Source organism: Cibotium barometz, chromosome 5 (genome assembly GCF_041138505.1).
Source record: "Cibotium barometz isolate CiBa-2024 chromosome 5, ASM4113850v1, whole genome shotgun sequence".
NCBI lineage: Eukaryota > Viridiplantae > Streptophyta > Polypodiopsida > Cyatheales > Cibotiaceae > Cibotium > Cibotium barometz.
Window position 1 is genome coordinate 63,607,225 of NC_141050.1, and position 72,089 is coordinate 63,679,313.

The following is a 72,089-nucleotide window of genomic DNA, read 5'->3' on the forward strand; positions in this document are numbered from 1 at the left end:
AAGAGGTTCTGACTATCGAGGCACCCAAATTTGATTGGCACCTTCATAATAGTAGCCTTGAGCTACAAGTAGCTGCTTTTCCACCCACATTTTGATACTATTAAGATATCTTGATTATGGTTGTGTCGTGGTGGAGTTTTCTTTTGGGGTGATGTGGAAGGTTTGGGGCCCTCCTTGACTTTGGTTGGTGCTGAGGCTCCAGGTTTGAGACTCATCGGCATTGTTGATAATGATGAGGTTAGAGTCTCTTATTGAGTGGCTGTCGAGATAACGAGGCCTTTGAGCATGTGGTTGTCTCCTTTGATGAGGTTTGTCGATGAATATGTATAGGATCCGGGGCCTTTCCTTTGAGTTCCCCATTAGAGTTAGATGGCTGGGGGCTCTGGGAACTTCAGGAATAGCTGCTGATTGCCAGGTTTTGGCAACAAACTTCGTAGGTGAGGATGGGGTTGAAGGAGTAGAGGCTTTATCGAAGTTGGTTGTTAACGCAGATGGTAGGTCCTTGTGTAGAGGGGCTTTTGTGGGAGAGGCTTGTATCCTTTTTTGTTCAGCATCATAGATATCCACCATTAAAGTTGGATCCTCTTCCTGGTAGTATTTTGTCGTTGACCATCATGATGACTCTATCACTAGCAAAGCATAGTGGTGCTTGGGCAGCAACAGTCCATTTATGCCCCAAGATCAAATTTGCTTCCAACACATACTCTCCCATTGTGCAAATGCGTCTTTGTCTTGCTAATCTCTCTCCCTAATGCATGCTAGTGAGTGTGTGTGAGGTGAGAGGAGGGACGAGGACCCATAGTGCAATGAGGCGGTATGACAATGCTCGCGAGAGACGTGGTGGAATTGCTTCTCATCAAGGAGTTGTAGAGCTTGGAGACCTCAAGGGATTAACAAGAGCTACCACCATTATCTTACATCAAGGAGTCACGATAGATACACCAAAGGGTCATCATCACAAGCCAATTACTTCAAATGATTAATGTCGCTTCAATGAATCAAATGAGGAACTGAGGATCACCATCTCAATCTGATGATTAAGTCTACGTTCCTCCGGATCCTTCTCTCTCTTCTCTCTCCCATTATTATCTCTTAGTGTCCCCACTAACAAAAATCACATGTAACCTTTCCGATGATTGCCAACAAAAACAAAGTGACCAAAAAAAAATGGCTCACACAAATATAAAAATGCAATCATTCAAACCCCCCAAAACGTTAGGAATTCCCAATACACCATTAACCTCTTCATTCATTAACTAGCTTTTTTTATTCCTTCCGGAGGAACAGAAACCATTGAACGTCATTCAACATCAAAGCCATTGAGAAAGCTTGTTCATTCTCCCCACACAAAAGTCTTCAACACGATCACGAGGACGCGGTCGTCATCATCAGAAAGGGGGGAATGTTAATCCAATTCTAGGATTAACAAGAGCTACCACCATTATCTTACATCAAGGAGTCACGATAGATACACCAAAGGGTCATACATTCAAGATATCAAGCAATAGTGTCCAAAGCTATAACTTAGACGGGGGCCCGTAATGGTGTGATGAAGTATATATGGCAATTCCCGCTTCAAGAGGGTGTGGTAGCAAGATAGGATGAAGTCCTAAGTGATGTACTTCATGGATATATTATGAGAGTAGTCATTGTAATAGCATTAGGCCTCTTATGAGCCTAAAGATCCCGGTCGCCTCCCCACAGTTTAAGTGAGTGTGAACACTTATGGCCATGTATATAAGTGAATTTCTCTCATAATACAATATACTCTCCCATTGTGCGATTCTTGCTCTTGCTAATCTTCTTGCTAATCTCTCTCCCTAATGCATGCTAGTAAGTGTGTGTGAGTGAAGTGAGGTGAGAGGAGGGACGAGGATCCGTAATGCAACGCGGCGGTGTGACAACGCTCCGTGTGGGAGACACGATGGAATTGCTTCTCAAAGAGTTGTAGAGCTTGGAGACCACAAGGGTTACGAGCTTGGCCATTGGAAAGATCCTCACGACAGTTTGGTTCATCAGGTAATCTCTTTTTGATTGTGTTTCAAGGAGGGTTAGGGTGAGTCTTAATAACAATTACCACTAACATATAATCCCCCTATCAGTCTTTCTCACATAAAGTGAGAAATTATCATAGGATATCTAAAATCTAATAGCGATACTCCCCTATCTTATTTAACCATGCTCTACGTGCCTACTTCAAGCTATGCAAGGCTTTGTGCAACCTGCAAATAAAATCTGGGTGCGCATGATCCTCATATCCTCGTGGTTACACTATGTAAACTTCCTCATATAAGTCACCATGTAAAAATGCATTATTTACATCCATTTAATGCAAAAACCATCCCCTAGCTGTAATGACTACTCTTAGGACTACTCGCAAGGTTGCCATCCTAGCAATTGAGCTAAAGTCTCCTCATAGTCAATGCCATATACCTATGCATATTGCTTAGTAACCAATCTTGCCAGTAGATTTTGTAACCAAGCTACCTCACATGTGCTGCCATAGTAATGCCCCTATACTCATCCTCTATACTTGATTAGGAAACTACTGGTTTCTTCTTGGCTACTCCAACTAATACTACGAAAAGAAAACACAAAGTCTCTAGTAGATCTCATGTCTAAGATATTGCCAGCCCAATCTACATCTATATATCCATGCACTGGTACCTGTACTCTGGCCTCATAGTGTAATGTAGACTTTACATTTCTGAGTATTCTCCTAGCCACATCTGAGTGTGGCTTTCTCAGGGCCAATATAAACTGACTCACCAACCCAACATCATAGCTCAAATTTGGCTTGGTGATAGCCATATAAATCAAACTCCCTACAATGTGCTTGTACAGAGTAGGATCCTCCAAAAGATCACATGTATCTATAACCAATTTTGTGTTATGCTCCAATGGTACTGGGAATTTCTTATAACCTCTCATCCCATACTTGGATAGCATGTCCAAAGCATACTTCCTTTACAAAATCCAAATCCCTTGAGGTGATCTATAGCTAGGAAAGTATTGTAGCTTACCCAAATCCTTCATTTCAAACTTCCTCTTAAGAAGCATCTATACCCATGAATATCACCATCATTATCCTCTGTGGTAGAGGCTCATGCAAATAATCCGGTGATTTTCTTAAATACTAAGTACTTAATGGACCAAGAGAGTCCCCTCCACCAAGGTGTCCCAAGCCTCCTTAAGCGTTTACACATCCTATATATGCATAATCATAGAATCTATCACACTGACAGACAACTAGTACAACACCTTTCTGGCTCTTTCATGTATGCTTTATATGCATGCACCTACTATGGAGTTGAATTTTCTTCAGGAATCTCTGACTCCCTTTTCATCACCTGCGATGAACTTCCAATCTCCTTTTCGCATAAGGAAATTGGTCATCTTGAACTTTCATACTTGGAAGTTATTCTTTCAGTTTCTCTGTCACGTAGGCTGTAACGCATGTGAGACCGACCGGCAGACCGGATGGCCATGTTTGGGGTTCAGTGGGAGAGGACACCCATGCAGAGTCATGGGCGGCCAAGTTAGTGTGGACGGTAGGCCACACACTATATAGCCTGGGGGATGAGGGGCAATCCTCATTCTTCCTCTATGGCTGGGTGGTGAGCCAGAGGCCGTCCCCTCCTGTGGTAACGCCCGTAGCGGTGTTACAGGTATCTAACACTGGTATCAAAGCGTGGTTCGATGGGGTCGTCAGGGTCCGCGCGTGACCGGGGGACCGGAGCCCACTCAATGGTTTTCAACCATTCATCTCCTCATCCTTATCTCCAATGGAGTGTGTGGAGGGAGGCGGCCGGATTTTGAAGGGAAGAATTCTCTCTCTCTCTCTCTCTCTCTCTCTCTCTCTCTCTCTCCCCGTCACACATAGCAAGCAAAACACAGGTAAGCAATTTTTGTTTTGTTTTTTTTTCTTTGCGTTGAAATTGTCTGCGAAAGAATTCGTTGAAGCTTGTGTGTGGGGGGGGCGGACACCAGCCCCACTGTCTGCGAAGCAAATTACGTTCTCTACTGTGTGTTGTGTAGAGAGTAGGGCGAAGACCAGCCCCATGAAAGAATGCTAAAACGCAATACTGTGTGTGGGGGTGGGGGCGAAGACCAGCCAGCCCCACAACAGTCTGTGGCAATGCAACTCGTGTAAAAGGAGGCGGCGAAGAGTCTAAGGCGGCTAGCCATAGCACTTCCATGTCAGTAAACTGAAGAAATCAGTTCACGGGTTAGAGAACGCAGTTTCTCCAGAGATTTTGGTGGACTTGATAGAGCCACCAAAGATACCACATGAACCTGAAAAGATTCTACAGTATCGTGAGTGACAGACAAACCCGACATAAAGTGTACCAGGAGGTACTTGCTAAATGGACAGATAGGGATGAGGAGGTAGCTACCTGGGAACGCCGTAGTGCAATTTTCAAAAGGTTTCCCCAGTTTGTTTTCGAGGACGAAAACTCTTCTTAAGGGGGGGTAATGTCACGTAGGCTGTAACGCCTATGAGAGCGGAGTCATGGGCGACCAGGCTAGTGTGGACGGCAGGCCACACACTATATAGCCTGGGGGATGAGGGGCAATCCTCATTCTTCCTCTATGGCTGGGTGGTGAGCCAGAGGCCATCCCCTCTTATGGTAATGCCCGTAGCGGCGTTACATGTATCTAACATTCTCACTCACAGTCTATGATAGGCTGTTAGACATCTTTACTTGTAGCACCTTACCAAATAGTGCTTGTTGCAAAAAACCTTATGCATGTGTAACCTTTAACAACAGTATTGTAAGCCTATTATAATGTCTTTATGTGAATCAATTACCTATAACACTTAGATTCTCTACACAGACTAACCTCCTGTAACCAAATTTCTGGTATAACTTTGTAGAAACTGAGCATACACAGTCAAAATCAATACTTCACAAAGTGTCTATAGAAAACTAGTAGAGACAATGACTTTCTTGTCTACCTATGGTAACTCTCACAGCTATGTCTACCAAAGGTGTGGATCCAAAATCAAAGAGGGAAAGAGATAGAAATACCCCTACCCATGTACTGCTTCCTTACCTTTTTCTTGCCTCATGCTTGCCTCCTAAATCTCCTACAAACTGGAGCTTTGATACCATAAAGAGAATGCGACGGAGAGGGAGAGCTTGAGTTCTTTACAAGCAAACACACACACACACACAAGAGAGGGAAAGACACAAGACAGAGATGGATAGTTGAATTTTCTTCTATCTTCTTCTCTTCTCTACAACCATTTTCATAAAGAGATAAGAGTATATACTATAAGGAAAAGTACTCTTCTATTATAACTTGCAATGGTTGGTCCAAAATGTGAACTAGACTATCTGAGCTCGCACTTCTATAACTACGCCATACTCTAGTAATCCAAATATGGTTGTCACACAACTTGTCATCCATTGGTGGCATATCAACCATAATCTCACCAACCATACCATTGGCATAAGTGCGAAAGCTATCACCTAGTCAGGATGCCTGCAGCACATATTGGGGCTTAGCTAAGCTTGATTAAAGAGACTCATAAGCTTGGCTAAGCTTAATAAACTAAGAAATGGCACTTCAAGCTTTATAGGGATGAAATTCTATCCGTTTTTTAAACCTATTAGACTGCAGCCGCCTGCGCCTTTTTCTTGGAGGTTTTGGAGCTCAAGATTATCAATAACAACCACTCTAAAAACTAGTAAGTGATTCCACAAGATGAAGCTTCACTTTGGTAAATTTTCTCATCTTTGCAATTTTCTTGCCGTGAAGCTATTGCATTTTTTCATCATTTCTCATGTTGATTAAAGCTTTTGATTAACACATTGGAAGCCATAATGTTGACTATTAACTCTATTAAGTGGAAGAAACTTTAACCATGCTTCAATGCTTCCATTTCGTAGCATTAGGTTTGTCAATGGTGAATCCCTTAAGCATATTCCATCAATTTGTTGCTTTAATGGCTCATTTCCTGCAAAAGGGGTTTTTTATGAAACCTTGCCTATTCCCAAGAAGTGGTAATTTTCTTCATAGTAAGCTTGCTTTTTCACCACAATGGCACTATTGGTTGCAATTGTGAGCCTCTTTGATCAAGAAACCATGGCAATGGAGCTTCTATGCTATTTTCTTGATTTCATGAGGGTTTTACAATAGCCAATGCATGGATTAGTTTGTTCTTGAATCCACACCAAGCTAGTGGTTCATTCGGCGATAATATCTTAGTATTGGCTTGATTGAATGCATTGTGGTGAAAAGGGGATTGCATTGAACTTATTGGATGCATTTTGATGGACATGGCAAATGCTTACGCTTTATTTGGATGCCTTTCATGGTGAAAAGGGGATTGCATTGAGCTTATTGGATGCATTTTGATGGACATGGCACATGCTTATGCTTTATTTGGATTCCTTCCATGGATTTCTTGAGCCCATGGAGAGGGGCTTTGTGCCAGAACCATTTGGGAAAGCATAAGATTATTGGAGAGCTACATTACATGGATCGTGTTAAGGATCAAAAGGAGAATCATATGATATATGCATGATTTTGTATAGCATGAATTCATGCATTCAATTGTAAGTGATCTACACTCATCCATTTTTAAGCTTTCATTTGATTCTTACATAAGTAGAAAGTCAAATATGTGGTGAGGATACCTTGGCAATAAGAAGAAGAGGTCAAGGAGAGTGTGTCTTGAACTCACCATGCCATGAGTGCCTTGGTAAAGTGGTACGATGAGGGATTAGTCACTTGGTGAGAAGACATGGTGCCCTAGGAATTCAAACTTGGATACAAGGGTTGGAAGATCTTGGCTAGGAGATTAGCAAGCTTCAACGCGCTTCTTTGACTACCAATTGTGGAAAATTATGTATTCTAATTGCGCAAAGTGTTGACACATTGGATAGTTGATGCATTGCAAAAGGGCAAAGTGTTATGCATTGGATGCAATTGGGGACACAATCAGATGATCTTGAATGCCTATTGATGCATTGTGAATGCCTTATGATGGCGATTATAAGAGGCGTTGATGGGAATTAATAATTTTGTTTGCTTAAATTGAGATTTTATTCTAAAAGCAAACAAAATGTTGCCAAAATTTCTAAAGTTCCTTACATACCTACAAACTAAACCCTAAATTCAGTCATAGGGGTTTTTAGGTCTTGCCTATGTATTTATACCCTCTTGTTGTGCTTTATAAGTACTTCACATCAAGCCTTACAGATCTTGATTCCGAAATCTTGATTGAGCACCTCCTAAGCTAGATGAAAGGAGGTTATTGTGAGTACATAGCAAAAGTAGTTCAAAAGTGAAGAAAGCATTAGGTGGACAGAAAGTCCAAGTTCAAGATCTTTGAAAAGGTTATGCAGTGCTACTATTTAACTCCAAGATGGGACCACACCTAGGAAAGCTTAAGATGAGATGGGAAGATCCATACAAAATTTTCAAGAAATTGGGAACATAAACAATTACGTTAGCAAGTTTGGATGATGAAAGACTACCGAAACGGCTATCATGTGGCCAATCGTGATGTCCTATGATGGTGTTGGTGGCCCAAGAGGGGCAGAAGCCTCCATACAAGGCTCTGAAGAGTTCAGTAAGAATTTGGAAGGGGGGGATGTTATGCCCATGTGTGAAGTGTTCTGCATGAATATCCTCGTGAGCCTTAGCTTGGCCATCGTGCCATTGTAATAGGGTCCTAGCAACATTGATGGCATTGAAGATAATGCCTGAAGAGCATGGCCATGGAGTGTGCGGTGAGATGTGTGTGTGTGTGTGTGAGAGAGAGAGAGAGAGAGAGAGAGAGAGACAGAGACAGAGAGAGAAAGAAAGAAAGATATATTAAGTGTCTACTAAAGACCCAATGGGCCTATGAGACCAAAGTGGTACAATAATGTCCATGGCATATCTCATCATGGAATGGAAAATAAAACAGAATGAAAACATAAATATAGCTATCTCACTGGGGTGATACAAAACTTGTCATGGAATACTAAGAACATAAAAACATGGGAGCAACATCAGCTCCTAGTAGATGGTATACCACTCTCCAAAATGTCAAGCATGGGGTTGATGAGTATGGCGAGAGGTCTCCCTCAGCTATGTCACGTGGAAAGGTAGCTCGATGGCGGTGGACCATGTCCACGATCTAGAGCTGATGAGGTGATTATGGCCGACCAGGGGGGGTTCGAGGGCGTTGGGCATTGTAGAGTGCAAAGGCTCGGTCCGAGGTAACTCCTCTCAGGCGAGGTAGGTCCAGAGCAGCTCGTGGAGGGTCCACAAGATCCACTATGACGTTGTCCTCCACCTCCTAGGTCCGGAAGAAACTGGTGATGGTTGGCTGCGGAGGGAGGGGGCGGGGTGGCTGGGGCCTGTTTCTCACAAGAAGGTGTCCCTGTGCTAGGCAACGGCATATGTAATGCTCCTCCGTCTCAACCTCTGTGTGGCATAGTCGGCAGATCTTCTCCTCTCAGGGTGTGCATACGAGCTTCCCGGCTCTGAAGATGCGCTCAGCTCTACCTATCTCCACTCTGAGGCGGTGGGAAGAAACTCGTGTCTGGCCAATCGCAATCCGCATGGCATGGGACATGTGAACACTCAAGTAGCCCGGTTGTTGGATGAATCCATCCTCAGAGAGAGAACTACAAAATACCCAAAGGGTCTATGAGACCAAAATTGCCATGGAAATACTAAGCCATGTAAATAAAAGAACATAAAGAAAAATAATAATTGTTGCCAATGCATGTGGTATAAGCACATGTCACTCCAATATTAGTTTTGTTGTTGGGTTGGACATCTTGGTGATCTTCTCCTTGAGATTGTTGTATAAGATCTCCACCCATGCTACCTTGGTTCCTGCCTCTACTATGTCATAGTTTTTTCTTGACATAATGTATGGCTTCTCAATGAGATTTATCATCTCATCTGCCACCTTGATCTCCGCCTCTCCTTTTGTAAGCAGCCTGCATACCTCTGCCACATACTATGGTGTGAACTTCTTCTTTTGTCCTAACAAGAGGGTAATGGTGCTGAAGTTCTTTAAGGGCTCCAATTGCTTCTCAAAGCTATAAAGTTATGTTAGAGATAATCCCCTGGGAGTTTCGCAAATCTCTTGAGCCATTCTACAGACTTATCTACTTCCTTGTGCAGGGTCGAGGTGAGATATTCAAACTATTTGACACAACAAAACTAGAGGTGGTGGGTGAGAGGGAGATCGGGATGCAAAAAAGAATGGATGTTTAGGAGATAGGAGATAAAAGAGGAAGCACAAATTAGAAATCTCGACTCCACCCAAACCATTTAGATTTTGGGCGCATTGGAGTAGTGTGTGTTTCTCGATGGTAAGGCTATGAATGCTCGACCTCTTCATGATTTCTTAAAAGCCTATAACTCCTTAGCGTTGAATTAACAGACAACGAGAGAAATGCTACATCCTAGCTACGGATGTTATTTTTGGTTTTATCAACACTATGGTTTGGTTGCCTACTGTCTCTTGCATGCGGATACCATGCACACACACAATTCATTTCCTTCTAGATCCACTTCTTCTTCATCATTCTCTTGATCAGGTTCCTTCTCTTTATTATTTTGCATCTGATCCAAAATCATATTGTACTATGGCTTCAACTTGTATCCATTCACCGGTTGTGGGGTAGTATTGGAGGCTAATAATAGTTTTTAGATCTAAAAATAGTTTTTTGATGGAGAGAGGGATAGACAGCCCAAGGCCAAATAGGCTCAAGGAGAAACTACTCAGGTCTCGTGGTGCCTACCAGACTCTACCAATCATGACCTTAAATAGAGCCATTACTCCCCATATCATGTCCAAGCTCCTACAAGTGGTCCATGAGTCATGATTGAGGAACAACGTCAAAGTCCTTCTTAGAAATCCACAAAACAATAATCTACATGATGCTTCAGTGCCCTCGCCTCCTCAATAATGCCCAAAAGAGACATAGTCAACAAGGATGTCCACTATCTCCTACATTGTTCGGGCTATACATAGATGAGATCTCATCATTCGTGGACAAGTTTGGGGGGATAGGTTCATGATTGAATTAGACGATTGTGCCCATTTTGCTATATGTGAATGACATGGTCCTAAACTCTAATTCTCCAAAGGGGTTACAAAGACACCTTGATGCATCGCAAGAGGTTTTTGTGATGAGAGACTTCACGACGACAAAACCAACATGTTGGTTTTGTCAACACTTCCTACTAAGTGAGAGTTGGTTAGTCTTTCCATTATAGGGGCGGCCAAGTGGAGATTACCTATCTTATGTTTACCTTGGATTGACCTTTTATAGGCCCGATGTTTTCCATGAGACCAGCCACCCAAGCTCACCTTGCAAGACAATATGTAGCTCTAGCCCACCGCGTGGAGAGGCAGTTTTTCCAAGCCCACTTCCACTTGAGCCTTGCACCAAGTGTTGGACCAAGACCCCCCAGGACACCAACACCATCATTCCTATCCATAAAGCAGGAGACCTCACTCGCCTTAATAGCTATAAGACCATCACAATTGGCCACACGATAAAAATTCATGATGGAAAATCGTGATTGGCTACACGATGGAAAATCATGATTGGCCAGACACCCAAGCCCACCTTGCAAGAGGATATGTAGCTCTAGCCCAACATCTGGATAGCCGGTGTTTCCAGGCCCACTCCACATGAGTCTTGCACCCCCTCCTCCCAGGACACCAGCACCATCATCCCTATCCATAAAGTGGGAGACCTCACTGACCTTAATAGCTATAAGACCATCATAATTGACCACACGATAAAAAATCATGATTGGCTAGACGATGCAAAATCATGATTGGCTGGACACCCAACACCTTGCAAGATGATATGTAGCTCTAGCCCACCATCTGGAGAGCCAAGGTTTCCAAGCCACATGAGTCTTGCCCCAAGTGTTGATTCAAGCGCCCCCTCCTCGGGCCAAGATTCAACACCATCATCCCTATCCATAAAGCAAGATACCTTACTAAACTTAATGCCAAGATTTACAATGTGACATTGGAAAGGATAAGATTAGTGTTTTGGCAAAGAGACATGGATAGAGAGCCCCAAGCTAAATAGGCTGAAGGAGAAACATACGAGCCATTACTGAGGAGGTGAGAGCATCACGTGTTTCGTTCTTTTTTGGATTCCAAGGCGGCCTTTGACACTGTTTCTCAATCCGGACTTATGGACCAGCTATAGGAACTTGGGTTTCCATTGGACATGATATGAGAGTGATGGCTTTATACTAGTTGTGTCCGAGCAACACCAAGAGGCCTCCCAAGAAGAGACAAAAGCAGTACTGTTGGGACCAAACATTGTTTCGGTTGTGTATAGACGATTGTATATAGATGAGAACTCATCATTTGTGGACAAGTTTGAGGGGACAGGTTCATAGGTCGCTGTGACCATTTTACCGTATGTGAATGGCTTAGTCCTTAACTCTCATTTTGCAAAGGGTTACAAAGACATCTTGCTCCATTTTGTGATGAGAGAGACCTCATGGTTAATCTCGACAAAACCAAGATCATGATCTTTACGCTTCCTGATGATTGAGATTACCACGTACATACACCATGTGTATACTTTGAATGTAGACCTGAAACTTACGCGAGTGGGGCATAACGAGTGCCATATACTCCCAGGTGGTCAATTGGTTTGATCGAAATGAACTTCTTCCCCATGTAGAGTTCTTCCGACTATCTCTCCCTATGACAGAAGATGTCACCCACAGCCCACAGAGATGTCCATAGAGATAAGAGGATCCAGTGGGACCCTTAGGCCCCATGCACCTGTGGAGTCACTAGAGAGAAGAAACCCCTCCTGAGAGCCAAACACCCCACCTTTGCATTGTTATTCGGAGGAGTATGGTATCAGTGTATGATCACACATTGTGTCAAAAAGTAACGTCACATGAAAAATTCAGCTTGTCCCTCATTTTGTACAGTTTATCTTTTCTTTTCAATGGTTCAATATTTATCATGGATAGTCTCATATACCCTCTTCCGGGAAGAAGTCAATTTCATTATCTTTCTTTCACCACCCAGATGACAGCGAGGATATCTCCCACAGATGAAACAAGGGGTTTCATTTCTAGGAAACCTTCAAGTTGTTATTTCAAAACCTTAGTGCAAGTCTAAAGTGTGAATGGCGGGCATTAATTAATTGAAGACACAAGTAGAGTGAATATATATATATATATATATATATTATATATACACACAAACAAAAAGGAGTCGAGTACAAGACCCCTAGTTTCACCGAGGCATTTTATTTGGAATAAATTGTTCAAAAAGCACTTTGTTGATGACGTATGCATGTATGGTGATGGTGATGGTGATGGTGATGTGGGCACGGTAGTTGCAATGTGGAGCAGGAACGTGTATATCTACGTCATTTCAGGCGTTTGAGCAAGGTTGAGCAGTTGGAAGTAGGCGCCTTGTTTGGCGAGGAGCTCCTGATGGAGGCCTTGTTCAGTTATGGAGCCATTCTGGAGGACCGCAATGGACTCGGCGTTTTGTATGGTGGAGAGGCGGTGCGCAACTAGCACCGTGGTGCGCCGCTGCATCAACCTGTCCAGCGCCTCCTGTACCAGCTTCTCGGATTCTGCGTCCAGCGCACTTGTGGCCTCATCCAGCAGCAGGATGGCGGGGTTCCTCAACACAGCCCTCGCAATGGCCACTCTCTGCTTCTGCCCCCCCGACAACTGCACCCCTCTCTCACCCACCTCTGTCTTGTATCCATCGGGCAGCCCACTGATGAAACTGTGTGCATTGGCGGCTTTGGCAGCCTCCACGATCTCTGCCTCAGTCGCACTTTCTTTGCCATAACGTATGTTGTCATAAATGCTTGTACTGAAGAGAGCTGGTTCCTGCTGCACAAGCCCTATGTATTGCCTTACTGACTTGAGCCTCAATTGCTTGAGATCTTTGCCGTCTACTAACACTCTGCCGTTCTGCGGATCATAGAACCTGGCAATAAGGGAAATTACTGAGCTCTTTCCTGAACCACTCGCCCCGACCAACGCCAGGCTTTGGCCTCTCCTTATCTTGAGGTTGAAGTCCTTGAAGATTTGCACGTCGGCTCTGGTTGGGTAGCTGAAGTCGACATGCCTGAACTCAATGGCCCCCTTCACCTCACCCACCTCTTCAGCATTAACATCTCCAACATCAATCTCAGTGCGCCGGTCCAGAATGTGGAACACAGCCCGCAGCGCGTCAGTGCCCCTGAGGAGGTCAGGTGCCAGAGAGAGCGCCTCCGCAACACCAAATGCAGTGATGATGAGCACCATGAAACATTTCATAACCTCGCCAAAGTTGGCTTCTCCCCTCCGAATCAATCCAGCTGAATACCATAGTGCTAGACCATACGAGCAGAAGAGCACAAACTGAGAGAAGCCGAAACCAATCCCTCCTATCTGCCCACGAATAAAAGATTTCTTCTGGGGCTCATTGAGTTCTTTGCAGAACAAGCCCATCACCTTGTCCTCTGCAGAGAAAGCAGCCACTGTACGGATGTTGCTTACAGCTTCGCCCGCCACCATGTTGGCCTTCATATATGCCTTATTCAAATCACCACCGAAACCTTTGACAAATTGAATCTGCCACCAGACAAGTCTCAGAGAGATCAGTCATCTCACAAGAGAACATGCATTATGTTGGCAATTAAACACAGGCTGCGTTAGTGCTCCACAATACCTGGCCTACATTAGATGCGATGAGAGCTGGGAAAGTGGCAATCATGACCAGAGCAATTTTCCATTCAAATTTGATTGTTATGATGAATGCAGTCACGATCAGGCCCATGTTTTGAAGTAACGTGATCACGCGGTCCACAACTGCAGCTCTTACCAGCGGTGCATCTGTAGACAAGCGCGAAGAGAGAAGAGTGCTACTGTTCTGGTCAAACCAGCTGATTTCATTCCGAAGTATTGCTGCAGACCAAGTTAGATGTTAGGTCCAGCTAAACCTACTCAAACGAATGCACTATGTAGAAATGTTCACGAGAGTGTAAACCTTGTGTACAAAGAGAACAAGCAGATTATCTCTTGCTAATGCATACAAAAAAAGCCACGACCATACTAAATGCAAAGATGTGGTGTGCATCATATATCTAAATAGATAACATTTGGACCAATCCAATTTTTAAAACAACGGATGCACAAAGATCCTGTCCACAAACTTCTCCTAAATTCCAACTAAAGGAACCTCAGATATTGACAGCAAGAACTTAACCAGACCAAAACATTGAACTAGGAGGATGTTGCAAAAAAGGCATACCAGAGAACATCATCTTCCTGAAACGCATCGTGATCCTTTCCCCTGCAATTCCAGAGAAGTAGAATGCACACGTGTATGCCAGCGTAACCAGCACACCAGCTCCACAACAGAGCAGGGAAGTTTTTGTGATTCCCCTCTTCATGTAAGCTGCATCAGGTGAATAGTAGTATTCGAGGGCCTGAGTTATAATCCAGGCAAACAAGGGTGTTTGGGCGCCTGCGACAATGGCCCCTATTGCACTAAGCAGGCCAAAAGGCCATTCATTAGCATTCATTCTTATCAGCCTCGTGAACGATGGTCTTGGACCAACAAGATCATCAACATCAAGCTCCAAACCATTCATCTTCAGTCCCACCCCAATAGCTGAGTCTGCATTGGAACGAAAGCTAAACGTTCTCTGAGAGAGAGACCCACTAAAGGACCCGCGAGAATTCCTGTAGTATCGAAGAAACAAAACAACCATCAGAACAACCTGGATCCTAGTCATGGCAAACCGGCAAGAAATGCCATGTAACTTTGAGAAGCTTGCCTGCTATCACGTCTAAGCAGTGCAGCTTCCTGAGCCCGTGGTGGGGCATTTTTTTGAATTTTCACAAGGGTAGCATAAGCACCACTTTTCTCCAACAACTCTTTATGTGAGCCAATTTCTGCAACTCTTCCTTCTTGGACAACCGCAATTATATCTGCATTATGGATCGTTGATAGTCGGTGAGCCACCACCACTGTTGTCCGGCCAAGCATTACTCGATCAAGGGCTTCCTGAACACTCTTCTCAGATTCTGAATCCAAGGCACTCGTGGCTTCATCCAAGAGAAGTATTGAGGGGTTCTTTAGCATTGCTCTTGCTATTGCTATCCGCTGTTTCTGACCTCCAGACATCTGCACACCTCTTTCTCCTACCTGTATTGACAAGCCAGAGCATCCATTTCCTTCAACAACATAGGAAGGAACTAGACAACTCTATTAACACCTAAAAAGTAGGAAAACTAGCACAAACTACTTATGTCTGTGGCAGTTGACACGGGTTCTGAATGTTGCAGTGCTGAGGATTAGAAACTATTCTAAATTAGATGTAAACGCAAGCTATGGTCATATCAAAAGCTTGAAAACCGACCCTTGATGGATACGTACGTAGAAGAAGGGTACGTGTATGCCAATGGATGAGTACATTCGGCATACCAACCTTGTGGGTACTAACAAGAATACGTGTGCGCCAATGGATGAGTGCACATTCAGCTTGCCGACCTTGTGTGCTTGCACGTGCCAAACTTATCTTGCCCTGCCAACTTGCTTACGTTCCAACCTATAAGGTGTACGTGTGTACTGTCTTTTAGCGGACCATTTGTTTTGTTGGAATGTTAGATTCTCTTTTCGTCTTGATAGAAATGGTGCTTCATCTGTTAAATAAGTGCAGTCGTGCCTGCGAGGCAGTGTACAGCCATACCACCTCTAAAAGGTGTTCTTCTTTAGATGTTTTTTTTATAAGAGGGGATATTGAACCCTCGCGCCCACTTCTAAAACTTTAGAGCTGCGCCCCCCCCCCGCCCCCCCCCCCCCAAAAGCCTCCATTTGTGCATCATCCTTGTGCAGCGTATAGTTACCAGGAAACGGGGGAACCCTCGGGACGGGAACAGGGAACGCCATGTCAGCAAACAAAACTAATGTAGTTCTGAAAAATGTCATTGTAAATGATAATTTTAAGTAGGATAGGCTAAAACTTTGAAAATTTAGGTTATGTATGCATAGTTGATTGGAAAAAATAGAGAAAAAAAATACATTTTTTAAAACCTTCTGCCCTTTTTTAAAGGGTTTTTGGGCCTGTTACCAGGGGAACATATTCCGGAACGCCCCCACGTTTCGAAACGTCCAGGATTGGGGAACGGCGTTCCCCGTTTTCCTAGAGGGGGCCATGTACAAGGGCTTATACGCCGATTCTCATTCAGACCAGTGGTGGATGTTGTCCTTACATATAGCCGTAAGGTGTAATCCGATTCTTTCTGAATATATATATATATATATATATATATATATATATATATATATATATATATATATATAAACAATCATTTCTTTCGCCCAAAAAACACAAACAATTCAAGCGAGAGAACAAATACCTGAGTTTCATAGCGCTTAGGGAGTACGTCAATGAAGTCATGGGCACAAGAAACTGATGCTGCCTTTACTACTTCATCCATAGAAACATCCCCAGCCTTCCCATACATAATGTTCTCCCGTATGCTGGTAGCAAAAAGGGCAGGTTCTTGGTTCACAAGACCCATTTGCTCTCTCAACCATTTCAGTTGCATGCTCTTTATATTGTGTCCATCCAAGAGAACTTCCCCTGTGCCATACATCAAAGAAAACATTGAGACACACAAACATCACAAACAAATAGCAACTGATTTGAAGACAAGGTCATAGAAGTCCAACCTGAGGTTGGATCATAGAACCTCTCAATTAGCGAAATAACGGTACTTTTTCCCGCGCCACTGCTACCAACAATGGCAACAACCTTCCCAGCTGGAATCAAGAGTGAAAATTTCTGAAAGATATTAAAGTCAGGTCGAGAAGGATAGCTGAAATTGATATCTCGAAACTCGATGCTGCCATTTATATTTTCAAGTTTTAAGCCGTCATCTTTGTTGCGTGCAATCAGTGGCTTTCTCTTGACCATCTCCAAAATTGTGTAGCCTGAGACTTTTGCTTTGCTAATTGTTCCCACATCTGGGGCAGCTTGACCTAGCGCACTGCATGTGAAAGACACATAATCAGAACAATAGGCAAAGTAACAGCAAAGTAGGTCTTGTTTCAGAGCCAACCTAAACTTGCCAAGCAACAATGAACTCCACCCTCCACAAGGAAACTTAACAAAGATATGTACTTTCAGATACCTAGATGAATGCAGGAACATGCCCAATTCACCTTATAAGAAAGTACAATTTATAACCTCAAGGTAGTCATCACAATTCACCTTATAAGAAAGTACAATTTATAACCTCATGGTAGTCATCACAAAACAATAAACCATCAACTCTATCATCCATAGTATGGATTAGATACTACGACATCCGCACTAACGTCATCAGTGCCCTATAGTGGGTGTAGAACTTGATATCTACTTTCAAGCTGACTTGCCAGGAATGAGGTGCAAGCAAAAAATGAACCAAGCGGTTACTGCCAAAATATTTTTGATAAAAATACGAAGTATCACCTTGTCACATGCACATGATGTACTCAGAAGCCACGTAGACACAATTGGACAAGAGTACACCGTCTTGAGGACAGTCAAGTTGACGTCTAGCGTCACTAGTAGGGAAATTGAGTGGCTGAATATCATCCAATTTTTGGGCAGGCACAGCATCAAAGGCAAGTGCGCCAGGACACGTCCTGGTGGACAGTCTGGACAGGTGACAGGTAGCTTGTGAGATCATAGAGGGTGCGTCGTGGGCTGGCCGACCAACCTACAATGAGAAAACGCACCAATAAGCGCATTTTTTTCCTATTTTTTACACTATTTTCCTAGTCCGCTGCTCAACCAGCTTGGAACCCTTAAACGCCATATGAAGAGGTTTGGGTCTCATCATTCACACGTCGAACATTGTCAGCTTCAGCACTCAAGCAAAGAGATCCAAGCAGGTCCAGAGCAGTCCACGATCCACGTTTAATTTCAAAACCTCGACACTCCGCAAAGACAAAGCACAACCATTGAGATGAGAGGGGGGTGTTGAATATGTGTATCGGGCATCCTCATGTTGTGAGATTCTTCGGGAGACGAACTGATGCCTGGCATGTTTGCTTATCAAGGTGTAGACTGATTTTATGAGCTTCTTCGGGAGACGATCCCGAGACCGACTGATAACTGGCGGGTTTGCTTATCAAGGTTTGGACTGATGCTGGTGTGAGCGAACTATTGTCACTCATGACAGTCGTTTGCACACTGTGGGGAGATATATTCTTGGTGTTAATCATGTTGCATCTACTTCATCATCAATTTTCTCATGCTCCATTCCATAGGTCATTCTCCATATTGTCTAGGGAAGTGAAGATAATCCTTCCAAAAAAAAAAAAAGTGAATTCTTTTACAGTTGCATTCCATACTCATACTCAACCTCGTGATCCATAGGGTACTTTGCATATCTCACATACCACACGAGACATTCCATACACTACACAATGCACAAGCTTCTATGTAAATTTTGAAGTTCCTATTTATCATGCCTCATCCATGCATTCATATACTTTCCTATGCAGCCTACACACACTGTGTATACTGAATTGTTTTTAATATACCATATTTTATATTCATACCAAAGTATAAGAATAGATAGTGGAGTACGTAGCATGGATTTTTACAAGGACAACACCAAAACGACCTCCTCAATTCTCATCTCCATTATAACCCTTGTTAAAGGCCATTCTCTACTCAACGGGAAACGCGCAAAACCCCTACAAGTTGGAAATAATATTTCCCCTTGGCTTGTCGCCCAAACACGTTCTCGTTGGGGAAACAACGAAGGAAATGGTAGGGGACCAAATAAATAAGACTTCGAGTTTCCTGGTAGCCTTTTATTCCTTCTCACTCTCCAATCATTTACTCTCCTAAAATTTCTTACACTCACATCCATGCCTTTCTTTGTTTTCGTTCCTATCTCCGTTTCCCGTTTCTTGTAGCTATGACTTAGGGTGGGTAATTGGGGCAAGCATGCACGGAGGAGGCTCCATAAGGTGTAAGGTGATGGAGGCTTGCAGAGACATCTCTAAGTGTTGCATGCCCTGTAAGGACGAGCACCTAGGGACGTGCATGAGCCTAGGTGCATGAGCTAGGGAATCTGAAGGGCGTTGGTCCCTATTACGCAGCAACATGTATGGCTTCTCTGTTGCATTGTGGCTTGGTGGTTAATTGTGGGAATCCCTCTCTGTTTTGATCTCTATTATACTACAGATCTGCTTTGCTTCCATTCTTTTTTGCATCATTTTACAACGCTCTCACACCCTTTGTCATGTGCATGACATGTACATGAGCTAATCTCTGATAGGCAGCAGAAAAACACAAGTTTAGGGCATGAGCCAAGCTCAAGACCGTTCAGGAGAACCCTCGGAACCAGCCAAACAAGGTGGTTCCAAACGTAGTGAACGATTTGTACAGTATGTTTGGAAAACGTGCTGAAAAGATTCCAAACGTAGTGAATGTTGCCCCCCATATATATACTTATAAACTTTTGAAATATGAAGTTTGAAGATTCATCAATGAACATGGTCCAATGCCGCCTCCCGTACCTTGCCCAACATGATAAATAACGAGTGGATGTGCTAGTACATATTCCTCCACAATATTTGCACTTCCACACGCACGTGTTGGAGCAATCGACACCTGGGGTGTTGGGTGTGCCTTGAATGATGGTGTGCCTTGCCCATACAGAACTCGGTGCACGAGGCATCTATGGCATATGCACAAAAAGCAATCAAAAAAATGGAGAAATGTCAAGACGAGTCACGACTCGAGAGTTTTAAAATATATTTCAAAATTCAAGCACAATAAGAATAAAATTTCAGCCCATGTGTAACGGTCCAGGGTGGTGCAGCACAGAGAGCTTTGTGGGAGAGAGAGAGAGAGAGAGAGAGAGAGAGAGAGAGAGAGAGCCTTGCGGGGGAAAGAGGGAGAGAGAGAGAGAGAAAGAGAGAGTGTGTGAGAGACTGACTTACGATGAGCGAGCACGACCAGCACGACCAGAGAAGCGGCGAAGCCCAACACGACTAGCCCACGAGCGCCCGGCGCCAGAGAGAGAGAGAGAGAGAGAGAGAGCCACACGCACGTAAGAAACATAAGGAAAAAAAACGTGATGTTGACGTGCGTTCGCCCTTCAACTTTTAACCTACATTAATCAAACTCACACGTTCACTAACGTTTCCAAAACGTTAGTGAATATTTGGAACGTTTCAAACGTTTGGATCCTATCCAAACTGTGTTTGGATACAACCTTCAGGGTATGAAGAGATAGGGGACAAGATACTGCTGCAGCCCACCCTTTCTCCATGTCCTTTGTGGCCCTGCAGTTTGTTTTTTAGGCTTTCAACCTTTGTGGCAAAGACAGATTAATTTTCACTTCTTTTTTCATCTATGCTTTGCATGCATGTAGCTCCTCCTTGAGGTCTTCAGCTTGTGCTTTTCACTTTCCCACTTCGGTCGCATGGGCTTCCTTGAGCTCTCTAATTTCCCTATCCTGTGTATCTTCTTGGCATATCAGAATGTCCCTGATAACTTTCATCCCATCTTTTGCCCACCAGCCTAGGAGATGCTTCTCTGGCTTCTCTGAGCTAGCGAGCACGTGTTTCTCCATCCTGTCAATGATTGCATTCAGTTCTGAATGTAGGGTCTCTCTTGTCATGTGCACGCTAGGGGCAGGGAGATTGGTGAGCTAGAGTGTGATATGTTGTGGGCGGACGTGCTTTTTGGTCCACTATTGATAGCGTGTGCTTTTTGGACGTTCTTTCCCTATTTATTGGGGGAGGGGTACCAGTTGGGCACACACTGACGGATGGAGCACAGGAGTGCAGAGCGCATGGAGCGGAGAGCTCCACCGTACAGTAGGCCATCGTCCTTGGGGGAGAACCCCTGGTGGTATGAGACACCGGAGGAGGACGGTGTCCAGTGTTGCATAGAAACGCGTTTCTTACCTGGTGGAAACGTACAAAACGTTTCGAACGTTTCGTCTTGTATGAAACGCGTTTCTTACCTGGTGGAAACGTACAAAACGTTTCGAACGTTTCGTCTTGTATGAAACGCGTTTTTTTACAGCCCACTCTTAATAATGCCCTAGACCACATTGCCATCTTCACACGTTTTTTCTGTTCGCATTTTCTAGAGACAGTTCCTTGCACGTTTCTCGACGATATGTGTACCAACTAGCCAGTGATAGTGCGCCTTTGAAAGCCCCGTGTGCTCCTTCGTGTCCTTGCGCCTTGTGGAGGTCTATTCGAGGGGTAATTTTCTTTTGTGCTTTATGTACGTTTTCTCTGCCTGCAGAGCTCACATAGAAGCATGCTTTTTACCCTGTGCTCAATATTTCTTGCATATCTTCCTCCCCTTGCTCTATTGAGGCCTGAGGCTACTTGCCTTAGGCAATATAGAGTGAATTCGGAGAATTTTTACAAGGGCAATTTGATTGGGTGAGCCGTGTATTCTCAGTTGCATCTAGCATGGTGAACTTTGTGTGGTCTCTTATAAGTTATGTCATAGGGCTAAATACATATTTTTTTGTATATTCCAAGTTAAAAATATACATATTTTTTCCTTTTTTTTAAATTTTTGGACCCATTTCTTATCTTTTAAGAAACTTTTCAAAATGTATGAACCCCGTTTCATACCTGCCGTTTCAGAAACACCTAGCAACACTAGGACATTGGCAGGACACTCATGAGGACATGGCGCTCTAGCTCGTGGCTCGGTGGGGACGGCCAAGATTGTGAGCCTCACTCATGGCTGTCATGGTTGGGTGGGAGTATGCCTGCACCCAGATATGTTTCTCTTCCGCTGTTTCCTAGAGTTATGGTTAGGGTTTCTGTATTTGCTGTTGTTCCAGGTCTTCCAGGTTCTCGGAGTCAGCCAGGGTTTTGACAGTGGTATCTGAGCCTCCCGGGAGGAAGATGCGAGCGGGACACCTTCGGGTGAGCTCTTTCTATGTTTCTTGCACCGTACATGTGTGTGTGTGAGAGAGAGAGAGAGAGAGGTGGCGGCTGTGCAGCCTTCTTCGAGAGCCCCCAGATCTGGCGGGCAGTCTTCTGTCCAAGGGTAGGTCAATGTAGGGCCTATGGACAGTGAAAGGGCCCAGCTCCAGTGCGGGCAGACCTGGGAACAGTGGCTAAAGAGATGGCGGCCAACCTGGGGGGGGGGGGGGGCGAGTAGGCCGAGGTGACATGCAAGAGCCCCATTTTAATCGCGGACAGCCTGCGGGCAGGGAAGAGGCACCTGGGCTCGGCCAGGTCAGGGTGACCTGCAGCCAGTGGGCAGCCCAAGGGCGTGGCCAGGGCAGAGGGCCCCTCATTTCTTCAGTGAGCGGGCAGGTCGAAGAACCCTGTGGGTAGGCTAAGGCAAGGCATGGTGGACAGCCCAGATGGGTGCAGCGATCTGGAGGGGATTCCCCCTCTCTCTATGGCGCAAGTAGGCAGCTAGAAAAGCAGAACGAGTTGCTTTCTTAGCAGCCAGTTTTTTTTTTTTTTTTTTGAAAAAAACTCACCTGGCCATTAAAAAAAATCGAGTGGTTGAGCTTTTTTTTTTTTTAAGGCAGCCAGCATGAGTTTTTTTTTTTAAGGGCCATTTGTTTGCTGATTTGTGACCAGCCAAGAACATGAAGCAGCAAAAGGTTGTCTTTGCCACAGTCCCGTCACCTTGTTTCCCAACACTCTCTCCCACGTTAGTTTCTGTCTTTGGCTGAGTTTGACGCAAGGGCACAGATGATGCTCAAGGCTCAAGGCTATCGGCTGAAGGAAGTTTTGCTCTACTACTAGGAGAATGCAAAGCTATATGCATGGAGTATACAATCATGATATGCAACCTAGCTAGCTCCATCCTGTACCATACTAGGGGTATCAAATGGTATACATCAGTGAAGGGGGTGTCCACAGCTCCCTGAAGAACATGCATGGGTGTGCTCTGAAGCGAGCCAATCGCTCCGCACCCTCTCTGTGAAACTAAGCTCTGATCTCTGTCATCTCTCTCTGGTATAGGCGTGGTGTCCGAAAGCCAGGTGTCCTCTGTCTCCTGCGGGCTCTAAGTGTCTCTGCTCTCTAGAGAGTAATTCCCTGCCATGTAGGGGCTGGGAGAGGGATGGATCTCTGAAAAAATGTAGTAATCTGTGTTTGTCGCCCCCCCTCTGGAGCTGTCTGAGCCTGTAATAATGTCTCTCTGTGGCGCTGTATGTCTAGAATGAATCTCCCCAGTATGCGCTGGTCTGCTGCCTCAAAGATCTGGCGTAGGGAATGTGGCTCTCTGAATAAAATGGGATATCTCTCTCTGATGGCTGTATATGCTCTGCATCTGCATACATAATGCTCCTCACTCTCCACCTCCTCTCTGCACAATCTGCATACCGTCTCCTCTCGGGGGATCCGTGCTGCTCTGCCAGTCTCAATCTCCAATCGGTGTGATGAAACTCTGAGCTGACCAATAGCCACTCGAGAGCCGTGTGGTAAAAAGCCCTCCATGTATCTAGGCCTCTCTATAAATCCATCATCAGTGATCTCTGTAGTATAGCATCTTCGGTGGAAGAGGCTGTGTAGGCGATATCCATGTCTCTCGTGTATAGAGCTGCCATAGATCCTGTCTCACTACTCTCCTCCTCTCACTATGAGAGAGACGGATATGTGGTGTATCCCTGTCATACTGGAATGGTGGTAGATGATCCATGTCTAGGCCATGCTGTGAGAACCAATGTGTGACCTGTGCATACCATGATCCTCTGTCTCCTGCCTCAGCCAGCTGTCTAGATGCCTCAAAGGCTCTGTATGACAATCTGTCCTGTGGCATCTCTCTGAATCTGTCTAGCAAGCATATAGTCTGAAATATGGCCTCTACCATCATAGGAGGCGCAGCAAACTCTGCTCGGATAATGTCATGAGGTACTGACGGTTTGCTGCGTATCATGCGTGCCATCATGAGGGCCTGTGGTCTCTCTATCTGTGTCCACCAATGGGTAGCAAGGCCTGGCGCCCATACCGCTGCTCCATACATCAATGCCGGTGTGACTAATGTGTCAAATAGCCACCCCTTCGTCCGGGGCTCCTGAAAATGCGCCTGGTGGCACTGTCTCTCTAGCATAGCCAATGCTGCATATCCCCGTGTCAATCTAGCTTTGGCTGCTGAACCCAAGGTGAAGCGTGTGGCTGCTGCAGAGAAGGTAACCCCTAGGTAGACGTATGATGTCACCACCTCCACTTGGCATCCTGTGAGAGTGAATGTCAGCTGACTCCTGCCCTGTCTCGATGTATGAAAGACCATAACCTTGGTTTTCCCAAGGTTCACAGTAAGACCCCTCTGTGTGCAGAAATCATCGAGTGCATGTAGATGCTCCTGTAGACCACCTGGAGACTCAGACACTAATACAATATCATCAGCATAGAGCATAATATGTACTGAGGTACCTGCTAAATCAACTCCATCTCTGCCTCCCCGTGTAATGAAGTCAGCCACCTCATGTCTTCAGCTCTTTCCACTTGGTGTTCTAGTTTGTGAGTACTCGCATCATAGTCTGAAACATCTCGTGCACACTCATGTCTGCTGTCCCTGAAGGATTGCCTGGTGCTCCTTGATCCGGAGTTCTTTGTTGAAGTTCACCATAGTGTGAATAGTCACGTTCTTTCCGGACCACAACAAAACCATCCACTATGCGTATGGTAGACTTTCTTGAGGCTTTCGGAGACTAAAAACCAACCGTCCTTCAAGGGATAGGAGCCACACCAAAAGGGGTGGTCCTCCCGAGACTAAAAACCAACTGTCCTTCAAGGGATAGGATTCACGCCGAAAGGGGTGGTCCTCCGAAGACTAAAAACCAACCATCCTTCAAGGGATAGGAGTTGGCCTGTTTTAAATCACTTGGTTTTTATGATGGTCAGTGGGTTTTTTATAGGCTTTTTATGATGGTCAGTGGGTTCATGCAGGCAGTTGGCCTGTTTTAAATCAGGCCCACAACCTGTTCTAAATGCCTATTTCAGGGCACCTTTTATGCCCATGACCTGGCCGCCTTTTCCTAATGGGCTGGCCACCTTGTGCGCTATGCAGACTGGTTGCTGGCAGCCACTATGCCTTGGCAAGGCCACCTTTGAGGCTGGCCAAGGCTAACTAGGCTGACCAACAAGCTGCCCAGGCCCCAAGGCTTGGCCGACGAAGGTTCTTGGGCTATTGGCCAATGGCCATGGGCCTCTTGGCCCCTAAGGATGGCCCACAAGGGATTCCCCTTGATAGGCAAGGGTTACAACCCTTTTCTGGGATAGCCCAAAGGGCTGCCCCTTCTTCTACATGCAACTACATGCTCTAAATCTCGGATGCCTGGTAACTGGCTACATGCCAAACACTCGAAACACCTATCATCATTCGCGAGGGTGATTCACAATACGAACTGACACTGCTTCATGTGTGGGACTTGCACACTTGACCAAGACCATGTGCGGGACTTGTACACCTGACCTTGGACGCTTAAGAGTGGAGCCTTGGCTGACTCATCCCGAACTGGGACTCACAAGGGGTCAGTTTCCACTCCAAATCTTGTACTGTACAGATATGTCCACTCGGCATCCAAGTGCGGATGCATGTGACACCCTTTGCTCCGCAGCATTAAGCATTACTTTGTGTCATGCACTACTTTTCCTACTCTTTAGTTGCTTCGTTTACTCCAATCGTAAGCACGAGACCTACAGGCTACCATTTCCAGCCAGCACTTCTTTTCGTTGTCTATATTTGATTTTTCTTTTTCTTTTTTAAAAATCTTTAGCTTTATTAAATTATTAAGGTTATAAACCTATTTACCAAGCCTACTTATCTTTCTTTCAAAGGCTAATACCCCATCTATTTAAACCTATTTAAGGTTATAAACCTATTTACCAAGCCTACTTATCTTTCTTTCAAAGGCTAATACCCCATCTATTATTAATCTTTTACAAACCTTTACACCTATGCTTAATATTCCCAACAAGTGGATAATTTTGAACCAATTTTCTCACAGGAGGAGAGCAAACACGTGAGGAAAAGCTTGGAGCACGCCAGCAAGTTAAAATATGGAAGGGAAACATCTATAATTTGCAAATTAGAATGTAACATGAAAATGTATCTCTAAGATATAAAAATTAACAGAATAAGAAATAGGAATAGAAATGGGAAAGAGAGATCAAGAAATGAATGTTTCCCCTCTGTTTGCCCTGCTGTTCTTGCCCCTCCCCTCTTTTCGGTGCTTTTCACCCTCCATTCGCCCCCTCCCCTCTTTACTTGCTGCGCGCGCTATTGTTCGCCTTGCTTTTCTTGTTACGCGCCCTGCCATAGTCAAAGCGTTAATGATAGCGTGTGGCGCCTCGCAAGAGTTGGCAATTCACGAATCAAAGGAGATGGCGTGGCGTCTTACTAGTTTCCCTGGCTGGCTACGTGTGCAAAAGTGGCCACCTTAGGTTCATAACTAAGCTATAAAGACCTTAGTAAAGGGCTATAAATGGCGCCCGTATCCACGCACTGAAACCGCCCCCAAAACGTGGCGGAAACGAAGATCGTAAAACGTTTCCTGCAAGAGAACGGAGTAACCGTTTCGTGAGATAGCTATATTTATGTTTTTTTTCTATTTTATTTTGCCCATTGGATCTTTAGTGGACGCTTAATATTTCTTTCTTTCTTTCTTTCTCTCTCTCTATGCACATGCCGATGCCCTGTATACTATGAGTTTCGGGGGAAGTTCCACTGCCTCTTCCGAACTGGGTTCAGACCACTTTCCAAGATGATGGACTTCCTGGATCAGAGATGCCTGTGACTTTTTCTTCTAGAGCTCCATAGACACAGGGAGTCCTTACCAGATCAGTTGTACTTGCTCGAGGACCAGCACAGAGAGCTCTCAACGACTTCTTCCATACCAGCACTCCGAGGGTCGATCCACCCATCATACCAAGACCACAGGCTAGTGCAGGAGCTCGACCGAGAGGTGTGACACTCAACAGAGCCACTTAGTTATGCAGAGCTCGATGCCCCAGACCCCATGGCCCTTGCCCACGGCCACGCCCACAGGAGGATCTGGGACATCATCTCCCACCCTCTCGCGCCAGCTCAGTTTTACCACCTTGAGCACCATGTCACAGCGGCCCATGAGGGATGTATTAGGGTGATATGAGAGCTCTTTGCTCATGTACCTAGATCAGATTTTATAGTTCTAGATTTTTGTTATCTTTCTTTGTTACTATTTTGTACCCAGGATGATGTACCTCATGGATATGATGTAACCTTTTGGCCTCAAAATACTCTGAGACTCGCTTTGCATATAACTTTCTTATGATTCATCGTCTCTATAGACAAAGACTGACATTGAAGCAAATGGTGCCAAACGCAGAGTGGGCATCTTGGCCTACTTTTGTTTCACCACAATCATACACGATGATTTTTGGCCTGAAATGAAGCATCCGCTTTTTACTTGCTTACCAATTGTAAATTTCTTGCGATTGATGGAAGGGGATGTACCGTACATGGGAAAGATTTATGAGGCAATGAAAATGATTGAAATTATCTACACCATTGAAAGAAAGTAGAACACTCATTAACCAGAGTTTGCACGGTTGCACTTAATAGAGGAGGTCACAAACTCAACAGAGGAGGGCACAAGAAGTCACCATAGCCAAGATTAGGGAGAAAATTATAATTGTGATTAACATATTGATTAGTGACCAATTAGCCTTATTTTCACTTATATACATGGCTATCCTTTTCACATTACTCTTAAAAGCATCCATAAGATAATACTCTTCGTATGCATCTCTAAATGTCATCCTTCTTAGCAAGAGAACCATGCTTTTGCTCCTCTTGTATCTCATCACATGTCCAAATCTATCCTCAAATGCATTTACAGCTCCCATTGTGTACAAAGAGACCTCTTTGTAATCCACATCAACACTTTCATCGCTTGAAGTCTCTCCACACGAATAGTCGCTTCTTAGGGAAGCTATTAACTAAAGCGAACTCCTAGTGGCACATTCATTTGTCGAATGAGGCTTTCATTTGCCATCAATTTGACTCTCTTGCATGGTTGCACTCAATAGAGGAGGGCACATAAGTGGGTGAAGCCACCATAGCCAAGATAAGGTTAAAGGGAGAAAATTGTAATTGTGATTAGCAGCTTCATTAGTGATCAATTAGCCTTATTTTTACTTATATACATAGCTTCCCTTTTCATGTTACACTTAAAAGTGTCCATTGGCATGCTCAGCCTTAATCCTAGCTTCCCTTTTCCAGTGCCATGTTGGTGTTGGGAGGACTATGAAGCTAATTCTCCTCATCTTCAACACTTGGCCATTTGAATATAGAGCCAAGTTTTCTCTTACTCGGCATTGGAGCGATTGTGAGCACATTTAGCCACATCCACAAAAAGAAGAGAAACTAGCTTGGAATTCAAAAGGCAGACAATCTCGTCTTTATTAATGCAAACTTGCGTTTGCTAACAAGGATGAAGCAAGAGTATACCCAAGATTTATACATTGTCTTTCATAAGTCTCAGTACAATTCAGGAGGTTGTGGAGACGACAGAGGATGTTGACAATGAGCCTACAGAGGCCCAATGTCATGTGCACACACATGTACATGCTTCTCACATAGGCTAACCCCTAAGGAGGCAACAAGATAAAGAAGAGAAGATCAGAACTGAATCAGAATTTAGGAGCATGTTATGCTGTTTTGGCAGGAGGATATCTCATGGAAGAGGTGGTGTTGCTGTCGGCCAGCATAAGAAGACTAATGAACCTGTCGGCTGGATATCACATGATTTATTGGACTTGAACCTAGCCGACTAGCAGTCGACCAGTCCATCAGTGAATTTCCAGCCTATAAATAGGCATGTTTGCTCATTGTTGTATTCATTCACTCCACTAGGGAGTGGGTCCAGCATTAGGATGATTGTGGGTGTTAACACCTTTTCAAGAAGGCAGCCCATGGCTGTAGATCTAGAGTACCTTTTTGTACTATATGAATATACTGAATTTCCAGCTCTCTCTCTCTCTCTACTCTCCCTTCTGTCTGCGTTTTTGCATCAACATGTTCTAAGTGGTGTTTAGGGCTGAAAGAAGACCCCCAGAGCTTCCGCGTGTTACATTGGTATCAGAGCATCAGGCTCAGCAAAGCTAAACACTGAATCAGTCCCATACGATGGTGTACAGGTCCAAGGTACAGGAAAGTACACGGATTCAAAGCCCAAGGCAAGGAGCACAAAATCGAGAAGAACTCCCAGGAGGTTTGTTGGTGGTGTTCCACAAAGCCAAAGGGGATGGCAGTCTTGTGAGCCAGATAGGTTCCCGGGCAACGGTGTTCAGAGTCAGGGCAGGAATGGATTGGGGACTGGAGGGAACAGATGCATAGATCTTATTGAGAGTCAGGTGGTTTGGAGAACACGTTGGGCTTTCAGAGAAAAGGGTTGCCAGGGATGGATGGATGACAGAGGGACTTCAGGAAAGGATTGGGATGATGACTGTTCCCGTCATCAAGTTTAGCAGAGGGGGATGTCATGTGCATGACATGCTCATGTACCTTCTCAGGGCTAATCCAGAAGGGGCAGCCAGAAAAAAGACCATTAGAGTTAGGACTTGGAGCACAGGATACAGAAGTGGACAGTACAAGGCTTGGAGAACTTGGAGGACTTAGGGGGCTCAGTCGGCTGCAAGGAAAATGGAGTCGGCTGTACCAGAAGGGGTCGGCTGCAGCAGCAGGCGCTTCAGTCCATGGAGAGGTGTAGCCCGACCAGTGATTTGTTGGAGCTCATGCCCAGTCGGCTGGTCCGACAACAGTCGACCAACGTTGCAATCGTCCAAAATGCCTATAAAAGGGCTAGTGTGCTCATCGTTGTACTCATTCAATCCTCTAGGGGTTTGGGTCACTAGGATGTCCCATAGGGGACAGAATTTTGGTGTTTATCACCTTTTCATGAAGATAGCCTATGGCTGTAGCAAAGTACCTTTTTGTACTATAGTAATATACTGAATTTCCAGCATATCTCTCTCTCTCTACTATCTCTCTCTATATTTGCGTTTTTGCATCAGCATGTTGCCAGGAGTGTTTAGGGCTGAAATAAGACTCCCAGAGCTTCCGCGTGTTACATTAATGTAACACGCAGAAGCTCTGGGGGTCTTCTTTCAGCCTAAACACCACTTAGAACATGCTGATGCAAAAACGCAGACAGAAGGGAGAGGAGAGAGAGAGAGAGAGAGATAGCTAGAAATTCAGTATATTCATATAGTACAAAAAGGTACTCTAGATCTACAGCCATGGGTTGCCTTCCTGAAAAGGTGTAAACACCCACAATCATCCTAATGCTCGACCCACTCCCTAGTGGAGTGAATGAATACAACAATGAGCAAACATGCCTATTTATAGGCTGGAAAATCACTGATGGACTGGCTGACTGCTAGTCGGCCAGGTTCAAGTCCAATAAATCATGTGATATGCAGCCGACAGGTTCATTAGTCTGCTTATGCTCGCCGACAGCAACACCACCTCTTCCATCAGATATCCTCCAGCCAAAACAACATAACATGCTCCTAAATTCTAATTCAGTACTAATCTTCTCTTCTTTATCTTGTTGCCTCCTTAGGGTTAGCCTCTGTGAGAAGCATGTACATGTGTGTGCACATGACATTGTAACACGTGAAAGCTCTGGGAGTCTTCTTTCAGCCCTAAACACTCCTGGCAACATGCTGATGCAAAAACGCAGATATAGAGAGAGAGTAGAGAGAGAGAGATATATATGCTGGAAATTCAGTATATTACTATAGTACAAAAAGGTACTTTGCTACAGCCCTAGGCTGTCTTCATGAAAAGGTGATAAACACCAAAATTATGTCCCCTATGGGACATCCTAGTGACCCAAACCCCTAGAGGGTTGAATGAGTACAATGATGAGCACACTAGCCCTTTTTTAGGCATGTTGGACAACTGCAATGCTGGCGGACCAGCCGACTGGGCATGAACTCCAACAAATCACTGGTCGGACTGCACCTCTCCATGGACTGAAGTGCCTGCTGCAACCGACCCCTTCTGGTACAGCCGACTCCATTTTCCTTGCAGCCGACTGAGCCCCCTAAGTCCTCCAAGTTCCCCAAGCCTTGCACTGTCCACTTCTGTATCTTGTGCTCCAAGGTCACACTATAGAATCTACGTCTTAGATTTCAGAGTGTAGACTCTACACTCTTGTATCTTTTTCTTTTGTGTAGAGTCTACTCTCTTATCTTTTTGTTTTATGTATAGACTCTAGAGTCTAGACTTCAGAGTCTACAAGAGTGTAGATACTAGAGTCTACACTCTTCGAACTTTTTGTTTTGTGTGAGGAATTCGGATTTTGGAATGCGAAGTTTAATTCTATGGCATGTTTCAATTTATTGTTATATGCTCCCTGCTAAAGTGGTGTTTCCGATTCCCTTGCCTGGAAAAACTGCATTTCCCTTCCCAGTTTTCCACAACTCCAGTCTACAAATATGGTAGGATCGTTATCACAAGTGTTGTTTCAAATATGAGGATAGACACCCAAGGTTAGCAACATAGTTGTTTCTCGTACGCGTACGAACAGGTTCGTAGGGTACGGTTCGTATGGTACGATACCGTACGATATCGTACGGTACAAGTTTTTTTTCCCCAAAATTTTTTTTCCTTGGAAAAAAAATTCCAAATGCAAAAAAAATATAGAAACCCTGCTTTACGAAGATCCCAAATGCTTGCAATACTTCGCAACTTTCGTGTCCACTCAGTATTCCATATGGGGTTGTTGAGAGACCTAAAAAATCTGGCGAGGTAGACTGGTAGTGTACACTTGATTGGTAGGATGAGAGAATCTTGCTACATCACTTGGGGATCCCTGGTATAGGTAGGCTAGACAATTAGATTCTCAAGTTATGCACGAGGGAGAAGATTTGGACATAGCCATTTTGATCTAGAGAGGAGTCCCTAAACTTATCACCCTAGATGCACTCCTCGTATTTGTGCAAGGACGGTCCCTTAGTCATAAACGCTACACTGGGAGACCTTTGGTATTGCATTACCCATCCAGGTTCTTTTTTGGAGACAATCGGGAGATCCAACCGGGAGAGACACATATCCATGTTCTGGTTCCTCAAGCACTGTAGACTCCTCCCCTCCCAACCTTCCCTCACATAAAAGCTTGAAGCTCCATAGGTTGTAAGTGTAAAAAATAAAAACCGTATTTTATCGTACGGTATCCAAAAATTTCATATCGTACCAAAAATTCCCATACGGTATCATATCGTACGGTATCGTATTTTCGTACCGTGACAACCATGGTTAGCAATATGGAACTCCAATGGCACTATGTGATCAAATCCACGAGGTTTGAGTGAGACTCTCACAGGCAAGGATGTCATTTTCTATACTACACAGTGTCACCAGCCTGGACATTTCCCAGTCTGAAAGGGGTCTGGTGGACTCCAGGATGTTTAAATATTTGGAAAGTACAAGCTTTGGGAATGGGGGATTATCCTAGAATACAAAGGACCACACTCCTAAAATTTAGGAGAGTTGCTATTTTTGGCCCGACTCTGATGGAAATGAAACAGTGCCAGTCCATATTGTGAGTCACCCTCTCCAACGATGACAGGTGTTCCGCGTATTCGGCTTGTAGCTAGATGCCACACGCCCAATAAGAACATGTAGTTGCATGTAGGTTTTGCATAGTGTCGGGTTGCACCCAACATATAGGCTAGCTAGGGCAGCCCATGGGCCATAGCTTTGGCCCATAAAACCCCTAAGCATTGTGGCCAGCCCTTATAGAGCATGGGCCTTGATGGTCAGCCTCTTGGAGGCAACGGGCCAGCCAGCCAGCCCCTAGTGAGGGCATGGACTGGCTGTTGGCCAGACCTAGAAACCTTGGACAGCCAGGCAGCCATACTGCAGGCGGCCAGGCCATGGGCAGCAGCAAGAGCATGTAGTTGCATGTCATGTGCATGACATGCTCATGTGCCTTCTCAGGGCTAATCCAGAAGGGGCAGAAAGACCATTAGAGCTAGGACTTGGAGCACAAGATACAGAAGTGGACAGTGCAAGGCTGGGAGAACTTGGAGGACTTAGGGGGTTCAGTCGGTTGCAGCAAGCGCTTCAGTCCATGGAGAGGTGCAGCCTGACCAGTGATTTGTTGGAGTTCATGCCGAGTCGGCTGGTCCGACAGCAGTCGGCCAGCGTTGTAGTTGTCCAACATGCCTATAAAAGGGCCAGTGTGCTCATCATTGTACGCGTCATTACATCTAGAATTGAGCAAATACCAAGAGTTGGCAAAGTGCCTATGACAGAATGTCTACCAGTTGGGATATTTTTAGAGATAAAGTTTATGGAAGGACCCATCTCTTAGATTGGGACATGTGGCAAGGAGGTGGAACTCGTTAGAAAATGGATCAAAGTGAGACAAGTGGCCTCACACTTGTCACTTCAGCTATTGTGTGACTCTCCACTTGTCATTGTAGCCTTCTCTTGCCATTTTAGCTCATGGGAGGCCCAAATCTATAAATTGGAGCCCTCTCTCTTCATTAATAGAGGCTCTCTTGCTGCACACTAGCCTCTACCACCGTTGAAGGCTGCCCTAATGATGGCTACTCTCTTTCTCTCTCTCTTGAAGGCTGCCCATGAAGAATACCGACTGTTGGGGACTGTTTTGGAGGCTTTCATCGCGAAGAAATACTTAAGGCAAGGGTATTCAATCATTTATTATGATTTCTAGCCATTGTATGTGTTGTACCAGCAGTTGTACTTGCTGTACCAGCCATCGTACCGGCTGTACCAGCACTGTACTTGTTGTACTTGCTGTACCAGCCACCGTATCGGCTGTACCAACCACTGTACTTGCTGTACCAGCCACTGTACCTGCTGTACCAACATTTGTACTTGCTGTACCTGCTGTACCAACCACTGCACCGGCTGTACCAGCCATTGTACCTGCTGTACCGGCTGAATGGAGAGTTGTACCTGCTATACTAGCCACCGTAATGGCTGTACCAACCACTGTACTTGCTGTACCAGCCACCGTACTTGCTGTACTTGTTGTACCAGCCACTGTACTTGCTGTACCAACCACTGTACCTGCTGTACCAACATTTGTACTTGTTGTACCTGCTATACCAACCATTGTACCGACTGTACCAGCCATTGTACCTGCTGTACAGGCTGAATGGAGAGTTGTACTTGCTGTGCCCTTTCTATTTGCATGAAGACCCGTGGTTTTTGGGGAAGAATCAGTACCCACACGGAGGTATATGGATTATATTGTTGGCTCGGCATTTCTACAGCCTATGTTCCGACTCAGTTGCCTTGTGTTGGGCTGTGTTATGGCATTTGTATATGGATAATCCGGCATCTCCCGTGGGGAGAGTAAGGCCCTCAGTCCATGGAGAGGTGCAACCTGACCAGTGATTTGTTGGAGTTCATGCCGAGTCAGCTGGTCCGACAGCAGTCGGCCAGCGTTGTAGTTGTCCAACATGCCTATAAAAGGGCCAGTGTGCTCATCATTGTACGCGTCATTACATCTAGAATTGAGCAAATACCAAGAGTTGGCAAAGTGCCTATGACAGAATGTCTACCAGTTGGGATATTTTTAGAGATAAAGTTTATGGAAGGACCCATCTCTTAGATTGGGACATGTGGCAAGGAGGTGGACCAAAGTGAGACAAGTGGCCTGACACTTGTTAGAAAATGGATCAAAGTGAGACAAGTGGCCTCACACTTGTCACTTCAGCTATTGTGTGGCTCTCCACTTGTCATTGTAGCCTTCTCTTGCCATTTTAGCTCATGGGAGGCCCAAATCTATAAATTGGAGCCCTCTCTCTTCATTAATAGAGGCTCTCTTGCTGCACACTAGCCTCTACCACCGTTGAAGGCTGCCCTAATGATGGCTACTCTCTTTCTCTCTCTCTTGAAGGCTGCCCATGAAGAATACCGGCTGTTGGGGACTATTTTGGAGGCTTTCATCGCGAAGAAATACTTAAGGCAAGGGTATTCAATCATTTATTATGATTTCTAGCCATTGTATGTGTTGTACCAACAGTTGTACTTGCTGTACCAGCCATCGTACCGGCTGTACCAGCACTGTACTTGTTGTACTTGCTGTACCAGCCACCGTATCGGCTGTACCAACCACTGTACTTGCTGTACCAGCCACTGTACCTGCTGTACCAACATTTGTACTTGCTGTACCTGCTGTACCAACCACTGCACCGGCTGTACCAGCCATTGTACCTGCTGTACCGGCTGAATGGAGAGTTGTACCTGCTATACTAGCCACCGTAATGGCTGTACCAACCACTGTACTTGCTGTACCAACCACCGTACTTGCTGTACTTGTACCAGCCACTGTACTTGCTGTACCAACCACTGTACCTGCTGTACCAACATTTGTACTTGTTGTACCTGCTATACCAACCATTGTACCGACTGTACCAGCCATTGTACCTGCTGTACCGGCTGAATGGAGAGTTGTACTTGCTGTGCCCTTTCTATTTGCATGAAGACCCGTGGTTTTTGGGGAAGAATCAATACCCACACGGAGGTATATGGATTATATTGTTGGCTCGGCATTTCTACAGCCTATGTTCCGACTCAGTTGCCTTGTGTTGGGCTGTGTTATGGCATTTGTATATGGATAATCCGGCATCTCCCGTGGGGAGAGTAAGGCCCTCAAAGCTTGTACATGATATTATTCTCCTTGGGTAATAAAATACTCCAAGGGGGGGGGGGGGGGGTCGGCCCATTCCGGCCTCTATGCGGTGTCACGTGTGCAAGCTCCATTTTCAGCATTTGTGGATGTTTTGTCCAGCTTTATGTTTTATGCAAAGTGATGATGGATATGTGTTAAGGCTGTGGCCATGTTTAAGTGTTTTAATATGCATTGATGGTATCAACAAGTGTGTCAAAGGCCCTAGTCCCCCGGGCACCCGCCGCCGCGAGTTACATTGGTATCAGAGCATAGACTTTCTTGGAAGCGGAGGCTTCCTTCTATCAATAAGGAAGAGAAAAGATCTCAAGTGGGGACCACACTTACCATCATTGCTGTAAAGCATGGCCAGCCGCTTCATAGCTTATGAAGCAAGAGCATGAGCATGAGCAGTAGACAGCTTGTTGATCTAAGGATTTATGAATTCACAGAATTTTATCGTGGAAGTGTGAATTTGGCTTTATGTGCACACGTTTAGCACTCTTTCCATATGGATATTGTGGATTATATTATCAAGCTTACAGGCAAGCTATATGGAGATATATCTCAGGATATCTCAAGGATATGGTGACAAGATATTTCTTTTGGCTTCATGACCAACCTGGCAAAGAAAAGCTAAGTATACTTTGTGTTTGCAAAGTTGGTGCTTTGGCTATTTACTATGAAGTGTTTTTGATGTTCACTAACCCTTGTATAGCTATGCAAGGAGAAAGGTGTTGTTGTTTGCCTTGAGATGGTTTCAAGGAAACATTGTTTATGGCTCCCTTTAATGGGATGAATTCTTTTCATGGCTCTCTTTATTGGGATGGATTATATCTATGGAGATTTCTTTCTTGGACGAGATTTATATAGATATTGGGCTTCACAAGCAATTTCTATGGACGAATCTGTCCGAGTTTATAGAGAAGAAATCTTTGGTTATCTCATGGATATGATGCTTTTATGGATAAAGTCCACCTCTACTCCAAGGTGTGTGGTTAGCACGGAGCATGTGGTAAGAGTTATGGTATATAAGAGTTATGGTATACAGGTCTATGATTCCCTTTTACTCGGATGGATTATTCCTTTTGGCTCCCTTTATTAGGGATGCATTGGACTTATGAAACTCATGATTCACATACCCTGTGTAGTGTTCTCTTGTCCTACGTGCTCTCTTGAAGATTGTTTCTACCATGTGAGGGTGGAACAATAGAGAGCAGATACAAGGGAACATGGGCACTTCAAAGGGTAGTGACAAGCACAACATACCCTGTGTAGTGTTCTCTTGTCCTACGTGCTCTCTTGAAGATTGTTTCTACCATGTGTGGGTGGAACAATAGAGAGCAGATGGAAGGGAACATGGGCACTTGAGAGGGTAATGTGAGTTGGTGGCCGAAATGCCTACAAACTATTGGTGGCCGAAATGCCTATAAACTATATGTAGCAGAAATGCTTATGGAACACCAGGTTATCTATGCCTGCGACGAGTGATTGTTTTATCTTGTTACTTGAGCCCACCTCTCATCCAAGGTGTGTGGTCAGAGTACCAACACGGAGTGCAAGTGGTAAAGTGGACATGACGGGACTTATGTCTATGCCAAGGGTCATGTGGACCGATGTCTTGTTGGCAGGAGACTTATTTTGTCTTGCCCATTTACTTGGGACATGGATTATGATATCTGGACTTATGGGACTGTTTTGTCTCGCCCATTTACTTGGGACATGGATTATGATATCTGGACTTATGGGATTGATTTGTCTCGCCCATTTATCTTGGGACATGATTATGATATCTGGACTTATGGGACTGTTTTTGTCTCGCCTATTTATCTTGGGACATGATTCTGATATTGGTATTATGGAGACTTATTCAGTCTCGCCCATTTCTTTGGGACATGGATTCTTAATTTATATTGGATTTTTGAGACTATCTCGTCTCGCCCAATCGATGGGACATGATTATATCTTGAATATATGGCTTGAAGCTTAAAGTTGCGGACAACTTTAAAGAAGTTGGGGAGGATGTCACCAGCCTGGACATTTCCCAGTCTGAAAGGGGTCTGGTGGACTCCAAGATGTTTAAATATTTGGAAAGTACAAGCTTCGGGAATGGGGGATTATCCTAGAATACAAAGGACCACACTCCTAAAATTTAGGAGAGTTGCTATTTTTGGCCCGACTCTGATGGAAGTTCTGTTCGCGTCATTACATCTAGAATTGAGCAGATACCAAGAGTTGGCAAAGTGCCTATGACAGAATGTCTACCAGTTGGGATATTTTTAGAGATAAAGTTTATGGAAGGACCCATCTCTTAGATTGGGACATGTGGCAAGGAGGTGGACCAAAGTGAGACAAGTGGCCTGACACTTGTTAGAAAATGGATCAAAGTGAGACAAGTGGCCTCACACTTGTCACTTCAGCTATTGTGTGGCTCTCCACTTGTCATTGTAGCCTTCTCTTGCCATTTTAGCTCATGGGAGGCCCAAATCTATAAATTGGAGCCCTCTCTCTTCATTAATAGAGGCTCTCTTGCTGCACACTAGCCTCTACCACCGTTGAAGGCTGCCCTAATGATGGCTACTCTCTTTCTCTCTCTCTTGAAGGCTGCCCATGAAGAATACCGGCTGTTGGGGACTATTTTGGAGGCTTTCATCGCGAAGAAATACTTAAGGCAAGGGTATTCAATCATTTATTATGATTTCTAGCCATTGTATGTGTTGTACCAGCAGTTGTACTTGCTGTACCAGCCACCGAACCGGCTGTACCAGCCACCGTACCAGCTGTACCAGCCACCGTACTTGCTGTACTCGCTGTACCAGCCACCATACCAGCTGTACCAGCCACTATACCCACTGTACCCGCCACTGTACCTGCTGTACCAACATTTGTACTTGCTGTACCTGCTGTACCAGCCACTGTACCGGCTGTACCAGCCATTGTACCTGCTGTACCGGCTGAATGGAGAGTAGTACTTGCTGTACCAGCCACCGTACCGGCTGTACCATCCACTGTACTTGCTGTACCAGCCACCGTACCGGCTGTACCAGCCACTGTACCTGCTGTACCAGCCACTATAGCGGCTGTACCAGCCATTGTACCTGTTGTACCGGCTGAATGGAGAGTTGTACTTGCTGTGCCCTTTCTATTGCATGAAGACCCGTGGTTTTTGGGGAAGAATCAGTACCCACACGGAGGTATATGGATTATATTGTTGGCTCGGCATTTCTACAGCCTATGTTCCGGCTCAGTTGCCTTGTGTTGGGCTGTGTTATGGCATTTGTATATGGATAATCCGGCATCTCCCGTGGGGAGAGTAAGGCCCTCAAAGCTTGTACATGATATTATTCTCCTTGGGTAATAAAATACTCCAAGGGGGGGGGGGGGGGGGTCGGCCCATTCCGGCCTCTATGCGGTGTCACGTGTGCAAGCTCCATTTTCAGCATTTGTGGATGTTTTGTCCAGCCTTATGTTTTATGCAAAGTGATGATGGATATGTGTTAAGGCTGTGGCCATGTTTAAGTGTTTTAATATGCATTGATGGTATCAACAAGTGTGTCAAAGGCCCTAGTCCCCCGGGCACCCGCCGCCGCGAGTTACACACAGACTCATCAAAGCCTTGAGGGGAGATAACCATACATAGTTGGGTTTGAGTGGGAGTTAGCTTTTCGAGGCGAGATCTACACACCAAGAGGAGTACGTGCCTCGAGAGTGGGAGCCATCCTTTTTAGAGTCTACCTCTAAAAATATGGTAGGATCGTTATCACAAGCGTTGTTCCAAATATGAGACCAAACACCCAAGGTTAGCAATATGGAACTCCAATGGTACTATGTGGTCGAATCCACGAGGTTTGAGTGAGACTCTCGTAGGCAAGGTTGTTATTTTCTATACAGAGACTCATCAAAGCCCTGAGGGGGATAACCATACATAGCTGGGTTTGAGTGGGAGTTAGCTTTCCAATGCAAGATCTGCACACTAGGAGGAATACGTGGCTCGGGAGTGGTAGCTATCCTTTTTAGAGTCCACCTCTAACAAATTCTCAAGCTGTGTGTGTTATTTTGCACCAAGCCACTCTCCTTACACTGCACACCATGGCCAATCACCGAACTTACCATTATATGAGGATATTACTGTCACTTGCACAAGGTAGTGCCATGTCTAATCCCTAATCATATCCCTTACTAGGCTACAATATTAGGTGCATTTAGGGCATCTTCATTAGGATGCATCAGGTCGGCAGCAATTCAACACACATATCATCAAGTCAACAACAATAGAATATTAGTCGGCAACATTGTGTGAGAGTCGACAGCATTTATGAGTAGTTTAGGTGCAAAAGTTAGCATTTTATATTTTATGTGAGAGGACAAATCCGCTAGCTGACAATAGCTTGACCTGGCCGACTAGCATATAAACATCATATATAAAGGCAGATATATTAGCTCATGATTCATCTCTCTCCATCTTGTTGGATCATGTATAGTCAGTAGCCCTTTTGCCTAAGGCCAAGGATAAATGTAACCTTTTTCTATGTCCATAATACATATACTAAAAACCAATCTCTCTCTCTCTCTCTCTCTCTCTCTCTCTCTCTCTCATGCATTTTGCATTGATGTTCCTATAGGGTGCTTGATGCATGTGATTAACTGCATCAAAGCTTCCGCCTTTGACACAAAAACTGGATGATCTCCTAGGACAGTTTTAGGACATTATGCTTAAGGATGATCTCCTGCTATAGCTCCCACCCAATCGCCCTGAGGATCGTCGCATTGCGTTGGTCCCTGAGAAAGAACCACCCCGATAAGTTCCCCTAGCATTGGAGGGCGAGTTGGAGTATGAGCTTTTCCAATTACTCCGAGCTGGATTTATTCAACCCTCAACCTCACCCTTGCTGTACCTATCTTGTTAGTGCAAAAGATGGACAAGTCCGCATGATTATGCGTGGACTACAGTGCACTTCGAAAGCTCAACAAGAGGGGGTGCCACGTGCACAAGGAATTTCATTATTAGGTGCATTTACGGCATCTTCATCAACATGCATCAAGTCCGAAGCAATTGAGCACAAATATATCAGGTTGACAACAGCAAAATATTAGTCAATATTTGTTAGAAGTCATCTCCTGTCTAGATTTATACACCAAGGCCTTTGTTGTGGGTGTGCCCGCCCTCTATAAGGTGTTTTATCATTTTTCCTTACTCCCCGTATTTTTTCCCTATTTTTTTCCATTTTTTCCAATGGTGGGGAGGGTTGCCAGAGGATGCCAAGAGCACTCCAGTGCTGGCCGATTGCATACACATGAGTCGTGGGCTACTGGACTACTGGCCGACTGCAGTTTCTCAGTCGTGGGCACTTTTTTGCTGGCCGACTGCATTTATGCAGTCGTGGACATTTTTCAGCAGTCGTGGGCACTTCCTATGCTAGCCGACTGCTCTCCCAGGGGCATATATATAGGCCCCCAGCCCCATACCACTATTTGTATCTTATTCGGGATCTTCTTGTGTATATCAGAGCAGAGTTACACGCCTACATCTCTCTCTCTCTTGTGCTGTTTTTCTGCCTGCGTTTTTTGCTCGTGTTCTCAGATTTGGTCATCATCTCCGCTGCGTATTCTGACATGGTATCAGAGCCCTAGGCTCTAGATAGGTCTTGGGGTTTGTGTGAGCAAGAGGGGGACTGTTTTTTGGCTGATTGGTGGACTGTTTTTGGACTGTTCGGGAAGAGGAGAAGCAAGAGGAAGGCGGGCTGATTTGCTGGACAGCCACTTGCAGGTTTTAGTTCTTCTTTGTTCCCACCCACCCACCCTTTTCAGAGTACATCCCCGCTATGGCAGATCTGTGTGAGATGGCCGAGAGACATGTGAAGATTCCGACACTCCCCACGTTCCCGGTGGACCGTCAGTTGGACGGGAGCAACTACGGCATATGGAAGGTGATGATGGAATCTGTTCTGGAGTCCTACGACCTCGCCGATTTCGTCGTCGTTGGTGTTCCACGGCCGGAAGTAGAGGAAGGGGAGTTACCGTCGATCCGAAAGGACCGGAAGGCCCAGACACAGATGTGGGATCGTGTCAACGCCAGGGTCCGTTCGTTTATTTTCCTCAACTGCACACCGCAGGTAATCAATCATGTAAAGCACATGAAACTGGCCAGAGGTATATGGCAGCATTTGGCCTCTCTTTACAACAGGGTATCGCCCATGAAGAGGATTTCCTTGGAAGTACAGATGTGGGTTATGAACCCTGCAAAAAAGTCCGACGCTGACTGCGAGAAACTGAAGGCACAGAGGACTTGTAATGATTGTGGCGAGAAAGGCCACTATTGGAGGCAGTGTCCCAAGCGGAAGACCGAGAAGGGTGAAGACTCCTCAACAGCAATCATGAAGACTCTGGCTTTTGTGCACCTGGAGGTGATGGACAGCGATGTTACATTTTCTTCAGGCGGGGAGGAGATTGGAGGACTCTCCGCAACGGATACTCGGGACTGGATTCTCGATAGTGGTGCTTCCAGGCACATGACTCCTTCTCGTTCCGGTTTACAGGATCTCTGCAGGTGTTCTCGTCATATTCTTACTGGTGATACATCCACTATCCCAGTTCACAGTGAGGGCAGGATGGAGATAGTTCCCGTAGAGGGGGGAAGCATTCCTCCCAAGTGTTGTATGTTCCGGCACTTGGTTTTCATCTGTTGTCAGTGCATCAGGTTTGCAAGACTGGCGTACGGGTGGAGTTTGATGAGCATTTTGTTGCTCTCCGGGATAAAGCAACAGGCCAAGTGGTTTGGGAAGGCGGAGTGGAGAATGGAGTTTACAGGCTTTCAGCACTCTCTCTCCCAGGTCCTCAGGTTTGTGATGAGTGGCAGTATGGTAATGGTCACTTAAGTGTGGATACGTTGCAGGTGCGGGCTTTCCGGGACCAGATGGTGGATAGCTTGCCAGTAGATGGCAGCAGTTGGCAGGAACTTTCCAGTACTGATGTTGGTAGTTCTTGTGTTTGTCAGTCGGAGGAAGCTGAACAGGTCACTTATGCTCTGATGTCTCGTAGTGTTCGGGACATAGAACCTCCAGTAGATGAGGATGTTCTTTCCACGGGGACCTTTCGAAAAGCCAGGCAGGTGACAGGTGCTTACTTGCAGAAGGAGGTGGTTTCACCAAGCTTTGTGGTTTCGGATTCAGAGGGGGTGGTTGACAGGTTTCATCATGTTTCCAGGACTTGTTTGTGCACCGTAACAGGTGTTGATCCTTGTGAGCAGTGTGATGTCTCTGTGACTCAGAAGCTGTATGGTTCATTGATCTGGTTGATGGACACCAGATTGGACGGGAGCTTCCTGATGAGGCGGTTGAGCTCATGGTTGCGGATGACTCTTTGGGAGGCAGGAGTGCGTTTCATGTGGTTTCTGCGGCATGCGAAGGATCAGGGACTCTTGTACACAGGAGGGGGATTGTTGGATGGAGTCCGACTCCACGGTTGGAGTGACTCGGTTTGGGGAGGAGATCCGGACACGAGGGGATCTACTTCAGGCCCAAGAGCAGTTTTACGAAGCACTTGGAGACAATCTTCTTTTGCCTTGTCGAGAACAAAGGCAGAGTACCGGGCTGTTTGTGATGCTGTTTGTGAGGTAGTGCGGATGCAGAGGTTGCATTGCAAGTTTGGGCTTCCACTGGAGGAACCCATGGTCATCCAGAGGCACTTTGTTCGTGAACAGATCGTTGCTGATGACATCTTGCTAGAGTTCTGTTCAACGGAGGACAGTACGGTGGACCTCTTCACGAAGTCGCTCTCTCAGGATTTGCTCAGGCGGCACCCCAGCTCCCAGTGGTTGGTTACACAGCCAGGAGCGGAGGGGGTGTTAGAAGTCATCTCCTGTCTAGATTTATACACCAGGGCCTCTGTTGTGGGTGTGCCCGCCCTGTACAAGGTGTTTTATCATTTTTCCTCACTCCCCGTATTTTTTCCCATTTTTTCCAGTGGTGGGGAGGGTTGCCAGAGGATGCCAGGAGCACTCCAGTGCTGGCCGACTGCATACACATGAGTCGTGGGCTACTGGACTGCTGGGCCGACTGCAGTTTCTCAGTCGTGGGCACCTTTCTGCTGGCCGACTGCATTTATGCAGTCGTGGACATTTTTCAGCAGTCGTGGGCACTTCCTATGCTAGCCGACTGCTCTCCCAGGGGCATATACATAGGCCCCTAGCCCCATACCACTATTTGTATCTTATTCGGGATCTTCTTGTGTATATCAGAGCAGAGTTACACGCCTACATCTCTCTCTCTCTCTTGTGCTGTTTTTTTGCCTGCGTTTTTTGCTCGTGTTCCCAGATCTGGTCATCATCTCCGCTGCGTATTCTGACAATAGTGTGGTGTGAGAGTCGATAGCATTTATGTGTAGTTAAGGTACAAAAGTAAGCATTTAAAGCTGCATATTCTATGTTGAGGACAAATCAGCTGGCCAACCAGCATATCAACATCATATATAAAGGCAGAGCATGTTAGCTCATAATTCATCTCTCTCCATCTTGGAGTTGGATCATGTATAGTCAATAGTCCCTTTGGGAAGACCTATAGATGTAACCTTTTTCTATGTAAATAATACATATACTCAAAACCAATCAGCTCACGGGCAATGGATATACTGCTGCTTTGTGGATTTTTGCAAAGCTTTTGATACTGTCTCACGGGCCAGACTGATGAGGAGACTGCATGATATGGGAGTGCCTGCAGAGATGCTACGGGGGATCATTACACTCTATGAGTCAGTCTCACAAGCAGAGTACAGGCTCCAAGAGGTGACTCAGAGATCATACGCAATACTATCGGGGTGAAGCAGGGTTGCCCCTTGTCTCCTACTCTATTTGGTCTATACATTGACAAGATCACGGATTACATAGACAAACAGGGAGGACCAGGAGCACATTTGGCAAGAGTCCTGATACTGATCCTCTTGTATGCAGATGATATTGTTCTTATTTCTGATTCACCAGAGGGGCTGCAGAGGCATTTGGATGCATTACAGGCCTTTTGCGAGGACCAGGCCCTTACTATGAACCTTGGAAAGACCAAGGTCATGATCTTTAACACCTCCTCACAGTGGATAAGTAGATCGACAGTATAGTTTACATACAGTGGAGAGCCTGTGGAGTATGTTACCTCATATGTATACCTTGGGATCACTTATGTTGGACCTCAGTTCTCGATGCGGAAGGCGGCCGACGCTAGATTGATGAGGGGATATGCAGCCCTTGGCTCGCTAGAGAGGCAATGCTCACAGATACAGTTTCAGGAGCCAAGGAACGAAGCTTTGGCTATTTGATATTCTAGTTACACCTGCACTACTGTATGGTGCCCCCATCTGGGGTCCTAGCTTATACCACAGGAGGAGACAGAGGAGAGAGTCGGCTGAGACAGATTCAGAGGAGGTATATGATGGGTGGAAGTCGATGGAGAGGCCCCTAGTGGCGATGATCTCACGCATGATTAGGAGTAAACCATCAGTGCCACATGAGATTGTGCGGGCAGAGATGAAGGCTGCACCGATAGTGACAGAGGCTCTATTCCAGACAGCGACATACTGGCATAGGCTATGGGAGCTTCCACTTGATAGATACCTCCGGCTAGCCCTAGAGTGTCACGTGCATCCCGCACTTGGATGCCACGTAGACATATCTGTACAGAAGGTGTAGGACCTGGGATGGTGAACTGGTCCCATGTGAGCCCAGTCTGGGACGAGTCAGCCCAGGGATCCATCTCAGTTGTCCGAGGCCAGGTGTGCATTGTCCGGCACAGGAGTCTAAGGTCAGGTGTGCACTGTCTTGCACATGAAACAGTGCCAGTCCGCGCTGTGAGTCTCCCTCTGGAATGATGTCAGTGATTCTGTGCATCTGGTATGGTACCGGATGCCAGATCACTGAGTAGTTAGTGTTTAGAACAAGGGGCCAGCCCATAGGGCTACCCCGGGTCTTTGTGTGGGCATGGGGATGGTGTGAAACCACCCCCATGAGGGCCAAGAAAGCCCTGGCTGAACCCACCAGCCATGGAGGGGCTGTAAGACAGCCCTAGGGGCAAGCTAAAGGCAAATTTCAGGAGAATACAGCATTTTCATGGCTGTAGGGCAGGTATGGGGCAGCCCATACAGGCTGCCCAGCCCTCATGAGGTTTGCAAAGGCCCTGTCCAGCCAATCAGAAGCAGGCGCATCATGCCCAGCTTGTTAGGAAAAAAACGCAGCATTTAATGTGATTCTTTTCAGCATTTAATGCTGGAATTTTTCAATCGTGGGAGCATTAAATGCTGGCCGCCTGGCTTTATGCTGGCCGACTGCTGTAGTAGGAGTACTATAAAAGGGAGAGCCCACAATCCCACCATTTCATCTCATTTTCTCACCAAGAGCTCAAGCATAAAGAGGCTAGACAAGCCAAGAAGGTGCTAAGGGGTGAAGGATTTCAGGTCAAGGGCAGGGAATTTCCAGCCAAGAAAGGTCCAAGATTTCTGTATTTTCTTTCAGATTTACATCATTCTAATAAAGCAAATACACCATCCGTGGTGGGGGCCCTACAGAGGGTATTTGGGACCCAATACTGTGTCCTCTCCATCTCTCTCTCCCTCTCTCTATTTTCTGCACATCTCCTTTCAATTTGTGCGTTAATTTCCGTCACGAAAAGAGTGCTGATTTCTGAGTATTGAAGTTACCAATTCTTCTCCGAAGCTTCTGCATGTTACATGGAGTCCTCGAGACAGTTGACACTTGAGGGAGATATAGAGTGCTGGTATGCACAGGTAGGCACTTGGTTTGGCATGCACGGTATGGAGATGGAGGCACTCCCCCCCTCCCAGTACAGCATAGAGGCCCCGTCATTTGCTCTCTGCCGCACAGAGCGGAACAGGGTTATCGAGAAGGACATTGTCAGACTGGATACTCAGAGGACATGAAGTTCACCTAGTCGTCCACTAGGGACGAAGCTGGCCTTCTACAAAGATCACCTCCTATGCCTGACAGAGGATGGGTTCATCATCCGTCCATGCTACATGGACATACACCTATCCTTTGGGGTGAGATGTGCGATCGGCGAGATCCACACCTCGTCCCACCAGCTAAGAGTGGAGACTGCCAGGTATGGGCCTAGGAAGGCCGCACCAAAGGACAAGATATGCAACCTCTGTCACACAGAGCCCGAGACAGAGAACCATTACATATGCCGATGCTGTGTATACTATAAGATTCGGGGAGGTTCCATTGCCTCTCCGAGCTGGGTTCAGACCACTTTCCAGGATCATGGACTTCCCGGATTAGAGATGCTTGGGACTTTTTCTTCTAGAGCTCCGTAGACACATGGAGTCCTTAGTGATATCCAGATCAGCTGTACTTTCTCGAGGACCAACATAGAGAGCTCTCATGTTCTAGATTTTTGTTATCTTTCTTTATTACTATTTTGTACCCAGGATGATGTACCTCATGGATATGATGTAACCTTTTGGTCTCATAGGTCATTTTGGCCTTTTGCAGACGTTAATACAACTTTCTCTCTCTCTCTCTCTCATGCGTTTCATGCGTTTTGCGTTATTGTTCCTACATGGTGCTTAAGAGCTGTGATTAACTACATCAAGGCTTCCGCTATGTCCCAATTATGGAGTTCTCATAGCTGGGGAAAGTCCTCTTACTCGGGGACTTCAATGCCAGGACAGGAGTTGCTAGGTGCCACTACTTGATCTCGATGACCCTATCAGACTATAGGAGCTGGACATCACTGACATGGGTTACAAAGATCACCACATGATTGTGAGGAGGTCGTGGCGTATGGGAGACATTTCCTAGAGCTGGGTCTTGTTATCTATAATGCGATGTCCCGATGGTGTCTCGATAGCCCTCCTCTGATGCCCTCACCTCCTTCCCTTACTTGGGAGGTACTTGCACCATGGACGCTTTGACACACCTTGTCCCCGACTTCTCCATCCTGCCACCCCCCTTTGGAGCTAGCTATGCCTACCCTATCTTACTCTTACTTGTACACCACCTACCCCAAGCTTGCCTCCTGCAACATCATAGTTGTTTCTCGTACCGGTACGAACAAGTCCGTACGGTACGATATCGTACGGTATCATACGGTACGATATAGGCGTTTATAGCCGTTGCGCTGCCGCCTGTGCCATTTCTTTCGCCGTTTTAAGGGCCGTTTGCTGGCCATTTTTGGCTTGCTTTGTGGTCCATGTGACATGTCACATGTGTTTAAGCCTTTGGCATTTGCTTGGCCCATTGCCATGGGCCATTGAACATGTTACATTCTTATAAAATGCCCACCCCCTAAGCTTCTCTCAAGGCTCTCATTACTCAAGTGACCATCAAGCCCCCCCCTCCCTTGAGTCTTGCTCAAGTGACCATCAAGCCCCCCCCCCTCCCTCTCTCTCTCTCTCTCTCTCTCTCAACTCTCAACTTTCAAGCCACTCTCTCCCCCATAGGCCATCTCTCAAGCCTCTCTCTCTCTCAAGCCTTTAGGCTCTCTCTCTCTCAAGAGTCAAGACTCAAGCCTCACTCTCTCATTTTCTCAAGCCTCTCTCTCTCTCTCTCTCTCTCTCTCTCTCTCTCTCTCTCAAGCCTATCCATCTCTTGAATCTTCTAACTTCTCTCTCTCTATTACAATGACAAGGGAGAAGAATGAAGCCTTCAATGTGCATGCTATCCATGTAGAGAAAGCCGATGGAAAGTCCAAGTCATATAGGTGGACTTGTAAGTATTGTGGCAAACAATACACAAGTGGAGTTACTAGGCTTCTCCAACATCTTGGAAAGGTGGGGGGGCAAGTTGCGCCATGCAAGGAAGCCCCCCTTGCTATATCCGATGAGATCTTCAACAAGATCAAGGGTGGATTGGGTGCTCACCGTGATAGTGGTAGAAGCTCAAGGGCGGATGATGAGGTCATTTCCCCGCCTTGTGATACATCCTCCCTCGCCGCCTCCATCGGTGCCGCCTCCGCCTCCTTAAAGAGACAAAGGCTTGAGTCTACCACGAGGCAAACCACTCTAGCCCAAGCCACCGGGGGGTTCTCTTCTTCTCTATCACATCTCCGAGAACGGCAACGGCTAGCGGATATAGAGATTGCACGCACCATTATTGAGTGCAATCTCTCAGTCCATGTGCTCAAGGTAGATCAATGGAAGTCAATGGTGAAAGCCATTGCAAATGTGGGTCCATGTGAAGGATGGACCGGCGTCTCCTATCATGACATGCGCACGAAGAGGCTTGTGGATGAGAGGGAGAGAATCGATAGATCTCTCAATCCGGTGCGGGCGGCATGGTCCAAGTATGGGTGTAGCATCCTCTCCGACGGATGGAGTGACCGGAAGAAGAGAGGCATCATCAATATACTTGTCTCTTGCCCTCTTGGCACATACTTTGTGCGGGGCGTGGATTCCGGAAAGGCGGGGAGGAAAACATCGGGTGCATTCATATATCGCCATATCAAGCAAGCAATCATGGAGGTAAGTTTCAACTTTCAAATTGCACTCAAGTCTTTAAAGTTTAGGCTTTAGTATATGTGATATGATCATATGTGGCTATATCATGACTCAAGTCTCATACTGCATACGCTCATTGCATCCATTCATGTGCATTGTGACATGTAGGTCGAATCGGAGAACGTGGTGCAAGTCATCACCGACAACGCTTCAAATTGCCGTCGGATGGGGAAGTTGCTCGAGGAGGACTATCCCTCCATAGTATGGACGCCTTGTGCCTCCCATTGCATTGACTTGCTCATGGAGGATAAGGGCAAGTTAGTGTGGATGAAGGAAGTAATGACCGAAGCTATCTCTATTGTCACCTTCTTCACCACAAAGGTGAAGGTGCTTGCCATGTTCCGCGAACATAGCAAGTTGGAATTGAAGAAGCCTTCATCTACACGCTTCGCCTACATGTGGCTCCTCTTGGAGCGCCTCCACGATGTGAAATCCTCCCTTCGCCAAACAGTGGTCTCCACAATGTGGAATGAGTGGGATGAGCGAGAATCGACGGAGGCCAAAGCCATGCAACGGCTTTGCCTAAAGGAGGAGTTTTGGCAGTCGGTCCACACTATTGTCATTGCGGTCATTGCACTTCTATAGGGTATTGCAGATGACCGACATGGAGGGAGCCACCATGGGCCTTCTTGTTCACTTCATGAGAGAGGCCATAGCAGAGTTGCACGCTTCTCCTTCCATTGACGAGGAGAAGCGCGATGGTATGTTGGCCATTGTGGAGAAGAGATGGAAGTGGATGCGAAGACCTATCCATGGTCTTGCCGCTTTATTGCATCCGGCTTACAAATCACCCGCCCTCTTCACCAACGTGGAGCTACTTGAAGCCCGAGATGCTTACTTGCCCAAAGCATTGCCGGAGGATCGCCATGGGAAGTTCCTTGAGGAGCTCATAAGCTACAATGACCAAAGGGGAGGAGCCGCGTTTGCATCTACTACCTATTGGAAGAGGGAATCCCTTGTGAAGCCCCTCTTTTGGTGGGAGACATTTGGGTATGCGCTCTCAAGCCTCCAAAATGTGGCTTTGAGAATCCTAGCTCAGGATTGCTCTTCGGGTGCATGTGAGAGGAACTGGAGTTCCTACTCACTTGTACACACGAAGGTGGCTTTGAGAATCCCAGCTCAGGATTGCTCTTCAGGTGCATGTGAGAGGAACTGGAGTTCCTACTCACTTGTACACACGAAGTTACGTAATCGCTTGAGCACGCAACAGTTAGAGCGGCTAGTGTATTGCCGCGCTAACTTGCGCATGGTGTGCGCAATGCAAAAGATGGAATCGGCGAGACAGGTATAAGTTACAACTTATAAGTTATAAGTTATAAGCATTCAAATTTCAAACCTCAATGTTTATTGAAATTTGGAACCAAATTCTAATACATTGCTTGTCACTTGATCATTGTACAATGTAGGTGAATGTGGATGCATCTATCGAGAGCTCGAGTCGTTTGATCGACGACCTACTCGCACTCGTCGTGGGCGTGGAGGTAGTGGCAGAGGAGTGCAAGTAGGAAGCCGTGGATGCACAATTCGTGGTGCTTCCAGGGACAGTGCATACCTATGTGCGGCGTGGATCGGGTAGCTCCACACTCGCTCTTGCAGATGAGGATGCTCCCTTTGGCTTCTCACATGAGCTTAGAGAGCCTGAGTTCGATGATGAGGGCAACCTTCTTAGCGATGGCGACTTCGGCGAGGCCACTGATGTGTCCTCTTCTCATGAGGATGATTTCAACGAGAGCTCTGATAGTGATGCCTTTGTCTAGTCTCTCCTTGGGCCTTGGCTCTAGCCTCTCTTTTTGTACTCGCGCCTAGCGCGCATGATCGCATCACACCTCTATACTTTATGTACTTTTGTTTGTCACTTCAAACTCATTTAGTTGTTTTTAATGATATTTTGGTTTGAAACAACTTCTCTAGACTCTACCCTTCCAAATTGAAAATGTCTATGTTTGTAGGTGTTCTTTAATTAAAAAAAACCGTATTTTATCGTACGATATCCCAAAATTTCATATCGTACCGAAAATTCTCGTACGGTATCGTATTTTCATACCGTGACAACTATGTGCAAAATGTAGAGTAGATAAGAGTCTTGGCATTTGACACGGTTTGGAGCATCATCACCCTCAATGAGTCCCTCATCAAATGAGTGAGAGTCCTAGGAGGTACATCGTAAGAGATTACGAGCACTATTGGGGTGAAACAGGGCTACCCTCTATCAAGCACTCTTTTTGGCCTCTACATTGATGAGATCTCCAATGGAGGAACAACCACACAGGAGGTCTGTAGTGCCAAGTGGGGTCACCACCTCTATCGGTGTGCTGCTAGTCATCTCCGATCGGGGGTAACTGCCTGTGTGCGATCCAATCTCCAAGGACCCAGTTGGTCCTATGCTCAAGGCTCCCCATGATACATGAGGTCGGGCCCCAAATATGTGGCCATTGGGTAAATGGGTTAGGGGGCTCTAGACCCCCCAAAGGCTGTCGAAGACGATCTTCTGAGGCTGCCGAAACTTTCCGCCTAAGGGCCATCCTAAGGTGATCCCAAGCTCGATGTAAGCTAGCTCTAAATCTGTCCTCAAAAGCTGGAGAAAAACCGCGGAACCGCATCTTTGTGAAAATCCATTTGATACTCTGCGGCCAAGGGCCTCCAAGACTCGAGGTGTGGGCTGAAATCCAGGCCAAAAGAAAATCCTTCCAAGGCTCACCACCGGGAAGGATTTCTCTAACAATTAGCTGCAGCACGGCACGGCTTAGAATAGCATGGTCAATGAGGCCTAGCCCCCCCTACGACATGGCTGAATGATCACTCTCCATACCACCTTGGCCCTGGCTGGCCTCTCGTCACTACCGGCCCATAAGTTGTTCCACATCAAACCTTGTACCTAGGCAATACATACTTGAGAGAAGGCCAAGTACGAAGTGATGTACCACATGGTGGCAACAAGACCTAGTTTGCCACCACCACTCTACCTACTAGGGAGAGCCTCACAGGACTCCAGTGAATACTCAGAAGAAGAGGTGTGAGCTGCTGCTCAGGAGATATCAATGCCCACCTAGCAACCAAGATAGTGATTTGGAGTGCCCCTCGAGATCCAATGCAAAGCCTCAACTGAGGCGCCAAGTCGGGCAAGTGCACAACCTACCCAAAAACCACACGCCTTGTGCCAGTTAATCTCTGCTCCTACTGCGCAACCAAAAACCTCAATCGCCTCCAAAAAATCTTTGGAAATTCCCCATGTCTTTTGAAAGGAAAGCTGCTATGTAATCTGCAAACTCTGAGTCAAGCAACTCCTCCTGCGTGCGGAGGGGGGGGGACGCGATCCTTGAAGCTCGGCCTCCTAGGCTGAGAGTAAACTACTCATGGCCTCGGCGACGAATAGGAAGAGGTAAGGTGCCAAAGGACAGCCCTGCCATACTAAGCAGGACTAGAATGCTCCGATCCTAAACAAAGGGCACCGGTTTGAGTGTCATGAATCGAGTCCCAAAGAAAGGGTTGAAGTTTGCTACTGATGACCTTGGCCAAAATCTTATAGGCGGTCCCTAGAAGAGTGATGGGTCTCCAATGCCGGATCTCCAATCTGTCACCACCCTCCTTAGGAATCAAGTGTATCAAACCCTCTGAGAGCCTTTCTAGCATTGCATCTATGAGCATAATCTCATTGAAGGCAGCTTGAAGGCCTTCCCACTATGGCTCTTTGAAGCTCTCCTATATGAAGGTCTTCCCACTATGGCTCTTAAGCTCATTGAAAAGAATGTCAATAAGTCTTCCCACTATGGCTCTTTGAAGCTCTCCTCTGAGGATGCTTCGTCTCTGAAAGCATTGAGGCCTCCCTAATCCCTGTATGTTCCATGAGACTTTTCGCATATCAATCTCTGTGTGAGGCGGAACTAGCAAAACTGCCCTCCACTCGAAGAATCTTGGGCAAGGATTTACATATGAAATAATCACAATCTGTCCAAGGGCGAAGTAGCGCCAAGTGGGCGCGGATCCTGTCCTCCATGTAATGCCACTCTATCTGAGCACGAGAGTTTGCATCTTCCGGACATAATGGAGGTACTTGTAAGAAGGGGAAAGAAGTACTGCGACAGAAGTATGCATGAACACATAAAGCAGCACCTCCAGGCTGGAGGCCACCGTCTCCCCGTCCTGGTCTCTGTGGCATGAGCCTCCAAGCTCCATCCTAGCCAATGGCCATAGATGGGTGAGTACATCGGTGATGCGAAGATCATGAAGATGATGAGATAGCTCAACTACCGGACCCTGGATGGCGGCAGTCACCGACTCTAGGTCCCACTCCGTCCTCGGGGCTACACTCAAAGAGAAAGAGAAGATCATCGCGCCATTCTCTAGCATAGAGGGTCTGGAGTGGTGAAAAACCACACATATCCGAATAGGTGCTCTCATCTCCTCAAGCATATATGTCCCTTCCGTCGGAAGCCATCGAAAGAAGCTATAATCCACAGGCTGCCCTATCCTGGAGGACCCACCTCGGAATTTTGGTGGGAGAGCCCTCACTGGGGAGGCGGCGATGGTGATCTCAATCGGCTCAGAGAAACAGTGAATCAAGCCGCGAACGGATCTCGTCGATTATCTCCGCTTCGGGTCATGGGCTGCTTGGCGGCAACGGGAGTGCTTTAGAGAGGCGGAGGGAGGGGAGGATGGACTCCGATGCAGAGGACGGAGTTGAAGGAACTGCTGCGTGGGTTAAGACGGGTGATCATGGGGGAGGGGAGGGGGCAGGGGAGGAGGCGGAGAGGAACGGGGCCTCAACGGGCACTGAGAGTCACAGGAGGACTCTCCACAGGGAATCGGCCACCAAATCGGAGGGGTCGAAAGGGCTCGCTCAATGACTGGAGGGGGCTCGTTGGGTGCTGTGATAAATGCCTAAAACGACTCTCTGACAGAACTAATCCTCCTGTGCCCTACAAGCTGGGTGCGCACGTCGACAACACTCAGCCCTAGTGGTCAGTTGACGGCCCGAGTACGGGCCTACCATCCGCCACTCTCCAGCAACTGTGTCATCCGCAATCAGGACCTGGTGCTCTGCTGCCTAAGAACTTGCCTCTCTCTCTACCCCTGGTGAGGATCTAAACGGGACAAGGGAGGGGGGGGAACTTGAATACTCTACATGCTGAAGGATGGGGTCTCCCCAAAGACATGGGATAGATATAACATGTGGCACTCCATCCGACTACGCAACACAAATGCGGAGGGATGGAATCTCGACTGCCCGTGCAAGGACTGAGGTAGTAGTAGGGGGGGATTCCATCACTCTTTTGTTGGCAGCACCAATCACCGGGAGAAGAGAAAGGTATTCCTTCCTAAGGCCTAGGAAGCAAACCGACACTAGGAAGCCTGACACGTCACCAAGTGGGTCAGACGCACGCAGGGTCAAAGCCGTGCTGCCACCGCGCAAAAAAGGCATGCGCCATATGCAATGCAAGAGAACTAAGCTGTATAACTCGATCTGACGCCGCTGGCGAGTCAAACTCCACCTGGTAGTAGCCACACCCCAGAGGGTGAATGTCTGTGATCTTTGCAAGCGCACGAATGAGGCTCGCCTCTTGTAAAAGATCTCTAAGTTGTCTACACGCAGGGCCGCCACCAACAATTTTGCAAACCACGATGGAGGCCTCCAATGCTTCAACAGTCGTGGCGAGGATATGAAGGCGCGCTTCGGAAAAGGATAAGCAAGCAACGGCGGCCTCGATCAGGGATGACAGAGAGTTTGTCATGTAGTCCTAGGAGTGAATACCAGAAAACGACAAGACTTGCTGAGATGAAGAACGCCCTGGAGATCCTAAAAAATCAACCTGCGGGAAGAGGGAGAGGAGAGAGAAGGAGAACAGACAGAGGAGGGAAGGCGGGGAACCGGAAAGAGGGGAAGGCCGAAGGCAGGAGAGACGAGAGACAAAAAGGGGGGAAGGCGATAAAGGGGGGCTCTAAGGACAAATCTTAAATCTATCTGGTTTTTGTTTTTTTTTAATCTCTACAATATGCCGGTTTTATAACTAAAATATATAAAAAATCTCAACCGGTCTTTCTTCATTTTGGTGGGTGGTCGGGTACAAATACACTAGAATGTTATTTTTTTTAGCCCTGCACTAAACCTTTTTCCACCCTTCCATCCTGTTCTATTAGAATGTCTAATAACAAGCCACGAAAACATTAAAAAAAATAGCAAAAAATGAAAAGCACGATTCACGAGGCAGCTTGATCGAAAGCGCAAGGACCAGGCTCTTAGAGCCATGACCCGCCTAGGATTAGTGGGGGGCTTACCTCAGGAAATGGTGCTGAGAAACAGAGGGCTTTCATCAGCAAAAATACTCTCTTTTAATTTAAAAAAACGCTTCTGAAAAAAATTCATTGGTTGCAGTCATTGAAATGCCTCGAACTCCCACTAATCTTCCCAATTTCATGAATATTTGTGGGGTTAGCAGGGGCTTCACAAAAAAGTGCCCTGCTGCCCCTGCTCTTAGGAGATTTGATTGAACCCGTCAAAAGAACATTTTAGTTTTCTATTTTAAGGACCCGAAGCTCTGTTGAACCCGTGAAAAAAAAAAGATTTTGGTTTCACCCTTCCGCTTTTATTTACGAAGCCTTTAGGCTTCTTGTTTCGTTGAAAATCTTTTCGAATGTATGAGAGCACGTGTTCTTCTCCGGCGCATGCATGAAGGCTATCTATCTTGCAACAACACAGGAAACGAGAACGAACCGTCTGTCTTCGTCTTGCATACTTCTCTCTCTCTCTCTCTCTCTCTCTCTCTCTCTCTCTCTCTCTCTCTCTCTCTCTCTCTCTCACACTCTCTCTCTCTCTCTCTCACACACACACACAGCATTAGAAGCGAGATCCTCTCGTTCACGGAACCTTGTATCGACCGCTCTGTCGAGTGAACATGTAAAGCCTAAACGCATTCGCCAATTAATTGATTAATTGATTAATATATGGACAGAAATGTAAGCTTAGCATTTTTTTTAAAGGTTGGGAATTTCTTGAATACTTTAAGAAAACTTTCCTTAAATAGAGAGAATATGTAAATAGGTCAGCAAAATATTGTTTTGCGTTTCTATTAAATATATTATGTGAGTTTTTCAAGATTAAGAATGATTTTTTAAGGTTTTATTTTAGTGTGTAATGATGTGTTTGAAAAAGTCCAAAAAAATGATCAATCTTTCCTTGTCTTTTTTTTAACAATAATTATATATATTTATATTAATAAAGGACAACAAGTCCTTTCACATCCCATCAAGGGAACCTACTCAACAATCTCCTTGCCCAGGTTGCCCTTATGTTTGAAAAAACTCAAAGAAATGATGACTTCATTGCTTTCTATTTGCATGCAATATGTAATGGTTAATGATTGAAAAAAATCAAAGAAATGATGACTTCATTGCTTTTTCTATTTGCATCCATTGACTCCATTTAAAGTCTCACAATTCTCTATAAAAGACCTAAAGAAATCCTTTCTATTTAAGGTCTCAAAATTCTCTATAAAAGGCATTCTCTACGGAAAAGAAGGAAGGGGCCTCATGTACTAAGGACCTACTAATTAAATGCAGTGTTCCCTAACTACATTTCAGAAGGAAGGAAACTAGATTAACGTAGCAAGTGCATACAAGGTAATCGATTTAAAAAAAACAAAAAAAAAACTGCTTTAATGTTATTCTTCAACTTCTTTGAGGTATCGAGCATCTCTCCATATATGAGGTTCTGTCTTGTAGAGATTGACAAGAGACTTACAGGGAGCTAGCGATAACGTTCAGGATTGTAGTGAATGCTGCTCCACCATTCGTGTCTCCGCTCCGAACAAGCTTTCCAGCATACCACAGCAGCAAGGAGAAGGAAGCAAATCCCAATCCATACAGGGAACCAATTCCCACCCCCTTTGCCAACCCGCTCCGATTTGCAAGCTTCTTGGTCGATTTGAGAGCATCCGAGTAGGATTGAGAAGCCTTTTCCTCACCCACAAAGGATTGCACGGTCCTGATTTGAGCAATTACCTGGGGGAGCGCACTACTGATTTATGCTTGTTCATTTACACACTTTGGATTGCAAGAGCGATAAAATCTTACCTCATGAGCAATTTCCCCAGCTCTCACATATGCATGTTGGCTTTTGCTCGTGAGTCCCACAATGATATAGGCATAGATTGCTCCATTTAACACAATAACAGGCATCACAGCAAGAGTAACGAGAGTCAGCTGCCATAGAGAGGAAAATGCAACAGCGAAGCCAGTTACGAATTGGGCAACGTAGTGTATCAAATTCCCTGTCTGTCACGTGCCGAGGGTTATTAAGTTCTCTCTCTCTCTCTCTCTCTCTCTCTCTCTCTCTCACATACATCAACCTTTTTGTATAGGTATCTCAATCTGCAGAAGCCGCACATTGAAATCTTTGGGACTCATTTTTCATTCAGTTTCACAAGCGCTTCTTTCAAAATGTGCGAATCCGAACATTAATCCTGCACGCTTCATGATCTTTCTTCGTTTTAAATGAACTTTAAATGGTGTCTGACTGAAATTCATGACCCATGGAGGCACGGGAATCAGCAGTGCGAGAAGTTTAACCTTGACCCCAATGGCGTCCTGGATTAGAGCGGTATCGCTTGAGATTCCGATTACAACTTCGCCCGTGGAGATGTCGGTATCGAAAAAGCCCACGTCCTGCGAAATGAGAGCCCTCACATACTTGGTTCTGATGCGAGCAGATTGCCTGTCTCCGGTGTACATCCACATCGAGACCTCTGCGAAAATTAGCAAAGGCAGTCGTCACAAGCAAGAGCAAAGCAGCATGGTGAGAAATAGCCGGTAACTGGTGAGTCCTGACTCCTTACCCAGCCAGCCGGAACCCAACCGAACGAAGCTTAAGTAGACGAAGTAAAGCGCGTACTGCACAAACGCAGGCCATGGTATTTTAGATTACGGCAAAGACGTAAAGGTCTCATCGATTCAATTTAAGGCTGAGCAAGACAGAAAACTCACCTTAGAAACCTCACTCGACATGTGTGGTCCTCGGGCAGGGTTTAGAACTACGCTTCCGAGAGAGTCGATGAGTTTGCCGAGGAAGATAAAGAAGAAGGGCAAGGAGGCACCGTGAGCTATGGCTGCCAGGCTGCCCATGAGCATGAGCAGATAGTCCAATCCGTCAGCATGCGAGAAGAGTTTGTAGTAGGGCACGCTCACCTGTGCACTAATTCCTTTGCCGCTGCCCTCCCCGCCGTTCTCCTTCTCCACGCCAAAGGTCTCTGCCGGAACTGGATGCTGCTCACTAGTCATTGAAACTCCTGCCATTGAAACTCCTTCCATAGCTCTCGAGCAGCACGACTGGAGCCGATGGGGTTAAAAACAGAACCTGGCTGCAACTTCTCTTCGGTTACTTGGGTGAGTCACTTGACAAGCAACCACAGAGCTTGGCCGCCCCATTCTTCAACATGTCAAATCAACAGGGCAAGCGGTGAGAAGGAGAAAGTGACCCGCGTCATTGCTCTTGAGTAGTACGAATAAACAGACGACTGATTTGTGTTGAAGGCCCCCGCCCCCAAGAGGATGACGTCGTAAAACAAAAAGCATTTGTTCGTTCTTTCTTGGCACCCCCAACCCACCAACCAACTGAAAACTTACTTGCGACCCCAACCAACTTGCATTTGTTGTCTCGTAGCCCTTGACACCCCTCCACCGCCCGTTTAAATGCAGTCCACGCGGCCGCCTTGTGCTCGCATTATTTTATAAATATCCCCCGGGCCCCAGGCAAAGCGTCAACAAATGGCAGCGGCAACATTCAGGAGGCGCCACTCAGCCGTAGACTCTCAGAAAAAGACTTCCGGAATCCGCACGGTACGCGCGGCGGACGGTAGCCGGACGGTAGCGTGCATCGTCCACGTTCTTGACTGCATTTTTTTTTTAAAGGGCATGTTGTGGATTTTCTCTTTGTGCAGTGTGCACCTTAGTAAAAAGCACTTAGCGTGCATCGTCCACGTTCTTGACTGCATTTTTTTTTTAAGGGCATGTTGTGGATTTTCTCTTTGTGCAGTGTGCACCTTAGTAAAAAGCCACGGTACGCGCGGCGGGCATCGTCCACGTTCTTGACTGCATTTTTTTTTAAGGACGTGGATTTTCTCTTTGTGCAGTGTGCACATTAGTAAAACTCAACATTCATTCATTAATAAATAAATAAAAAGAAAGCATTTGGGGTGCCTATTATTATTTAGCGACCTAATATATCGTAGCGACTGACTAGCGTTGTACCGGATTTTATTGGTCCTACTTTGATTTGTCAAGTTTGCAAGTGGAGTTGACACATGACCGAAGGCATTAATAGTTTGCTAACACGGTTGTAGTGCAGTAGTTAAAAGGATGGAAGTCCCAACGAGTTGAAAGTTGACACGTGTGGTTGTGTGCCATGTAAAGTAGCATGCTAATCATCGGCTCACAACACAGTACCTTCGTCGAACGCGAGTCCTTGCAATGGGATCCAATGTTATACCAACTCGTTTACGCGCTCGTGAACCACAACTAGTCATTCTTAGCAAATATAGGTTTGATGTGGTGACCTCTAACTAATTCGTCTTGTTGTAAACATTAAACTTTTTTAGAGAGTAAGAAACCCAAATAAACACTCGCATGAGTTCTGAACCCCCTCCAAAGCATTAACACTACTTTGGTAACCTACTAATACAACATAAGAATGTCCTTTTTAAGGGTCACAAAAATATCTTTATTGTTTTAACTTCTCCAATGCAATTTTTCTTCAAGCTGTGTGGGAAAAATATAAACATAAACGAAAAGAATAAACAAGGTATCTTACATTCTTTTAACAATTGAAGGTCTACCAACCCCACAAACATTTTGTAATAAAATAGATTTGGTATGCACATGTGCATGGGGGATGGGGCTTAGGCACTTGGGTTTAGGGTCATTCACATGTGTACTTTTGAAGGCCTTAGGCTATATTAGGCATAGGGCTCATGGACATTATACCCTTTTTATGATCTCTTATTGTATAAACATCTTGTCTTCTTGGAGCTTAAGTCCAAGCTTTCACGGCTAATCATGACGGTCTTTCCATGTTTAGGCACTGCTTCCTAGGATGAGTGGGACATGTGTGTACTCTATGCTAATGAGTGTAACCCCTAGGTTCCCTTCATTACATTAGTGTCAAAGCTTACATCTTAATGCTTTAATTAAAAGATTAATCATTTTTGGATTATTCTTAATCTAATTTTTAGAATGTATTTTTAAATCATGATTAGTGATAATCATTTTTAAGATTATAATTAATCTAATTTTTTAAAATATAATCATTTTTAGAATTAGTGATAATTATTTTTAAGATTATAATTAATTTAATTTTTTAAAATATATTTTTTTAATCATGATTAATGTTAATCATTCTCAGATTAGGAATTTCCACAGTTTTTAAAATGCATTTTCTTGCTTTTTTTACATTTCTTAATGTTCTTGAAAATCTTCTTGAGTTTTATAAAAAAATTGCATGAATTAGAGTCTATTTCCATCAAATCTTCAAGAAAACCCTAGCTTCATGTTATCATGTGCAAGATCCATTGAGTTCTTTGTATTCTTAGGGAGATTCTTGATTGTTGTACGGTTTTGATGAAAGATTCATCAAGGAAGGTGCTGATTATCAAAGATAATGGAGACAGATAGCAGATATAATAGATTTTGATGTAGTTTTCAACAGAAGTCAATAGATTGAAGGTCTATTGTAGAGTTATTGCAGTTTTATTACAAATTTGAGTATACAATTCAAGATCAATGCAAAGTTATTATTCAAATTTCAGTTCTGTGTAGATTATAGTTATGTGGAGGTTATTGTTGCAGAGCCAGTGTGTAGATTTACAGTTCTGTTTACACTGAACAAGTTTATGTTGTAGAATTGTGAAGATTTCAAAGGAGAATTCATATTTGAGCAAATATAGTGTAAAAATTTACAGAGCAAAGTGAAGCTTTGAAGAATCTTGGTACAAATTTGTAAAGATTACAAAGGCATTGTGCAAATCAAGCTTTCTGTGTGAATTTAGAGTAAAGTTTTGCTGCAAATCAAATCTACAACAATTTAAGCAATGGAAATCTTGATCAGATTTCAAATCTTTGCCTAACAGAGGTGTAAGCATCTAATCTTTATTGCCTATTACCATTTTTGTTAATCTTTGCACAAAATCTTGAAATCTTGATAAAGATCCATATACAAAAAGGTAATACAAGCAGTTGATCAATAAAGTGATTACAATAGTGGATCAGTGTTAATCCTTAAAAGATTAGTGATAAACATAACAATAAAATCAAGATTCTACAATAACATATACAAGAACCTTTTCATCATTGAACTTTGGTTAAGCTCTCATTGAAAGAGGGCAAACAGTTGGATAGTGGTGGGTAGCACTGTTGTGGTGCATTTTTCATCAAGAAAGTTACTAATCTTGGTGGACCTAGTCAAATCTTGGTGTTTTGCATTGAAGGACTCAAACTCTTATGAAGATACAAAAAAATAACAAAGGGGACTTTGATTCACAAACTTTCTTGGGTTTCCTTTCAGTGGTCTCGTCACTAAAGACACCATTCCAAGTGTTGTGACCAGTTTGTGTTTACAGGGGCCAAGCTAGACAAACAATTGTGCTTCATGGTACTTTACTTAAACAACAAGCAAGCAATAGTTGCAAAGAAAGTGTAAAGGTTTTAAGAACTGAGAGAAACACAGAAAAACAATGAAGTGGCACTGCAAATTGTAGATTTTGATCCAAGTAGATTTTGATCCAACAAGGATTAGTGCTAATCTTCATTGCAAACAAGAAAGGACAGCAAAAGAAGTGTTTCCACGGTTCCATTGCATATACAAGAGTTTGAGTAGTAAATCTTAGACAAGATTAACAACATTGTTAGCAAAGATTCAAACATTTGAGTGATTAGTGCTAATTAGTAGGGGATTGTGCTAATCTTGATTGAGATTGGGCAACAACAGCAAAGGACTCATGGTGCTGTGATGAAGAGACGCCCATTAGTAGTACCCTAATAGTGATGGCTTACACTAAGAGACTTTTGCTCAACTCAACAAAGTGTCAGCAACTCATTATGAATCGAAACGATTACATTGCAGCGCTTGGTTGGTTTGAACACAGATCCTAGTACCAGATCTTCGTGACAGCAATCATTCTGAGAAGTTGCATCATCAAGCTTTTTTTGAGTGGTCACCACCGGCAGCATACCTATAGAGAAAAGGCACAGTACCACTTGCAAGAGAAGGGTTTAAGGCCAACGGGAGAACCTGCGACCACTACTGCCTGCAATGTCTGCCAGGGGGACTCTGTCTGGAAAAGAATCAAGTCTTTTTTTCGTTCTGCAGAACGTTCCCTTGTGCAAGGCGTGCATGAAAATTGAGATCGAAGTTGGCTGAGTATGGACCACGGCCACTCTTACGGGCGTGTCTTGATGGTTTAGCAAAGTTGTCTCATCTTGTGTAAGTGTAGACTTTGCTTGTAGTCCTGAAGAGACTGACTGTTAATACTAGTGCTCATTAACCAGCGTGGATAAACATGATGATGGGCAAGTTCTAGCAGAAGTATAATTACAGCAATATGGAAGCATGCTCCCAATATCATAAGAAGCGCATTTCAGCAAACGTCAACAAAAGTAGTTCATCGTTTTGCCATTGCAATCATTTGAAGCGCAGTGCATTTCAAAAAACGTCAATCGGCACTGTCATGACCTGTGTGTGCACTGCATGATGTCAAGCAGCAGCTCAACGTATAAGTAGTACAGTTTCATCGCTGGCTTCTATCTTCCTAGAGGTGCACAGACCAGTGATCTAAACACGTTTCAGCATTGCTCTTAGTTTGTTTACCACGGCGCAGCTCCAACAACGTATACTTTTTCTTTTCTTTTTTTCAATGTGTAGAAAGCTTATCGCCTTCGAGCTCAGCTTAATAGAAACATCATCGGTCTCAGCTCATCAGAAACGTCATTGTGCTACAGCGCGCTGGGCAGCTCAACAAAAACATCATCGTGCTACAGCGCTGGGCATTCACAGGCAGATAGCTTCATCGTGGTCGAGCTTCATCATTTTCAAAGGTCAAAAATTAAAAAAAGTTAGCTTCATTGCCTTGTCTTAGCAAGAGGCTCAGCTTGAGTCGCCAGCGCTTGAGTACAGTTTTTTTTTAAAAGAAGGAAGGGCAGCTTCATCGCCTTGGCTCAACTTGAGTCGCCTTACCAGCAGTGCGGTAGAGCAATTGGTGAAGAGTGTGTGTGTTTGGAGTAAGGTCTCTTGGAGTAAGGTCTCATGATCGAGTCTTACTTCCAGCTCTCATCCTAAGAACACTGCTTAGTACAAATAAAAAATCTCATATTACAAAAAAAAAAACTTGAGTCGCCGTCGCTTGAGGAAGAGAAGAGAGTAAAGTTCACTTCAGGGATTGGGTTGATGGCATCCAATGTTTTCTAGCCACTCCACACTTCCCATTATTTGGCCAACCCATTTACATTCTCTCACACGTACACATAAGTTTCACTCACACTCTTGATTGTTAGGGGTTGTTAACACGCAGCTTAATTGTTGTGTGGTGTGGGGGATTATTCACATGCATTGGTGACTTGTGGGCTTTGTTCACACGCTTTGTGTCTTGTGAGTGGATTCAAATTATTTTGGTCGTTCACACACTATGTTTGAGGTGTTCACATGCATTATGATGTTAGCGTATGTTCACTAATTGCTTTGGCATTGGTCACATGCAGTGTGAGATCTTGGTACATTGTGGGCACATCTAGGAATTTTGTGAGTTTTTTTACACACCTTAGGCCTTATTGGTGGTTGTTCACACGTGCCTCACACTTTGAACATTTGTATGTTCATATGGCTCCGAAGTGTAACATTGTGTATGTATGCCATGCAGGCGAGCATCACAATTATCAAATGTCTGGTTTGGATGAGCCAACAACATTATCATGGTATTTTGATGAGCGCGCTGCTATGTACATGTATGCATCCTTACATCCGTTTGTATGGGATCAGATGAGGAGCTATGGTGCCTACTTGGATTTCATTGGTCGATTTGGGACCCTTTGCACATATCAGCACTTATGGGAGGAGTGGTGTGCATGCAAGTATGGTTTTGATCCGTATTATTCCTTCGAGGATGATAATGATGTTTGTGATACGGCTATGGATGATTAAATGGGTGATGATGATCATGATGGTCATTCATGGGATGTATTTTGTGAAACATGGCATCATCAGGGTTGGATCCTTGGAGGACATGAATTGAGCATGCTTACACTTTATATACTATTGTTGTGGCATTCACATGGACCTCGATGGCTTCTATGACTCACCCATGACATCGACTAGCCATCGTCTCATTGGTTTCTTCATTTACCTAGATTGATTCATTCATTGTATTATGATGGGGATGATGAGAATGACGATGTTGTATTCCACACACATGCACATCATTATATTGATACACGCGCACATGCACATGTTGATGTAGCTACACATGCACATGATGCTACACATGTATGTGATGATGATATATGTCCTAATGATGTGTGCAAGTCAGATCATGTGGGCATGATCTCAAGGGCAGTGATAGCAGTGAGCATGATGATGGTTGATATACCTATGTCCATCTGCTCCCCTAGAGATCATAGTGATGCATTCGTTGATCGAGAGGTATGATTAGTGATTTATGAGCATTCGATCAGTGATACATCCATTGTTGCACATGTAATTAGTGATACCTCACAGGACACTTATGAGCAAGCATTTGACAGGAGTAACCCTGAGAGGAGCATAGTCTTCAGTTTCTTGTATTAGGCATATCAGCAGGCTACTCTTCTAGTATCATGTAGCCTATAATGGCACACGTGAGTCGCTTGGCGATGGCAAAGCTCGATCGGACATGGAGTCTACATGCTAGATCACGTATGACGAGTGTGTCCAGGGTTCAAGGGCGAGGTGCCCGGGTCGGAGTACCTCGAGCGACCTAGTGTGGGCGGGCAGGCCACTATATAAGCCCGGCAATGTAGACACTTATCCACACTCGTCTATGGTTGGGTGGTGACATAGAGCTCGAGACCCTCCTTCGTCTATGGCGGCGTCTACCGCCGCGACATGACATTGGTATCAAAGCTCGCGTAGTCCTCTCTTTATTCTCGCGTGTGATCGAGCTATTGAAGAGATAAGTCTTATCTTTGTTTTTCAAAAAAAAATCTCTCGTTTTTCTCTAATAACTGTCTGGCTGCCTATATATGGAAGAGGATAAGGTGGAGAAAAAAGAGGTGCTATGTGAGAGTGGTGAAAGTAGAAGCCTTGGACGAGAGGGGAGGGTATTTGAGAAGCTGGTCCAGTCTCTCGTTGTCGCTCGTTGGTTGGCCATCTCAGCTGGTCCAGTCTCTCGTTGTTGCTCGTGGTTGGCCATCTCGGCTTTATCAACAGTGGTGATGTTGGCATTGCCATGGTGATGTAGTGTGCACATCTCCCCATGCACCAAAGGCGAGAAGCCCATTTGCCAAGATTCCATCTTCTCCAAAGGCGGAGCTAGGTTGAGAAAGGAAACAAGGATAGAGCTAGGTGGGCATGGCTAGGGCCTCACCAAAGGCATACACATAGGGGCTCATCTGAGTGGGTTTCTTGCAAAAGCACGTACGTATGACTTCTTTGGTGGGGGCACAGAACGAAAGGTGCAAGGGGGATAAATCGGCATAACAAGGCATTGGCTCTTTGATCTTTGGTGGTAACTTCAGCTTCCCAGGCTTCCACTTCAGCTACGATGGCAACTTCAGCTTTGCAAGCTTCAACTTTAGCTTCACTGGCAATTTTAGCTTCGTAGGCAATCAGGGCATCTCCCATCTTGTGGGCTTCTTGCTTCTATAGTGCAGGCGAGAAAGGTGCAAAGTAGCACCCAAGTGTCGGGCATCCACCTTATTGTGCCCCCTCTTCTTAGTGTTGATGTGCTTGCTAGCTGGCTTTCTCACCACCACACATTAAGAAGTCGACAACTTGTAGATAATGTTTACATGCGCTTAGGAAAGGTTCCCATTCCATTGTCCAAGTGAGCACACTTTAAGTGTACACACACACACACACACAATTATACAAGTACAAAAGAAAAAGTAGCGATTATACAAGTACAAAAGAAAAAGTACAAAGTGTGTGCTAAAAGCAAAGTGCAAGTGCACGGCCATAGCACAAGCACAACTTTTGTTATCAAATACAAGTGGTCAGTGCACATGATGGATAGGTCTGGTGTGTGCCAATCGTGAGGTTGTGTGTGTACTGAGTATGGGTGATGCCGTTCAACTTGTGATCATTAATGCATTGTAGGATACTCTGTTAGGGTCATGTTTGTGGATGTAGTTTCCATAGAGACATGTATGCAACTATTTTTGTTCACATGTATTTTTCTTGAATAGATGAAAGACACATGTATGGCATCTGATAAAACCATAAGCCCGCATTGGTGTTTTATGTATGCGTAGTCACATGATACGACAGCATCATGGATTCAAAAATAAATGAAGCTCAAAAATAGGTGGAGCTCGGGAGCAAGGTATTGCACCCAATGAGTAATCATGATTACTATATCGATGGGCATGCTCGAAAATATGTGGCATTAGCTACCATTTAATTTTCATATCTTGGTTGCTACACATGCATCGACTTGGGAGTTGAGTGCTTTAACCTCTTGTACATGCCTACAGGGCATCCAAGAGGATTTGAGTGAGCAAGGTTGTGTCCTAGCATAGTTTAGGAACGATTTGTAGCATTCAGAACAGCAGTTGGCACGTTCGGGTGGACATTATGGCTTCGGAGTTGACGTTGCTCTTCACTTATTTATAAATCTATGACACCACTAACTTTTATACGGGTGCACATGCGTATTAGTTTCTATTAGTGCACATTTTGGTCTCATTCATGTTGGCTTTGAGTTGTTGGGCCAAGGAAATGGCTCGCTTGAGTCTAATTTATGGTTGTTTTGACCACATTTGTTCAAACATCATTATAGGGCCGCATGCCGTGTCTTTGAACATTCCATTAATCTCATAATTCATGGTTGTTTTAACCACATTTGTTCAAACATCATTATAGGGCCGCATGTCATAACATTCCATTAGTCTCACTTAGTACAATTTTTAGACCAACTTAAAACTACTTAGCATTGGCTTGAAACTTCACCTTGAGACCAAACTAGGCCCACGTATCTTATCACTAAATTATAAGAAAGTGTCTTTGGGTGTTTAACAACCAAAGCGTTGTTGGCTTGGTCCGTAGAGATGCAAGCCCTTGTGCATGGTCCATAGAGATCCATGCTTTTATGTGTGGATTCTAACGCTGTTACAAGTATATATTTTATCATATTTTTTATGAATTAATAATCGTACAAAAATATGTTTAATTTAACTTGTGCAAGATGCAGCTTAATGGAATGTGCAAGTAAGCACAAGATTAATATATATGCAAATGTGCACAAAGTTATTTTATATTAATCTTGTGCAAAAGCACAAGATTAATATATATGCAAATGTGCACAAAGCTATTTTATATTAATCTTGTGCAAAAGCACAAGATTAATATATATGCAAATGTGCACAAAGTTATTTTATGTATCAAGGCCCATTAGTAATATGTAAAGCAATACCCCAAAAGTGGGAAAAGTAAGCCCAATTTGTACTCTCATCTATTCTTAGCTCCTTGGGCTATTTTTATGAATAAATTTCTCTAAATATTCAAGTCGTGGAAGTGGAGCGACACACTTGAGAGGGGAGATTATATTTGGGCAAGGGTTTTTATATGTACAAACCTTAGGGATTTTGATATGGTTAAAAAATTTATAAAGCAATACCCCAAAAGTGGGAAAAGTAAGCCCAATTTGTACTCTCATCTATTCTTAGCTCCTTGGACTATTTTTATGAATAAATTTCTCTAAATATTCAAGTCGTGGAAGTGGAGTGACACACTTGAGAGGGGAGATTGCACCCAATCTAGTTTACTGTGTTGTATTCTCCATCCTTTACTTTTGATGGTGATGTTATTCTTGTTATTCTAAGTTATTTAATTATCAATCTTTGTCCCAAATATGATGTAATTTGTGAGGTTTTTAATTAATTCTTCAAGAAATACAAAAGGGTTCAGTGAGAGTGGTATCAAAGCTTTGGTTTAATTTAATCTCCTTGAAGGCTATCAAAGACTTGTGGACAAAGAGGTGAAAGAGAGAAAGACATAGGTGATTTGAATAATTTTTCAATTTTATTTGGTAGTTTTTTAATTTAAATTGAATAAGAATAAGTTTATGTTTATGTATGGTTGAAGGAAGGCATTGAACAAATCAGCACCAATCTATTACCCAAAGGGTAAAACTAGGTGAAAAACCATTTGCAAAAACCACAAAACCACCTTTAATCTCACTAATCCTCTTCATAATCAATATGTAATGATCGAATCAGCAAAGGGAAGAGCTTAGAGGACCATAGCAAGAATGCTAAACCAATAGAGATGTCTCATTTCTATAATGGACGGATCTAGGAGTTTCTTAAATCAAATTATTGTTTAAAAATCAAATAGTTTTTCTCAGTCATAATTAGATTAATTGGACATTAATTAGGAATAAATATTAATCCTCTCCCTCAAAAATTCAAGGCAATGGTGGCCTAATTGATCTCTTTCCTAGCAAAGTTACGTCGGTCGCCAGCGAAATTGCCGCAGGCAGGCTCTAATAGCAAAGCTACATTGTTTTTAAGTTTTATAAACTTTGTTAAGGGCTTAATAATAAAGCTTTAATAAATATATATATATATATATGTAGCTCCATCCCCCGCAAACAGAAAATCTCATTTTTTTCCCTCCTCCTCGCGCTATAGAGGCGATTGATTAAGGCTTAATGTTTAATTCTCTCTCTCTCTCTCTCTCTCTCTCTCTCTCTCTCTCTCTCTCTCTCTCTATATATATATATATATATATATATATATATATATATATAATGCTTCATCTTTTTTTTTTCATAAGGTGTTGGTCGGTTTCTGGAGAGCCTTAATTTTAGCATTAATTAAAGCTTAATGCTATATATATATATATATATATATATATATATATATATATATATATATATATAGGGCCACATGTCCTTTTATATTCAAAGCCTTAAATATAAGGCTTTAGTTGAAGCCTAGGATATATATGTGTGTTTATATTCTTCAAAAATATGCCATCTCTAGCCATCTACAACAGCAAGCTGTGAAGAAGGCCTTAATAAAAAGCTTTAGATATATATATATATATAAAGCTTTAAAATTAAGCTTTGTAATAAAAGCTATGCTAAAGCTTTTAGCTTTATAAAGAAAGAGGAGATTAGAGCTTAGAGCTTATTTTAAACCTTATGTAAAACTTTAGTTAAAGCTATAGTGAACTTTAAATTTTTGGGTTTTTTTTAAAGAGAGAGATCCTTATGCTTAATCAAGCCTTGATTAAGGTTAAATTATTATAAGCTTAAAAATTTATAACTTGAAAGTATATGTACAAGAGGCCCATATCACTCAAACACAAGCTTCAAGCGGATTCAAAACCACGGATTGTAAGGAAACACAACGTTGAGCAAACTCAAGATCTTCAAAGCATTATCCAAGGCTCAACATCAAAACTGAAGATCTTCAAGGTATTATCCAAGGCTCAACATCAAAACTTTATAAAATCAAAAATGTCTCATACTTTTGTTAAGACTTTGTTTTTGCATATTAAATCAAGGCTATCTACGAACTTCCGACCTCTTACGAATTGCGAGCGAAAGCTAACAAAGGTAATAATTTTTCCAATATTTTTATATAAGTTTTATCTTCAGTCAGTGATTTGAATACCTTCCAAGTAAGTTTCTCATTTCCATGTGGCATGTACACTTCTATGGGTATGTAAGAAAAAAGTTATTGTCCTTGAGTCTTTTTATCTCAAAGAAGCCTTAAAGTAGAGGGGATCATCTTGCGATAACGACTTTCATAAGTATGACCTTAGTAAAGCTCATCTACACATGGTGTAAGAATTCTTTCCTCACATGATATAGGGAACATACATCATGATACCAACATAGAAAGGAGTACATAAGTGTGGTGTCCAAGAGGAGATGGCTTGTTGGTCGAAGAAGAAAAGGTTGGAGAGGGTGGGTTGCCCATAGTGTTAATGCGAGCTAAGATGGTGTGGAAGGTGGGGGTTGAGATAGGATCTGATAAAAAGATATTGAATTGAAGTAAGTAAAGGGCCAGCGTATGGTTGATGAAGGTAAGGGTATCCACAGGGGGCCAGCTCATGGTTTCCAAGGTGTCAAGGTCGGTGGGCCCATATGAGGGAAAAGTGGGAGGTGCAGGAGGAGTGATGCCAAACTGATATCATTAACTATCTATTACTCAACCATTAAGCATGAACCATCGAACTTTTACCATTGACCCATCAAACTTGATTTATCTCACCATTGGCCATTTATAATTGAGCTTCGACTTTTATAAGTAGGAAAGGGCATGCTTTCAAACTTTATAATTTATGGTTTGGGAAGAAGAGAGTCATAGTTTTGTGTGGCTTTTGTTTTCATTTTTTCGAGTGCTACATTAAATTTTAAAGTAGTAATACTTTGGGAGGCAGTCGATAAAATGAGCGATCAAAATTGAGCGACCCCAAAAACCGAGCAAAAATCTTTGGAATTTCACTTCACAGAGATAGCAAGACTATTGTTCAACCTTATAAATATTGAGATTCTTTATTCACTTCAATGCCCTTAGCATTATATGATTAGCATTAGAGGCATCATGCCTGTACATGGATTAATAAAATTACTTAATATAGCATATATTATGACATATTGAAAGCTCACTGCCATGCATGTGGTCATCACAAATATTCACAATTCTCCAATAAATTTAAACTAAAATTTAGTACGAACTATTGTAGCACCACCCATAGGCATAGTGTAAACAAAAATGCTTGTTTTCAAAATTATACAACTCATGATGAATAAGCATGTTAACCCAATTCTAGGGTTAACAAGATCTACTGCCATTGTCTTACATCAAGGAGTCACGATAGATACACCAAAGGGTCATACATTTAAGATATGAAGCAATAGTGTCTAAAGCTACAACTTGGAAAGACACCCGTAATGGTGTGACAGAGTATTTATGGTGATTCCCGATTCAAGTGCGTGTGGAGTAAGTAAGGATGAAGTCCTAAGTGATGTACTTCATGGATATATTATGAGAGTAGTCATTATAAGCATTAGCCTCTTATGAGCCTAAGTGCCCGGCCAGCCACAGTTTAAGTGAGTGTGAACACTTATGGCCATGTATATAAGTGAATATCTCTCATAATACAACATACTCTCCCATTGTGTGCAATTGAGCAATTGAGTCTTGCTCTTACTAATCTCTCTCCCTAATGCATGCTAGTGAGTGTGTGAGTGAAGTGAGATGAGAGGAGGGGTGAGTATATGTAATGCAACATGGCGCTGTGACAACGCTCGTGGGAGGCGTGGTGGAATTGCTTCTTAAGGAATTGTAGAGCTTGGAGACCTCAAGGGTTATGAGCTCGGCCATTGGAAAGATTCTCACGACAGTTGTGGTTCACCAAGTAATCTCTTATTGGATGTGTTTCAAGGAGGGTTAGGGTGAGCCTTAACATTTTTGATGCCGCTGCGCCTGGGGAAGCCATCCCTTAGCTTTTTCCATCGTTTTTCCTCTAATCTATGCATTACCTATTGCCCATTATCTTGATTAATGGTTTTCCATGAAAAATATGTGGATTTGATAGTGATTTGTGTGTAGAATAGCTCTCTTTCTTGTTTTTGAAAAGAATTCCTTTTGCTTAATTTATTGTTTTTATTGTTGTTATTGTGGTTTTTCATGTTCTTAGGGCTTGCACATAGTTTGTATTAGGCTTAGTT

At 44.5% G+C, this 72,089-nt stretch overlaps 2 protein-coding genes across 3 annotated transcripts; one reads left to right on the forward strand and one right to left on the reverse strand.

Annotated features, from left to right (window-relative positions):
• Positions 1-12,171: 12,171 nt before the first annotated feature.
• LOC147638754 (ABC transporter B family member 19-like) lies at positions 12,172-58,725 on the reverse strand. 2 transcript variants are annotated; one of them, XM_086798724.1, is made up of 12 exons: positions 58,351-58,483; positions 58,150-58,279; positions 58,002-58,056; positions 57,736-57,911; positions 57,241-57,441; positions 56,909-57,168; positions 16,703-17,019; positions 16,387-16,613; positions 14,802-15,172; positions 14,273-14,706; positions 13,691-13,926; positions 12,172-13,593 (listed from the first exon to the last, which is right to left on the reverse strand). In XM_086798724.1, exons 2-12 carry the CDS (start codon positions 58,168-58,170, stop codon positions 12,382-12,384), a joined length of 3,510 nt encoding a protein of 1,169 aa, XP_086654850.1. In that variant the 5' UTR covers positions 58,171-58,279; positions 58,351-58,483; the 3' UTR covers positions 12,172-12,381. The 2 variants fall into 2 exon arrangements, with proteins under 2 accessions (XP_086654850.1, XP_086654849.1); XM_086798723.1 differs by having other exon boundaries at positions 58,150-58,725.
• Positions 48,072-49,758, forward strand: LOC147638755 (uncharacterized). Its single transcript, XM_086796747.1, has 2 exons — positions 48,072-49,137; positions 49,282-49,758. The coding sequence occupies exons 1-2, from the start codon at positions 48,298-48,300 to the stop codon at positions 49,756-49,758; spliced, it is 1,317 nt and encodes a 438-aa protein (XP_086652873.1). The 5' UTR covers positions 48,072-48,297.
• Positions 58,726-72,089: the final 13,364 nt, after the last annotated feature.

Bases quoted from the DNA above. Each gene is read 5' to 3' on its own strand.
- LOC147638755 (XM_086796747.1), top strand. From the start codon at position 48,298: ATGACAAGGGAGAAGAATGAAGCCTTCAATGTGCATGCTATCCATGTA. The intron at 49,138-49,281 runs GTAAGTTTCAAC...TGTGACATGTAG, and splicing joins TCAAGCAAGCAATCATGGAG to GTCGAATCGGAGAACGTGGT.
- LOC147638754 (XM_086798723.1), bottom strand. From the start codon at position 58,473: ATGGAAGGAGTTTCAATGGCAGGAGTTTCAATGACTAGTGAGCAGCAT. The intron at 57,912-58,001 runs GTAAGGAGTCAG...TAATTTTCGCAG, and splicing joins GTTGGGTTCCGGCTGGCTGG to AGGTCTCGATGTGGATGTAC. The intron at 16,614-16,702 runs GTTGGACTTCTA...TGTATGGCACAG, and splicing joins GTTCTATGATCCAACCTCAG to GGGAAGTTCTCTTGGATGGA.